At 46.3% G+C, this 72,089-nt stretch overlaps 1 protein-coding gene across 2 annotated transcripts; it reads left to right on the forward strand.

Moving 5' to 3' along the window:
• Positions 1-49,658: 49,658 nt before the first annotated feature.
• Positions 49,659-58,864, forward strand: LOC138246341 (ferritin light chain, oocyte isoform-like). 2 transcript variants are annotated; one of them, XM_069200853.1, is made up of 4 exons: positions 49,659-49,899; positions 53,949-54,095; positions 58,189-58,314; positions 58,582-58,864. In XM_069200853.1, the coding sequence occupies exons 1-4, from the start codon at positions 49,798-49,800 to the stop codon at positions 58,738-58,740; spliced, it is 534 nt and encodes a 177-aa protein (XP_069056954.1). In that variant the 5' UTR covers positions 49,659-49,797; the 3' UTR covers positions 58,741-58,864. The 2 variants fall into 2 exon arrangements, with proteins under 2 accessions (XP_069056954.1, XP_069056955.1); XM_069200854.1 differs by lacking the exon at positions 49,659-49,899 and adding an exon at positions 49,914-50,003.
• Positions 58,865-72,089: the final 13,225 nt, after the last annotated feature.

Below are 72,089 nucleotides of genomic sequence, written 5' to 3' on the forward strand. Positions count from 1 at the left end.
AAAAATACTTTTGGGGTGCAGTAGACGGGGCCTTAGGCCCCCGGCACCCTGGGATTTGCATTTCCTAAACTGCAAATTCCTAACTGGAATTCTCAATTTGGGAAATGCAAAAACATTTGCAACAGGCCCATAGATGCGAATGGGGTCGGATTCTCTATTTGCGATTCGGTAATAGCATTTGCGAATGTTAAGAAATCGCTATTACCGAATCGCAAAATTCATACATACCATTTTGCACTCCTTAAATAGCGATTTCTTAAAATTCACTATTTAAGAAATGCAATTTGTTTTTTTTGATACATCTGGCCCTATGTCTCCATACACGTACTTGCTTTTAATAATACAACTTTATTTTAGTTTATTATTTTCCATATACATGTATACATTTTTATGGATATTCAGGGAAACCGTCCCTTAAAAATACACTCTTTAAAAAGTCAACTGCTTTTTTGGAAGACAGATCTGCTAAAAATCAAACTTCTGGCTACTTCATATAGCAGTCTATTAAAGAAAAAGTGTACCACAGATGTAGTAGTAAAAAAGTAAATGGTCCAACCATATCAATTCCACTCTTGTTCCATGGGCGATCAGGATATTCTAGCGGATTTAAAGGAGGAGAATGGACCTTCAAACTTTTCTCTGAGCTCTTACAGATAACACAACCATTTACCACTTCATCTATTTCGCTTTCCATTGACAGTCACCAGAAATTCATCCTTACTCTCATTTCGGTCATAGTTGACCCTAAATGCCCCTCATGGCCCATAAGAATCAAGTCTTTTCTGATAGTAGTAGAGGGGACTAACCTGTCACCTCTTAAAATCACACCATCTTCAATCGATATTACAGCTGAAATCTTGACAAAAGGCTGGATACTACTCTTCACTTTGGGCCACACATCCACAATGTATTTTTTAGCCTGGGCTAGAATAGCATCTCCTTCACTTGCTCCTCTCCATTTCTCTTCATATCAAGCACAAACCTTTGGTCCATAAACCACTGCAATAAAGAAGATCTCCATGTTCTCTTCTTCCTGACATGTTTCTATCTCCTTCAAAGGACACCTGGAAAGAAAACCTGCAGTGACATTCCGTTCACAAGGTATGTGTTTGACACCAAAAGTGTATTGCAACAATTTGGTTGTCAATCTTGCAATACATGGGGTAGAATTCTTAACATTCTTTTTGTTGAGGATATACAGTAGAGGTTTGTGATCAGTTTGAAGTGTAAAGTTTTTCCCCCACACATATGGCTTGAATTTTTCAAAGCCCAAAAACATGCCAACAACGTTTTTTCTATCACTGATTAATGTAATTCTGAATCCCTCAAAACTCTGGATGCAAAAGAAATGATGATCTCTTCCTCAGGTTTTTGAGTAACTTCTGCACCGATCCCATAATTGCTGGCATCAACTGGTATTTCAGGTTTCAAGTGCTGTAGAATTAGTCATTTCACTTTTCACATATTCAAATGTGGCTTGATAACTTGAATCCCAAAAAAAGGAAACCATGTTTTTAACATATTTGACAGAACTTTCATTTTTGTGGCATACTCAGGGATAAACATAGCATAAGATTTACATAGCCCAATGAATGAACGTAGCTCATCTTTGTTCTTTAGTACCGGGTAATTCACCACAGCTTGAACTAACCCTGGTTTCAGACGTATGCCACCCCTTGATATAACATTACCCAAAAAATTAACTGGATTTCTTCCAAAATGCACATTTTTGTTTTTTTACAACAACGCCCTTTTCAGAAAAATAGCATTATGCTGCTCCAGAGTCTCAGCATACACTGATACATCATCTTCGTATACCACCACAGATTGGAATGTCACCAAGAAGATGAAATATAATTCTCTGGAAGACTGACGCAACTGACACAAGCCCGAAGGGCATGAGACAATACTGAAAGGTGCCTATATGGGAGTTAAAGGCAGTGAAATGTCTGCATGAGCCTTCTAATTATAGTTGATGATAAGCAGCTGCTAAGTATATCTTAGAAAACCACTCAGCACCTCCTAGTCATCCTAACAGCTCATTGATTTTTGGCAGGGGATGTGAATGAACCCAGATCTCTCAGTTTAAACTGTGCAAATCCACACAAACTCTCATTTCGCCATTCTGTTAGTGTGCTACCACTAAGAGAGACAACCACTGGGAGGACTCAAATGGTTCCATTACTCCTTTCTCTTGCACACGCATCAGTTCTTTCTCTAAATTGTTTCTCAAACTGTATGGAACATTTCAGAGCTTATGCTTTACAGGAAGGGCTCCATGCTTAACCTTTATCTTATGTTTGAAGCCTGACATCTTCCCTAAGGCATCAATGAGCACACTTTAGAAATTCTAATGACAAGGTGTCAAGGACAGATTGTTTTTTAACAACCATGACCTGCTTTTTTGCACCTGGTCTAAGCAACATGCCAAAAAATCCTTGGAGAAACCACCCGAGAGTGTTTAGGCCTTGTTTTGCAATACACATTTTTCACTGGATTCTACGTCCTCTGAACTCAAGGATGTCTTCCATGTACCCTTCTAAGAATATTCTCCTGCCATCATATGAAACTGGCGATCTGTCTGGAGGAAAATGTTTCCTGTTGCCCCATCTTAAGGGTGAAGCCTGCGAGTGCATGCGCTTGAGCATGCGTCTCGCTTGCGAGACACTGTTGTGTACAGTAAAGGGCTTTGAACCTGCCTGCCACTCACCATTTGATGGCTTGCATGACACTCTTCTTTACAGTCTCGTAATTCATCAAAGCAGGCCTGGCATAATTTCCATTCCTCTCTGTGGAGCAGGGACAAAGCACTGATTGAGTCAACGTATTCAGTGCCCGTCCGCTGCTCCTGATGTGATTGAAGTACTTTTTGTTCTTTTTAACTTCTAGTGCCTTGCAACCAGAAGGCATGTGACTAGAAAAAACGTGCCCAGAAGGACAAACACAATTGCAAAGTTTTTTTTTTTTATAGCTAACTTTCTTTTATTTTCACAAGTCGTCTCTTAACACTTTCCCCTCATGTTTTCTTTTGTTTTTTCTCATGGGTGCTCTTCTCAAAAGATGACGATTATCTTGTTTGAAATATTGCAAAGTGACATTGTTTCTTTATTATGTGTAATTTCTGAAATGATGCTTCAACACATAATCGTGCACACCAATCCACCCCACTCCACTCAATCCACCCCACTCTACCCCAGCCCAATCTATGTATCTCTACTCCAATCCAATCCACGCCACTTCCTCAATCCATTCCAACCCCCTCCACCCTATGCCACCCCACTCCACTCCACTCTACAACACACTCTGCCAGTGAACCACTGAACTCTACTTCCCTCTACTCAACTCTACGACACTCTACTCCTCCTACTCCAGTCTACGACATTCCAACAAATCCACTCTATGACATGCCACTCCCTCACTCCACTCTGACACTCCACTGCACTAACTTTTAGCCATGCTGAATAGCAGCCACACCGGTGTACAACATGGCAAAGTGCATTGCAAAAACCAATAGCTCTTATGTAGGCAAGACCTATTGGCTTTGCCAATGCTTGTTAATTAAAGAGATCCCACATAATCATATTGATCCTTGCACCCAATAATAAATGGGGTGTTTTTTCACCCAACCCAATGTCCACATATGGGTCAACACATTCTAAGGGCTTCCCTTTGACCACATCATCTCAAACTACCAAAACCATGTCCTCAAAATCCTAGATCAAGTGTTCTAAAGATGGCTTTTGATTTTTTTCTACACAAGCTACTCTGGGAGGTTGATGACAACTTATCTGGCATACCTTCGCAAAATGGCCTGCCTTAGAAAGGTAAATTGCTACATCTAAAACAAATATTCTGTAACTTAAAGAACCCTCTGTCATCGGTTCTATTTCCTTTCTTGCTAGCACCAGTCACACTAACAACTCCTATTATTATCTTTTGTCCTTGAGTATCATTCAACTCCTTCAAGGAAGCCTGAGAGAGCTCTATGCTCTTCGTAACCTTAATGACGTCTTCCAAGGAAGGATTAGCCATTGTCAGAAGTTTCTGTTAGATGTGCCTATCAAGACAATGGCCAACTGATCTCTAATCAACTGGTCATTAAAGTTTTCAAATTGACATTGTGAACTAAGTCTACGTAATTCATTCACATAGGTATCCACATTTGTGCTTTGTAACTGTGTTCTCACAACAAAATTGTGATGCAAGACCACCAAACTGGGAAGGACATCAAATCTATGTTTCAGTGTTTTAGCAATCTCTTGATGTCCATCCAACTGTTCTGCTTCTAAACCTTCGTAATTTGGCAAATGTCTGTAGTTTTCCCCCCTCACCCTTCAAAACCTAGGGAATGTAGCAATGCAAATATCTTTCTTTCTGGATGAAAGCGAGAAGCACCAGTAGCTCCAAAGTACATTTCAAAAGTGTCAAACCACTGCTTTCATTGGGTCGGTGGTGAACCAGGATTTTCAAGAATAGGTGATGGTGGATTAACTGATTACATGATGAGACTCAAAGCAACCACTCCATTGAGGAACCAAAATATAAGAAACTCACCATAAAATGTCCAGATTGGATGTTTATGGCTCACAGTAGATAAGGTGTGCCCATCACTGCAAGCACTGATAACTGGAAGATAATATTGTGCTTGACTAAAAATAAAAATGTCTTGTGAGAGAGTGTGCCTGTCACTTCAAGCACAAACAAACATGAAGACTTTATAAGGAGGTGTGACCGTCTCTCCAGGCCAAACCAGTGGAGACTGTGAATGATACAGGTTTTATATTGCTTAAGTAGAGATTTCCCAGTCTCTTACAATGGCCACCAACATACATTGATTCCACTTTTTATTGAAGATAGGGCTTGTTTCTGCACCATGAAACCATACTTTACATGTGGTGGGACTTGTGCTGCAGATGAAATCCAAATGTAGAAAATGGCTGATCACCACACCCTTGTGGATCTTGAGGGACAGATTGGCTCAGGGGGTGGGCCACCCACTTCAACATGGCCTCCAAAACACAATGACTCGAGGGAGCGCAGCCATCAGACAATCAACACCCCCGCCACCATGCTGCCTTTGCTTGGCTTCTCTGGCAAATGCTGCAATGGAGGCATGACAACCAAAGTGAAAAACACCCCCCTTTGGTCATGAACATAATCAGAGGGACTTGAAGATACTGTGTGACAGGGCACCCTTGTAGACCCACTCATGACCCCTCAGTAGATGTGGCATTCAGCTCAAACCAAGGCGGTGCGCGCGGAGGACATGCACAGTGAATTGAGCCTAATCAAGGAGGAGACCAACTCCGACACAACTCGGAACAATGTGGGTCCGGGAGGCGGTGGCTGCTTCTCTTCCTCGTCGCCAATCTATGTCGTGCCTAATAAAACATCCCGCACTGAAAATTATGCTATAAAGGCTACAGCCACTGCCAGACAGGAGCTCCTTTACTGTGAGATGCCATCCTGCCCAACTGCCCTTCTGTGTCACCTCATCATGGATACAAAACTCAGATCCACAAACATTCTACCAATACAGAACATAATAAATTAAAATAAGTAACCAGTGGTTCCCAGAAGACAATGTCTCCTCCTCAGACACTGCCTGCAGCCTTGCTGGCTTGCAATTCACCACAGGAGTACACTTCTAAAGTCCCCCAGGACCTCAGGGGAAGCACTTAGAGAACCCTAGAGTGTCTGGCAGAGGCCAACAACAGAATCCAGTCGAGGTCTAGTTGGCATTGGTATGCTGGGTAGATCCAGCAAAAAATCCCTTGCAACTTGTTGTCTCCCTGTAGCAACCTAGGAGATCAGCCAACTGACCCTTTGAGTCCACACCTTTATCCTGTGTACAAGAGGAAGCAGGTCCAGTCTTTCAGGGCTCCGCTCGGACCTTTTCAGACCTTTTTTCTACAAAACGTCTTCAAAGTCCAAAGGTAAGCACCAAACAGGCTCAATCCACTTCTTATATACTACTAGCGCACCTTTGCAGTCAGCCATATTTTTCAACTTTGACCAGGTTTCACGCAACTAGATGTCCACACTTGGTGCTTTGATCTTTTAGGTGCTGGATTTTACCGTAAAATGTAAAAATTCATAACTTTGGTTCTACTGATATCTGTTGTTTTGGTGTCAAATAATTTATTACAATTCACTCTATTTTTCTACATCGGTTTGGGATTTTTGTTATGTTGTGTTTTCACTTTATTACTGTTTGTGTGCTGCATAAATACTTTACACATTGCCTCTCAGTTAAGCTTGGCTGCTTTTGTGCCAAGCCCCCAGAGAGATAAACACAGGTTCATTTAGTGACTTTTATGGCCACCCTGACAGGGATTGAGGCTGTTGATTGAGCAGGGTTAACGCTCCACTAAACCAACAACTCAAATTCTCTCATTCCTCTTATATTTGTGTACCTTTCTTTATTCTTTTGTGTATTCTTCCAATTCTTTATTGATATTGTCTGAACTGTTGTCTCATTCAGATGTTTGTATTTTCTTCAATAAGTGCTCCTTAATTTGTGCTATTTGTTCTTCAAGTTCATTGATAACTCTAACCAATTCCACCATAAGCAATATTAAATCCAGAGAACACTTGTTCACAATGGCATACCAGCGTTCTATGTGCGTCTTGTTTTTCTTACATAATGTTGGTTTCAGTGGTATTCTTAATCCCCTAGGTATGCATTTGTTACAATGGTATTCTATCAGTGTCACTGCATTCAATCTTTGGTTAATTTCTTGTTTCAGTACATTATTTGTTTTAAATTATTGGCAGTGTTGCCTGTAGACTTTAATTGGAATTAACATTTTTTATCAATGCATACATTTATTTTCCACTTTCGAATGCTGTCGCTAATTTATCGTTATTGCCAAATTTCAGGGCACTCGGTTGCAAACATGATGGAGTACCCCGTGTGCCAAACTGATGGTGTGCCCATTTCATTTTGAGATGGGTGGACCGCCATCTTTCTGTTTACAGACCCCAAATTGGCTCCATCGATGGAAAGCTACCTCTGATGGGCCGACGGAGTAAAGGCAGGTGGAGTAAAGCCACCACACCGCTCACATTATTTAGAGTGGACAGTCTGATTTTTTTTTTTTTCTAACTGTCATAGTCAGGAAAAACCTGGTGGGGAGGAACAACCTCTCATTGTGTGGGGCAAATAGTTTTTGTTTTTCAAAAGCAAACTCACACTTTTGGAGTTTGTTTTAGAAAAACAAAAAGTCTCAAAAGATTGATGAATGGGCGTCAAAGCAGACAGCAGTTGTTCACCAACCATGTTGTACTTTGAAGGGAACCTCTGTGATGGCAGTTCGGTTTCTTTCAATGTACAAAGGTGGCCACTGGGCTGGTGTTCATCTATAAGTAGGATGGACTACTGCCCATAAGGGTGGCGGGTCCCAGAGGTTCCCAGGTATGTTTTGTTTACAAGAAAGATACTGGTGGAATCAAGGACTGTGTGCAACAGACACTTTGAGGACACTACATAACATCAAAGAAATACTCCTACCTCTCATCAACAGCATAAACATCGATTTGAATAAATTAAAACAAGAAAAATTAGTCAACATACTTTTTTTGGAAAGGCCTCAAATTTCCAAAGATTTTTTTATAGGGTTGCTCATGCATCAACCAGTTTCACTTCAGAATACCATGTGTGTATTCTCCCATGGCTGTTGATATTCGGAATTTTTCAGAAGTTGTTTCCAAAACTAATTTTTTTAAGGGAAGGATGTTTTCTTATATGTTCGGGTGTGCTAAAGGTGACGACAAACAGGTTATTTACAGATTAGCTGCCTCCTGTCAGCTGTAAATACCACCCCTACTTTATGCTGCTGTTGTCAGATATTCAAGCCTGTGCAACCCTACACAAAATGTGATTAATATTTGAGTGGTTAACTTCCTACCTCAAGGAATAACCACAGCCCTTTTCATGCTGAACCTTTGAAGTCACTAAATTTATTTGCATTCAACCCCCTGGTACCTAGCTAAGGCACAGAGCAAACAGGCTTTGCTTCAGTGAATGTGTAAAGTATTTATGTAGTACCATAGAAATTTCGGGCTGGAGGAGGGGGTTACTCTGTCACAAACATGACAGATATCCCGTCCGCCGTATTACAATCCCATTATGGCCTATGGATATCGTAATATCCGTCACATTTGTGACAGAGCCTTCCCTTCGCCAGGATCTAAATCAGGCCCAACGTCAAAATGCAAAACAATAAAAATATCAAATAAAAAAACTGACAAACAGAGTAAACTTTAATAAACAAAATGACACCAACCTGACAAAAATCCAATAAGGGGAACTGGAGATATTGGTTTTTAAAGTTTAAAGTAGATCTGGTGCAAAAACCTGTAAAGTGACAATGGCAGTCTATGATCGCAGTAGACCGGGACCTAAGCACAATTTGATTCTTTCCCGCAATGGAGCGCAGGTCGGATACACTATTCAGGTTCGTCCTGGTCAAAGAAGTTACCTTCTGACTGAGGGCCTGATTTAGAGTTTGGCGGACAGGTTGCTAGTCACAAACGTGATGGATATCCCATCAGCCATATTACAAGTGTATTAACTCTAATGGCACTTGAAATACAGCGGATGGGATATTTGGCACGTTGCTGATGGAGTAGTTCTTCTGCTGAACTCAAAATCAGGCCCTTGTTTTTTTAAGTCCCAATCCACCACAGGAGTACAAGTTTACCGTCCCCGAAGACCTGAAGACAGGCACTTAGAGAGTTACAAGATGTCAGGCAGAGGCCTAAAGCAGGATCCAGTCCAGGTTTAGTTGCCAATGATACGCTGAGAACATCCAGGAAAAAACTCTTGCAGCTTGTTGTCACCCTGTTGTCACATAGGAGGTCAGCCAACTGGCCCATGAAGTCCACATCCTGTGAACAAAGGAAAGCAGATCTAGTCTGTCAGAGCTCCTCTCAGGTCACAGACAGAAGATCCAGTCCGCTTCTGATTTTCCAAAGGTCCAGAAAGTGTTCTGAAGTCAGTTGTTGGAGGTGTCACATTTATGCCTCCCTGAGTTAGTGGGTGGGAGCAACTCCAGGGCCCTCCCTAACCAATAGGGTAAAAAGTTCCCGGACCAGCTCTACCCACTTTTCCAGGTCCTGTTTGCTTTACTGCTCAAAGGCCTCAAATGCTGTGTGTGAGGGCATTTTCAAGATGGCGAAATTCTTCAGCCCCACTAAACTTGGGCTCTGTGGGCTGGGGGTGTGAGAGGGGAGTGTACTATGGTCCTCCCACATCTAACACTAAAATCTAGTTTGAGGAAGGGCTCTCTTGATAACACAATTAGTGGAAGTGGGAGCCTTAGCTAGTTATCCTAAATAAGTATTGTTCTCCCTTCAGGACATAGTGTGGCGCTAAAACTGTGGTCTCTTCCGTCCATCCAGAGGCCCCACTTACTTCGTCAAGAGGCTCATTGTTGGAAAATGGGTTATTGGTAAGGGCAGGTAGGTACCTACACTTAGCAACAAGCCACCAACCTCCACTAAGGTCCAGTTAGGTCTCAGTAAATTAACCCCAGCTCAACCCTTGGTAGCTTGGCAACGAGCGTCAAGGCTTAACTTAGGAGACAGAGTGTAAAGCATTCAAATATCACAAAACAGTAATTAAATAAAACACAGGAAACAGTTTAAAAATCCAAAACCAATTTATAAAAATAGATTATATTTTTATCTTTAAAATGACACCAAAACGAATAAAATCAGATAAGGGGAACCAGAGTTATGAATTTTTAAAGAATTATTATTTTTTTGGCGCCTAGAAACAAAAAGCGCCAATCGGGTCATCTGGTTGCACCTCGACCGGGGCAAAGTCAAAGTTTCAGGCCGACTGCGATGGAGCCCTGCTCGGCTATAGGCCGCGGGAGGCCTCGGTTAAAATGTTACCTTCACACTTAGGAGGTCATTCTGACCCTGGCGGCCGGTGGCCGCCAGGGCCACCGACCACGGGAGCACCGCCAACAGGCTGGCGGTGCTCCAACGAGCATTCTGACCGCGGCGGTTCAGCCGCGGTCAGAAGCGGAAAGTCAGCGGTCTCCCGCTGACTTTCCGCTGCTCGTTTGAATCCTCCATAGCTGCGGAGCGCGCTCCGCAGCCATGAGGATTCTGACCCCCCCTACCGCCATCCTGTTCATGGCGGGAAAGCCGCCATGAACAGGATGGCGGTAGGGGGGGGTCGCGGGGCCCCTGGGGGCCCCTGCCGTGCCCATGCCAATGGCATGGGCACGGCAGGGGCCCCCGTAAGAGGGCCCCGCAAAGTATTTCAGTGTCTGCCTTGCAGACACTGAAATACGCGACGGGTGCCACTGCACCTGTCGCACCTTCCCACTCCGCCGGCTCGATTACGAGCCGGCATCCTCGTGGGAAGGGAGTTTTTCCCTGGGCTGGCGGGCGGTCTTTTGGAGACCGCCCGCCAGCCCAGGGAAAAACTCATAATACCCTCCGCGGTCTTCTGACCGCGGAGCGGTATAATGGGGGCGGAATTCTGGCGGGCGGCCTCTGCCGCCCGCCAGAATCAGAATCACCCCCTTAGTCTTTTTTTCGAAGATTTTCTTCAGCGGGACGAACCTGCCAGTCCAATCCGACCTCCTGGAGCCCTTCTCCGGATACGCGATGCTGGAATCCTCGGTGGAGATTTTTACCTTCGGACTTAGTCATTTTTTCGAGGTGAAAATCCTTCGACCGGGGTAAACCTGGATCCTGATCCGACGTCCATAGAGCCCTTCTCGGATACGATGGCTGGGAGGTCCCGGTCAACTTTTTACCTTCGGACTTAGTCTCTTTTTCGGAGATTTTTCTTTACCGGGACGAACCAGCAAATCAGGCCGGGTCGCGGTTGAGGCAAGCCGGCTAGAGTTGCCGCGGCGGGTCGGTCCCTCTATGAGCTTTTTTACAAAAATTCTCCAAACTTCTCCAAACTTCTGGGGCTTCTCCCAGATGTCCTTTTAAGGTTCTTTTTGGGTCCACAGCTCACCCCAAGGGTCCAGAAGTTCTGAGATGGTCCTTAGGGGGTGCGGACTACAATTCCAAGAATGCACCTTGCGCAAACTCCTTTTTGGACACTGGGCAGTGGTCAGCTGGTTGCTTTCTTCAGGAGTTGGTGCAGGGGACTCTGGATAGCAATTTTTCACCTGTAGCAAACAGGGAGTCCCTCCTTGAACCAGTTGAAGCCAGGCAAAGTCCTTCTGGTGGTGAAGCCCAAGTGTGCAGCTGGTGCAGTCCTTCTGAGTGCAGGTTCCAGGTGCAGGCCAGGGGTCCAGCAGGGCAGTCCTTCTTCTCCTTTGGTTCTTCCTTGTTGGAATCTGATGGGGATCTGAGGTGTGGGTACAGGTCTGCCAGTTTTATCCTTGCTCCTGGGTGAAAAGCAGGGGGGTCCTGGTTCTCCAATCAGGTGCAGGGTCCTTCCCCCTGTGATGACCACTTCCTGGGAAGTGTGGCAAAAATCAATCCCAGGAGGCAACATTCTCTAAAAATCCATCATGGCTGAATCTGATTTTTGGAGGTTACATCTGGCTGAGCCCACCCACTGGTGTGGCTAAAAATCATAAACACACCCCTTTCCTGCCCTCTCCTAATCTAATCAAGGGGGCACCTAGTTGTCTGGGGTTGCAGGATGTGGGGGTGTTGCTGGTTGCTCCAAATGTCCTTCTCTGCCTTTGAAGACCAGTTTGGCAGCCCTCCCCCTTCCTGCCTCACCATCTGCTGAGGGGAGATTCCCTCCCACAGGCACATTCCTTTGTGTGAAGCCAGGCCACTTCGCACCTCATCAAGGCAGCTTGGCCAAGCTACTAGAGCTGGCCAATCAGAGCACAGCAGCAAAAACAATGCAGGGCTGAAATGGGCAACTTTTCAGGTAAAGTTTAAAACTCTTTACCTGAACAAGTTATCTTAAATCCCACAACTGGAAGTTGTGGGATTTATTACAACAATTAATTTGATACCAAATTCTTGGTATGTATCATTTAAGGAGACTTAAAATATTAAAATAAAGTCTCCCCATTCTAGCCTATGAAGGCCATTTACTACAATGAGGGAAAAACGAATTTGGCTGTTTTTACCTCACCAGGGCTTATAAAACAATTTTTATAAGGTCCCTGCTTATAGTTACATGGCACCCAGCCCTATGGGCACATAGGGCACACCTTAGGGGTGACGTATATGTAAAAATAAGGTAGTTTAAGACTTTGGAACTACTTTTCATTCCAAAGTCGAATGTGCATATAACTTTAATTTAAAAGCAGCCACCAAGGCAGGCCTGCCTTTAAAATGACACTGGGCACCTCAGCAGTGCACCTATGGGTGCACTACCTATGCTGTGGTCCCTAAACCTACATGCCCTACCATATACTAGGGACTTATAGGTAGGTTAACTTAGCCAATTATAATTAGCCTAATTTGCATATCCATTTTACCCAGAGCACAGGCCCTAGGAATGGTTAGCAGTACCCAGGGCACCATCAGAGTCAGGAAAACAGCAGCATAAAGTGGAAAATGGGGGCAAAAAGTTAGAGGGCCTCTGCAATCAGCCCTGTTTTCTCACACAAGCCCCCCCCCCAGCCCACACGCCCAGGAGACTCAGCCCAACCCTGGGAGAGTCTTCCTGGCTTGTTAGGCGAGGAAGACAGTGAAGAAAACTGGCTGTCCCTTTGCAGGGCCTACTCTGCCTTACATCCTCCTGTCATGGTCACTCCCTCTGGGTAGTGAAGCCATCCCAACAGTGAAAGGACCCATCTCAAACTGAAACTTCCCTCTAGGGGGGTCTTCCTCCTCTCTCTCTGCCAACTTGGATAGTGAGGTGCCCAACTCCCCTACTCCTAACTTTGCTAGGGCAACACCTAGCTTACCCAAAGAGGTCACCCAACAATTGAGCAACCCCACCATGACCAACAGGGTCAGGGGGCCTACTTTGCTATTGGCTCTGGGGTCTGCCTCCCAGGCCAGGTACAGTGCTGCCAGGAAGGCTAGCACCCAGCAGAAGCTACTGACAGCTGTCAGTACCCAGAACCACACCCTAAGCTCTCCACTGACAGGTGGCTGAGCTGCTTTAGGGGCAACTGTGGGGTCCTGGCACCTCCCTTGCTGTCTAGAGTGGGGGGCTACCACCTCATGTGGCAGACACCCTCCTTCCACTCTGACTTCTGTCCGTGCAGGGGCAACACCCTGCATCTGGACAGCTGCCTGACTACTCAGGACCTCCTTGGGGTCAGGTGAGGCCTCACCAGTGCCAATTCTGGGCTCCCCCCCTACTGGGGCAGAAGGCCTTTGGCTCCCTGGAACTCTCTTTAAGATTGGCCTACCCTTCCTTTTCTTCTTTCCTTTTCTTGGGGACCCCTGTCTCCTAACTGTAGGGACTGACTCCCCAGGACTTTGGGTTGGGGGGGCGCCCTGGGCGACCGCCCCATCTGGGACCAGACTCACCTCTGGGAGGTCATTGCCCAGGATACAATCTAGGGGGAGGTCAGCAATGACTACCACCCTAAACCAGTCAAGGATACCCTCCCTCTCTAGGGGCACTATGGCTACAGGTTTGGAGGTGACCTCCCCTGTGGCTATCCTGACTTTCCTTGTCTCTCCTGGGACATACATGTCTGGGGTCACTAACCGGTCACTCACTAAAGTGTGACTGGCACAGGTGTCTCTCAGGCCAGTGGTAGGGATCCCATTCACCTGAATGGGGTGGAAGTGCCTACTCCCACCCTCAGGGATCACCAGCTTACCATCTGGTCCTGTCTCCCAGCTCAATGCTAGGAGGACTTCATCATCTGAGGAGTCCTCCTCCATGGCTACACTGGACAGCCCAGTGCTAACCACCTTCTTTGGACAGGCTGCATCTCCTCTGAAGTGACCTGTCTGCTGACAGTCAAAGCAAGCCCTACTGTCCAAGAGCTTTTTTAACCCTGGGTCTCCCTGTCTCTGCTTGTCAGAGTGGGAGTGGGATTTACTCTCCTCCTTCTTAGGGTTCTGGGGTACAGAGGGAGTCTCTGTGGTGGGCTTACCACCTCCCTCCTTAGGTTTTTGGGGACCTGACCCCCCCCTTCTTGGAGTCTCCCCCCTGGGACTTGACAACCACCCTGGTTCTCAACCACTCATCAGCTGCCTCCCCTAGCTCTCTAGGGTTGGCAAGCTTAGAGTCCACTAGATGCTGGCGTAACCTTTCTTGGGTACAATTGGTCAAGATGTGCTCTCTCATGATCAGATTGTATAACCCCTCATAAGTATTTACTTTGTTACCAATAATCCAGCCCTCTAGTGCCTTAAGTGAGGTGTCTACAAAGTCAACCCAAGACTGGGTACTGACCTTCTAGGTGTTCCTGAACTTCATTCTATACTGCTCTGGGGTCAGACCAAACTTCTTGGTTAAGCAACTCTTCATACTAGGGTACGTATCTGCCTCTTCCCCCCTTAAGGTCAGAAGCCTATCCCTCTCTGAGTTGGGGACCAACTCCCATAAAAGAGAACCCCAGTATTGAGGCCTAACCCTTCCCATTTGGAGTGCCCTCTCAAAGGCCTCCAACCACTTGTCTATATCATCCCCCTCTACATAAGCAGGAACCACCCCCTTGGGTAATCTGGGGCAAAACCCCCCACCCAGGGACACCTCAACTTCTCTGTCGCTGCCACCATCTCTTTTCTCTCTCTTTGCCCACTTTTTCTTTTCTAGGGCCAGCTTCTCTGCCTCCGAAGCTATGAATGCTAGCTGGGCCTCCAGCTCTCTTTCTCTGAGGGACAGGTTCTCTCCTCCTGAAGGGACCCCCTTCCCCCAACTAGTTTTGGGACTGCTGTATGTAATGAGGACCGGTCTTCCTCATCCTCACTTAGGCTCAGATGCCCTCCCTCCCCTGAGTGGTGAGAGCTAGCATCCTCCCCTACTTCTCCCTCCTCTGGAGCTTCCTCTGGGTCTACCTCTTGGGCCTCAGCCCATGCTGTCAGGGATTTGATGAGGACATGCTTCCTGAGGTCAGTGGTTGCATGCAACCCTCTTTCAGTACACAACCCCCTAAGCTGGACTACTGTCAGTGTGGGTAGGGTAGCCAGATCAAGCTCCATGCTTCCCTAGTTTTGTGTCAACAAAAACTTTTTTGCAAAAATTGGAAACAAGAATTTAGAAAAATCACAAAAATTCAATAATTGAAATTAATCCAAATTAAAAATTAAAAACAATTTTTGCACTAGGACAATTCAAAGGATTTTTAATTTGTTTTACTTAAAACTGTAACGTGATACTGAACACAAGTACAGGATCCCACCACTGCTCACCAAAAATTTTGGAAAATGGGTTATTGGTAAGGGCAGGTAGGTACCTACACTTAGCAACAAGCCACCAACCTCCACTAAGGTCCAGTTAGGTCTCAGTAAATTAACCCCAGCTCAACCCTTGGTAGCTTGGCAACGAGCGTCAAGGCTTAACTTAGGAGACAGAGTGTAAAGCATTCAAATATCACAAAACAGTAATTAAATAAAACACAGGAAACAGTTTAAAAATCCAAAACCAATTTATAAAAATAGATTATATTTTTATCTTTAAAATGACACCAAAACGAATAAAATCAGATAAGGGGAACCGGAGATATGAATTTTTAAAGAATTATTATTTTTTTAGCGCCTAGAAACAAAAAGCACCAATCGGGTCATCTGGTTGCACCACGACCGGGGCAAAGTCAAAGTTTCAGGCCGACCGCGATGGAGCCCTGCTCGGCTACAGGCCGCGGGAGGCCTTGGTTAAAATGTTACCTTCACACTTACGGGGTTATTCTAACTTTGGAGGAGGTGTTAATCCGTCCCAAAAGTGACGGAAAAGTGACGGATTTACCACCAGCCGTATTACGACTCCATTATATCCTATGGAACTCGTAATACGGCTGGTGGTATATCCGACACTTTACCGTCACTTTTGGGACGGATTAACACTCCTCCAAAGTTAGAATAACCCCCTTAGTCTTTTTTTCGAAGATTTTCTTCAGCGGGACGAACCTGCCAGTCCAATCCGACCTCCTGGAGCCCTTCTCCGGATACGCGATGCTGGAATCCTCGGTGGAGATTTTTACCTTCGGACTTAGTCGTTTTTTCGAGGTGAAAATCCTTCGACCGGGGTAAACCTGGATCCTGATCCGACGTCCATGGAGCCATACTCGGATACGATGGCTGGGAGGTCCCGGTCAACTTTTTACCTTCGGACTTAGGCCCTCATTCTGATTCTGGAGGGCGGCGGAGGCCGCCCGCCAGAATTCAGCCCTCCATAATACCGCTCCGCGGTCAAAAGACCGCGGAGGGTATTATGAGTTTTTCCCTGGGCTGGCGGGCGGTCTCCAAAAGACCGCCCGCCAGCCCAGGGAGAAACTCCCTTCCCACAAGGATGCCGGCTCGTAATCGAGCCGGCGGAGTGGGAAGGTGCGACGGGTGCTACTGCACCCGTCGCGTATTTCACTGTCTGCTATGCAGACAGTGAAATACTAGCGGGGCCCTCTTACGGGGGCCCCTGCAGTGCCCATGCCATTGGCATGGGCACTGCAGGGGCCCCCAGGGGCCCCACGACAATCCTTACCGCCATCCTGTTCCTGGCAGGCGAGCTGCCAGGAACAGGATGGCGGGAAGGATTGTCAGAATCCCCTCAGCGGCGCAGCGAGCTGCGCCGCCTTGGAGGATTCTTAGGGGCAGTGGAAAACCGTCGGGAGACCGCCGGTTTTCCCTTTCTGACCGCGGCCAAAGCGCCGCGGTCAGAATGCCCAAGGGAGCACCGCCGGCCTGTCGGCGGTGCTCCCGCCCCCGTTGGCCCTGGCGGTTCTCTACCGCCAGGGTCATAATGAGGCCCTTAGTCTCTTTTTCGGAGATTTTTCTTTACCGGGACGAACCAGCAAATCAGGCCTGGTCGCGGTTGAGGCAAGCCAGCTAGAGTTGCCTCGGCGGGTCGGTCCCTCTATGGAGCTTTTTTACAAAAATTCTCCAAACTTCTCCAAACTTCTGGGGCTTCTCCCAGATGTCCTTTTAAGGTTCTTTTGGGGTCCACAGCTCACCCAAAGGGTCTAGAAGTTCTGAGATGGTCCTTAGGGGGTGCGGATTACAACTCCCAGAATGCACCTGGCGCAAACTCCTTTTTGGCCACTGGGCAGTGGTCAGCTGGTCGCTTTCTTCAGGAGTTGGTGCAGGGGACTCTGGATAGCAATTTTTCACCTGTAGCAAACAGGGAGTCCCTCCTTGAACCAGTTGAAGCCAGGCAAAGTCCTTCTGGTGGTGAAGCCCAAGTGTGCAGCTGGTGCAGTCCTTCTGAGTGCAGGTTCCAGGTGCAGGCCAGGGGTCCAGCAGGACAGTCCTTCTTCTCCTTTGGTTCTTCCTTGTTGGAATCTGATGGGGATCTGAGGTGTGGGTGCAGGTCTGCCAGTTTTATCCTTGCTCCTGGGTGAAAAGCAGGGGGGTCCTGGTTCTCCAATCAGGTGCAGGGTCCTTCCCCCTGTGATGACCACTTCCTGGGAAGTGTGGCAAAAATCAACCCCAGGAGGCAACATTCTCGAAAAATCCATCATGGCTGAATCTGATTTTTGGAGGTTACATCTGGCTGAGCCCACCCACTGGTGTGGCTAAAAATCATAAACACACCCCTCTCCTGCCCTCTCCTAATCTAATCAAGGGGGCACCTAGTTGTCTGGGGTTGCAGGATGTGGGGGTGTTGCTGGTTGCTCCAAATGTCCTTCTCTGCCTTTGAAGACCAGTTTGGCAGCCCTCCCCCTTCCTGCCTCACCATCTGCTGAGGGGAGATTCCCTACCACAGGCACATTCCTTTGTGTGAAGCCAGGCCACTTCACACCTCATCAAGGCAGCTTGGCCAAGCTACTAGAGCTGGCCAATCAGAGCACAGCAGCAAAAACAATGCAGGGCTGAAACGGGCAACTTTTCAGGTAAAGTTTAAAACTCTTTACCTGAACAAGTTATATTAAATCCAACAACTGGAAGTTGTGGGATTTATTACAACAATTAATTTGATACCAAATTCTTGGTATGTATCATTTAAGGAGACTTTAAAAATTAAAATAAAGTCTCCCCATTCTAGCCTATGAAGGCCATTTACTACAATGAGGGATAAACGAATTTGGCTGTTTTTACCTCACCAGGGCTTATAAAACAATTTTTATAAGGTCCCTGCTTATAGTTACATGGCACCCAGCCCTATGGGCACATAGGGCACACCTTAGGGGTGACTTATATGTAAAAATAAGGTAGTTTAAGACTTTGGAACTACTTTTAATTCCAAAGTCGAATGTGCATATAAATTTAATTTAAAAGCAGCCAGCAAGGCAGGCCTGCCTTTAAAATGACACTGGGCACCTCAGCAGTGCACCTATGGGTGCACTACCTATGCTGTGGTCCCTACACCTACATGCCCTACCATATACTAGGGACTTATAGGTAGGTTAACTTAGCCAATTATAATTAGCCTAATTTGCATATCCATTTTACCCAGAGCACAGGCCCTGGGACTGGTTAGCAGTACCCAGGGCACCATCAGAGTCAGGAAAACAGCAGCATAAAGTGGAAAATGGGGGCAAAAAGTTAGAGGGCCTCTGCAATCAGCCCTGTTTTCTCACACTCATCATGCAAGAAACCTGCCCATACTTCTAACCCTGAACAAGGGCAGAAAATGTTGGCGTAATATGCATGGATCAGTCCATTCAGGCTACATTCCATCCCATTATTGGTTTTCTTTGTACCAGAGGCTTCAATAACAAAGGTGATAGCCTGGGCTACCTCTAGTTATTTGCTGTCTGGATCCCTCACTGTCCAATAGAACTGTAACTAAGAACACCCCTCCCTTTTTCCGAGGTTGAGTCCGTCTGGTGGTATCATCCAACCAGGGTGGGGAGAGGTTGCCTTGATGAAGAATGCCACAAAAAACATTGAAGCCATCCCTATAAGGAGCATTCTTTTTTCTGACTCTGATGTGCTTCTGTAGATTGGCAATATGAAGTGTGGTGCTTTAGTTAGTCTTAGACCTACACATTGGACTTTACTTACAAAAATTGAAAAAGACTGATTAAAAACACCTGTATTCTGGAAACACTGGCAGACATGCTGGCCAAACAGTACCCATATGGTCTTCTCATTTACTACGGGTATTGCACAGGCTTCTAATTATTTCCTCTCCTTTTATAAGGCTGAGTTACCACCATTAGTTGATGCCGTGTTGCCATTGGCCTTTCTGTGGTACACAGATATGTTCACTATTTTTCCGCTTTTAAAATCTACCTGGAGTCTGAAAAATATTTCCTTCTGGTTGTCTACAATACTCAATTGATCAGCACAAGATGGACCTTCCCAACAAGTCTCAGGGAAGTTGAATTGCTTTTCTAACTGAACAGCAACAGCTGCATTGTTTGTGCCACTCATAACTTGCACCACCCAGAAGTCTCTCATCGTCCTGCCTGGATGTGCATTCTCACATGGTATATACCATCATAAGGTTAGTAATGCAAAAAACAAAAGGGCTATGCCCTATTGCTTTATCTCCTTCTACCGAGGACCGGCCATGGGTAAGGGCTGCACATGCTTCTCTTTACAGAATTTTGCCTCTCTTCCTCCTCCTTCCTTTCAACCTCTAGTCTCTTTTTAGGTCGACCCTGCCAAAAAGCACAAGCTATCTGGTTGCAAAAGACATATAGTGGGCTTACCAAGAACATACAGGGTCTTGGAGCCCGCCCATTGCCAACCACTGGTAGGCTTTCCTGTCATTATCTATTGGTTGCTTGTTATTGAATGGCTTTTTTGTCAATATTGTGTTTGCCCCTTCCATAGATCAGACCCCTTTTACCGTATCTTTGATAGGCTGACTTCTGTGCTTCCCCTGCTCACTTTTAGGGAACTACATTTTTTTGTTTGTTTAAACACTCTATGAGAGTGCATGTGAATCCAGCAACCTCAGGCATATGTATTCATCCCCCTTGCACTCTCTGCCCATGTGCTTCTCTCCCCCACCTGCACTCGTGTTGCCCTCTCTCGCTAATATGCATAATTGGCTGATGTTATGTCAACATTGTTTATAGTGAGTTGCCACCACAAATTTTTGATTCTTTGTTCTTATATTACTTTTATGCTTGCTTACACTGATTTTGATGTTACATTCTGTTTTCCCCACATAAAGTGGTCCATGCAGACATTTAAATGAATATATGTAAGTTTTAGTTTCACATGTAGCTCTATACTTTCTTTCCCACTATGCAGGTGAATAACCTGGTTTGTTCTGATTATGTTGTGGCAATCTACACAGTTATAGCAAGGATACGTGCCAATCTAATTTTTTCTCATGTGTTTTGCCAAATTATTAACTTTATTTTGTCTTTACCTGCAGTTGCAGCAAAAACAGATCTTTAAAATTCCTTGATCTTTGGCATAAAAGGTGGTTGCATTTTATATAAGCCCTTAAAATCAGGTTGGGATTGTAGCAAATTCCAATTCTTAAGTATGATTTTCTTAGTTGCTCTCTGTTGGTATATGGATTTTAAAGTATTGTGTTCACTTTCGTTCTTGATCTGTTTCCAGTATCTTCTCTCGTTTTGTTGATATTGGAGTTACTGGTTGCTTCATTAACAACCTTCCAAGGATGCCCTCTCATTGTAGGAATTTTCCTCTTCTCTATGTTTCCACTGTCTGGGGTAATCCTCTTAATGAGAAGCAGTTGTGAGTAACCTATATGTTTTTTACTGATTCAGGGTGAAAGCCCAGACGTCAATTCACCGATATGCCAAGGGTAGCAGGAGTGACAACACATGCCCATTCACCTCCACTTTCACACACACACACACACACATACTTGTACATCCACACAAATTCATACCTACATACACTTTCTCTCAGATAAACACACTCACCCGCAAGCACACACAACATACATTTAAAAGCATTTTTTACTTACCTCGGCTGCCATGGAAGGGCAAATTCCAGCTAACTGTACTCAATTTTTACTACACTAATAGTGATTAATATAATATTATTCACTACTAGTTTAACCCCTTCGCTGCCAGGCCTTTTCCCCCTGAGGTAGCAAGCCTTTTTTCGGCTATTTGGGGCAGTTTGCACTTAGGCCCTCATAACTTTTTGTCCACAGAAGCTACCCACGCCAAATTTGTGTCCTTTTTTTTCCAACATCCTAGGGATTCTAGAGGTATGCACAGTTTGTGGGATCCCCTGGAGGAGACCAACAAATTAGACAAAATATAGCTAATATTTCATTTTTTAAAACAAAATGGGAACAAAAGGCTGCAGAAGAAAGCTTGTGTTTTTTCCCCTGAAAATGGCGTCAACAAAGGGTTTGCGGTGCTAAAACCACCATTGTCCCAGCTTTCAGGAACAGGTAGACGTGAATCAGAAAAAATATTTCAACACAGTTTTGGCATTTTACTGGGACATACCCCATTTTTACTATTTTTTTTTGCTTTCGACCTCCTTCCAGTTAGTGACAGAAATGGGTGTTAAACCAATGCTGGATCCCAGACAGCTAACATTTCTGAAAAGTAGACAAAGTCCTGCAAGGGGTCATTTGTGTAGATCCTTCAAAGTTTTCCTACTAAAAGTAACAGCTAAAATAAAAAATATTGAAATTGAGGTGAAAAAAGAGCCATTTCTGTCCACGTTTTCTTCTATAACTTTTTTCCAACTATGGCAGATTTTTAAAGCAATATATCGTTACATCTGCTTGACTGTTCTGGTTGCAGGGATATACAGGGCTTGTAGGTTCATCAAGAACCCTAGGTACCCAGAGCCAATAAAGGAGCTGCACCTTGCAATGGGTTTTCATTGTACACCGGGTATACAGCAATTCATTTGGTGAAATATAGAGTGAAAGAAAGGTATCAAGGAAACCTTTGTATTTCCAAAATGGGCACAAGATAAGGTGTGGTTATTTGCACATCTCTGAATTCCGGGGTCCCCATACTAGCATGTGAAATACACAGCATTTCTCAAATAGATGTCTTTTTTACACACTGTCTTACGTTTGGAAGGAAAAAATGTAGAGAAAGACAAGGGGCAGTAACACTTGTTCTACTATTCTGTGTTCCCCTAAGTCTCCCAATAAAAATGGTACCTCACTTGTGTGGGTAGGCCTAGCGCCCACAGCAGGAAATGTCCCAAAACACAACATGAACACATCACATTTTCCCAAAGAAAACGGACCTGTTTTTTGCAAAGTGTCTAGCTGTGGATTTTGGCGCTAGCTCATCCGGGACCTAGGAAAACCTAGCAAACCTGGACATTTGTTAAACCTAGATACCTAAGGGAACCCAGGATGGGGTAACTTGTGACACTCTCACCAGGTTCTGTTACCCAGAATCCTTTGCAACCCTCAAAATTTGGCAAAAAAAACACGTTTTCCTCACACTTCGGTGATGGAAAGTTCTGGAATCTGAGAGGAGCCACAAGTTTCCTTCTGCCCAGCATTCCCCCAAGTGTCCCAATAAAAATCGTACCTTACTTCTGTGGGTAGGCCTATTGCCCGCAGCAGCTAATGCCCCTAAACACAACATGGACACATCACATTTTCCCAAAGAAAACTGGCCTGTTTTTTGCAAAGTGCCTAGCTGTGAATTTTGGCCTCTAGCTCATCCGGCACCTAGGAAAACCTAGTAAACCTGGACATTTCTGAAAACTAGACACCTAGGGAAACCAGGATGGGGTAACTTGTGACACTCTCACCAGGTTCTGTTAACCACAATCCTTAGCAAACCTCAAAATGTGCCAAAAGAACCCCAACTTTTTCCTCAGAATTTCACTGCTGCAATTTTCTGGAATCTGAGGGGAGCCACAAACTTCCTTCTACCCAGCATTCCCCTACATCTGCCGATAAAAATGGTACCTCACTAGTGTGGGTAAGCCAAGTGCCCGCTGCAGGAAATGCCCCTAAACACTACGTGGACATGTCAAAATTATCAAATACAAAACTACCTGTTTTTGCGGAGGCACCTACGTTTTTGGTCCTGGGATCAGAAGCCACCTGGAAAAACCTACCAAAACCAGACATTTGTGAAAACTAGACACCCGAGGGAGTCCAGGGAGGTATGACTTGCATGGATTCCCCAGTGTTTCCGTTTTCTTACCCAGAATACTCAGCAAACCTCAAATTCAGCTAAAAAAATCACATTTCCCCACATTTCTGTGTGGGATCACCGCACCGGCATACATTTCCTACCACCCAACGTTCCACTTAGTCTCCCGATAAAAATGATACCTCACTTGTGTAGGTGGGCCAAGTTCCTGTGACAGGAAAGAGCCAAAACATGTCGCAATTTAGGGGGAACCAAAGCGGGTCCAAAAGGGCAGTTTGAAAAAAAACGTTTTTAGACTGACAAGTGGGGCAGAATTTTTATTGGTATAGATGCAACTATGCTGGGTGGTAGGAATTTTGTGGATTCCTGCAGATTCCGGAAGGTTCCATCACAAAAATGTGGGAAAAATGTGTGATTTCAAGCAAAGTTGGAGGTTTGCAGGGCATTGTGGGTAAGAAAATGGTGTGGGGTATGTGTGAAGCACACCACCCTGGACTCACCCAGATGTTTAGTTTTCAGATGTGTCTAGGTCTCATAGATTTTTCTACATGGCGGCATCCCAAAGTCCAAAAACTGCAGCCCTCACAATTCCAAGTGGGACCATTTTGAGAGTTAGACAACCTCTCATGGCCCAAATGTAAAGCCAAAACCCAAAATAATCAAATGTCCTCTTGCTTGCCGTTGGAATAAGATCCTTTAGTGTGTGGGGGGAGAGCTGAAAGACTGACACCCCCTTCAGTTGGGGTAGGGGCATAACCATGCACATACTGGTTGATAGACACCACCCCTCTATTTTTTTTTTAATTCCCTGGCACCCAGTAGGCTTTCAACCCCCCTGGGAGTGGATCGGGGGTAATTGCCCCATCAGCCCACCGGTGGGAGGAACAACTTTGTCCCTATTTATTTGGAATGGGGGTATGGCAATACCTCCACCCTCATTTTTTGAAAATAATTCTTCCTTGGTGTCTGGTGGGCTTAGATGGGCCTTATAAAAATAGGGCGATCTGCCCTCAAGGGGGGCAGAAATGGCCAACAGTAACGTGCCCCTATGGTGAGCGACCCTTGCCCAAGGGGCTGCCCCCCAAACAAAACATACACACACACCAATCCCTGGTGCCTAAGTGGTTTCTGCCCCCCTGGGGGCAGATCGGCCTAATAGAAATAGGCCGGTCTGCCCTGAGGGGGCCAGAAATGCCCTAAAATAAATTTGCCCCCCAGGAGAGCGACCCTTGCCTAAGGGGTCGCTCCCAATTAGTAAAAAACAAATCCCTGGTGCCTAGTGGTTTCTGCCACCCTAGGTGGCAGATTGGCCTAATTAAAAAAGGCTGATCTAACCTGAAGGGGTGCAAAAATGGCCTGAAATAAATTTGCCCCCAGGGGAGCGACCCATGCTTATCAGACGTCGTTGGGGGGGAGCAGAAGGGGGGTGGAAGAGGAAGGAGAAGCATTCCCCTTCCATCCCTGCCCTGGGGAGGAAGGTGGAATGGCCCTTGGGGGGAGTGCTAGCGCTTCCCAACGAGGGCCTGGTGCAGGACGTAACGGTTACGTCTTCGGCATCCGGTTACGTCTTCGACATCCGAGCGGTGTTGCCGAGGATGTAACCGTTACATCCATGGCACCCAAGGGGTTCATAAACTAACAGAGAGGAAAGCCCCAACTGACGTCCATAAGGATGCTCTGCTCCTGTATTCCTGGCACTGAATTTGCCACCTCTGAGGCCGGGGGTTGCAAAGGCAGTGCCAGGGGTAGCAAAGCGCAGGCCAGGGGTCGCAGCTGGAGCTGGACGTTATTTAGTGGTCACCAGGGGTCGCAGCTGCGATCCCTGGAGACCACTAAATAACGTCCATGGGTGAAAGCTCTTATTGTGTAACATATTATTCTTACCTGTCAGTTTCCTATATACCCTTGTTTTTACTGCTTTGTTTTTAATCCGTGTCACAGTACCCAGGTCTGCTGTTTCTTCTTTGTATCTCTTGTGGCTCAAAGGATTCTTGTTGTTCAGCTTGGGATTTCTTTTTCAATGAGAGCGTTTTCTATCAGTCTCAGTTGTATGCTTTTCTCCTCCCTTTCAGTGTCTGAACGTCTGCTTCTCTCCCTCATCCTGCACACTATGTTGCACCCTTTCACCCATGTTCTCTCGTTCTTGCCCACCATGCTACTGTACCCTCTGCCTTCTCCCCAAGGTCCGTAACCCACCTGTATATTATTTTTTTAGGTCAAGCATGCAAGCGCTTTGACCGGTTGTAAGTCTTGTGGGCTTTTAACCATGCCCACCTCACGCCCATCACTTTAATTTGTTCGTGGGCTTGCCTTTCAAAAACTCCTTTGTAATCATTGTAATCATGCACGACCATGCATGGTGAAGAGATGCACGTGCCTAAAAAATTACGCATCAACCGTGTTATTGCATCTTTTTTTTTGCCTTCGACAATGCTTGTTTCACCTTGGCACCTCTCAATAATGGATTGAATGGGCAGCAAGCTCAAGGTTAGGGGGTCATTAAGCAGTCCGCCTTCTTGCTCTCCCCTGCCCCCACTTGATGAGTACTAATCCTCTGTGGTGGGGATCCTATTATGATCCTACTGTGACAAAGCCAATGTAAACCAAGGTGCAATTGTTTTTCAAAATTCTAAAATAACAGGAGCGCACACATTCAACATCCATTACCAAATGTTCACTTTCAATCTGACTTTTCATCATCTCATTTCATGTTCTCATTCTCATTCTGCACCACCGACATCATTCTACGTTACAATCGTCCGATTCTTATTACACACCCCAATCAATACTCACCACACCTCTCTATAACTACACAATAAGGTCATAAACCAAATAAATTTGTTTCCCAAAGCAAAATCCCCCAAAATACAAAAAAGACAACATTTGCCAGGTAGGCACCATTCACTTGTTGAGCGCCCCAATGATCCTAACATTCCACATAGTTCAGGCAACACCACTCATTTCCCACAGCATCTTGACTCATGCCCACATCCAGGAATTAACTGACATCTTATTTCACCACAACATTACTGGTCCACCCTCCACTCACCAGTGGAACTGATCAATACATCAAACCCTTCATCACCAAACCAAATTTTTTAATACTCACCATCTGACCCACGCCTGTTGTACAAAGAATTCTTCATTTGTTGGCTTCTCTCTCATTTTAACATCCCTTCCCATGTTCCTTTTAGTCTCCTGTCTCCAAATCAACCACCAAGACACTAAACCAACTGACATCTAGACTAGAGATAAAGGCCCGATCCCAAGTCCTGCCTCCTCCACTTGCAGGGTCTACTGGAGCTGCAACACCAAGAGAACAGGCAAGCAAACACCCAGGGACCACTCCAGTAAATCACAATTAAATCAGTGTCACTCACCTACTACTGATTACTGCCCCTCAGTTAACCTTAACAATAACCCTACTTAGGTCCTGCCTATGACTCAGACGGAGCAGAGTTAACCTGATGGAACTCCTTCCTCTCTTATTCTCAGTGGACTGGTAATCCCGCCCCCAGTTTTTCAGGCGGTGAAACATCAGACTCAAACCATGTGATCATTCATCCAGGAAAACTCACATTCTAGTGGGGTATTGCCTATACAGTATTTTAGTATTTGTGCTACTATAATAAAGTACCTTTAGTGGTATTGGATAAGCTTTGCACGTCTCCTAGATACGTCTTGACTGCTCATCCACAGCTACGTCTAGGGAGCCCTGGCTTCCTGTACACTGTCTGCACCTCACTAATAGGGGATACATGGGCCTGGTATAAGGTGATAACACCATAGGTGCTCACCACACACAGGGCCAGCTTCCTACACAGCTTTAGCAGACTTTCTCAAGGTTTTGTTCATGTGCCTCCCCTTCAAAAATACCAGCCATGTTGATACTATTTTAGCTGTCAAGTACTCTAGGAGAAGGGTGAATCATGGAGAGCAAAAGTAGATGCATGTGAAACAGAACAGTGAGAAAAGTTAAGAGGCTGAGGGAGAGATAAGAGGTGAGTAGATCAGAGAGGGGAGAAGTGGAAGTAAAATTGCAGAACCAGCAGGAGAAGTAATAAGTCTGAGGGGAGGGATGGCAAGAGGAAGGAGAGAGGTGGGGCTAAGAGGGCCAGAACCAATGAATGAATGTAAGAGGACTGTGAAGGAGTTGAGAGGTGAAGAGTAGAGTAGGGAGAGGAGCGGTGGATATAAGGGGGAAGAACAATTTAGAGAAGGAAAGAGGCTGTGTGAGAGATGAGAAGTGGATTGTAGAGTAGAAAGGTGAGTGTAGATATAAGAGGGGCAGAACTAGCAAATTAATTGTGACAGAAAGAAAAGTAAATTGTGTATTAATTCAGAAAATATATGGAATTACTATGTATTTTTTCTTTGTTGTGCGAATACATTCAACACGTGCAGCTCTATTTAAAAGCAACCCGAACAATAGAACTATTGAATCTGGCATCAGGTTAAATAAATAAATAATGGTTTATCAATCAATCTTCTTGTTATGAAGAACCGACGTCCTCACACCTTTTTAAAGGCAAGTACGTGTTTATTTTCTTGTGGGAAAAGGCTCAGCCGCTCCCCTCGCTGGCTCAGCGTAACTGCCAACCTCCGGAGGAACTCTATGGCAACAGAACATAGGAGCCGTCGAGAGCTTGAGCTCGGCGTGTGAGCGAGCTCGAGTCCACAATATCATAACATATCTTCCTTTTTTCATTACTCAAAAGAACATACATCACTAACATATTAAGCATTACTATTTGAACAGGATAACAGAAAGAATGCCAAAAGGAAAGTGAAAAGAACATAAAACATTAATCAAATGACACAAAGTGTGTATCAAATAATATGTCAACAAGTCAATGTGAGAAAGTAATTCCACCAACTTTTCTATCTTACATAATCATCCAAATATGCTGGTACTCTCTTAATTCTTCATGGTCTTTCCCCCACCATTTCCTCCCTAGATTCATTCATCTCACCATGCCCTTCTCTACTCGCTACATCTCCATGATCACTTCCACACTGGTCAGAAAAGGCAGGCACAGAATCTGATAGTCCAGAGTTTTGTGCAGCCTCTGGACATATGGACTTCCTCCTTCCCATCACATTAAACATGTATCCACTGCATTCATCACAACTCATATCTCTTGCAATGTTCTGTTTCTCTGTCATATACTTAGTTGCTCTCCTTAAATGCCATATTTCACCATTATTCAAGATTACATAACAAGGATACATTTCCTTGACCTGAAATGGCCCTTTGAATTTATTCACTCCTCCCTCAATTCTCCCAGACTTTATTTTCACCAAATCACCAGGCCAAATTTTGTTCTTACTCATATCACCATTCACAGGACTTCCACACCTATTCTCTCTTCTTGATTCTACCACATCAACATTGACTAATTCTCTCAACCAAAACGTAATCAATTTAGAATTTGGCCTTCTACCCCTCATCATGAAAAAAGGTGAAGATCCTGTTGCACCATTGACAGTGGTGCGATAAGCCCACACAACATCCGCAACCATACTTTCCACATGCATACCACTAGCCAATGCTTGTTGTATGGCACCCTTAACCATCCTGTTAGTTCTTTCCACCATTCCATTCGCCTGTGGATTATAAAGTACTGTCCTTGAATGCTTAATTTCACACAACAAAGGAAACTCTCTCATTTCATAAGAAGTAAGTTGAGTACCATAATCTGTCACCAGACACACTGGAAATCCTTCTTCGTTAAATACCTCCGACAAAACCTTCACTGTAGTTGAGGTGGTTATTTCTGACATAAACTTCACTATCAACCATTTTGAATAGACATCCAACAAAACAAACGCAAACCTTCACATGTGTTTAACCCCACGCAACAGACCAATGAAATCTCTGTACACAGTATGCCACACTTGTCCTGGATCTTCTATATGACCTATAAGAGATTGCTTACCTACTCTCAGTCTCTTTTCACTACGTATGCACACACCACATCTCCGCACCCAGTGTACAACATCATCATCCATACCTGGCCACCAGAGATCGTCTCTGAGTCTCCTCTTCGTTAATGTTTGTCCTAAATGACCCTCATGAGCGATATTGAAAATTTTCTTTCTCACCCCTAATGGAGGAACACATTTTTCACCACATACAACCACATTATCACACACACATGAAAGTTCATCCATCACCTTACAATACATCCACAAGTTTTTTGGCAAAGTGCTCTCCCTTCACCTGACACTCACTATCATCTTAATTACTTCCCTCATTTCATCGTCACATAGCATGGCTTGACACTATTCTTCTTTACTCAAAGCCCCTGAAGACCATTGCACTACATCATCAACACTCGCGACTACATCCTCACAGTCTTTAACACTATCAAGCCCCCCCATCCAGCAATTCCCCATCTTGTGACAGCCGTGAGAGACAGTCAGCTTGTACATTTCTCTATCCAGGTATATACTCCACAGTATAGTTATACTCCTAGGACCTCGCTGCAAGTCTAATCAATCTGGAAGAACCTCTCTCAGCTCCACCTGGAGTTAACACCTTTACTAGAGGCTTGTGATCAGTACGCAACTTGAATTGTTTTCCCCATAAGTACATCCTGAAATGTTTCATACCCCATGTCGCCGCCAAAGCCTCCTTCTCTATTACAGAGTAGTTACGTTACGTTGGCGTCAAAGAACAAGAAGCAAAAGCGATTGTCTTTCCCTTTGATCCATGCATTTGTGATAAAATAGCACCTATGCCTGTGGCGCTAGCGTCTACTGTAACAATTGATTCCTTTCTTCCAAAGGGTTCCAGGATGTCAGCTTTGCAAATTTCTCTCTTAATGTACTCAAAACACTGTTTCTGTGCTGCACCCCACTCAAAGATCACTCCTTTCCTCAATAATACTTTAAGCACTTCTGTTTTTGATGTGAAATTTTCCACGAATTTGGAGTAATATTCCATTAAGCCTAAGAACGACTTCAACTGGTCCTTATTTAAAGAATCTGGTGCCAATCTGATAGCTCTCAATAGGTTCCTCTTTGGCTTCACACCATCCTGTGGCAACGTGTGCCCTAGATATTCCACTTCCTTGGTCAAAAATATGCACTTCTCTTTCTTCAGGGTCAAACCTGATTGTAAAATCTTATCTAGAACTAGCTTCAGTGTCAAATTGTGGCTCTCAACCGTGTCTCCAAAAATTAATATATCATCCTGAAAATATATAACATTCGGAATTCCTTTAAGTACGTCAAGTGTTACTATTTGAAAGACAGTGGCAGCTGAACGCAAACCAAAAGGCATCCTAGTAAATTGAAATGTGCCTTCCATAGTAATGAACGTAGTTAAAGCCTTCGACTCAGGATGTAATTTTACTTGGTGGTACGCATGCTTTAAATCAAGTTTTGAAAAAAACTTCCCTCCTTTTCGCATCAGAACCAGCTCATTGATATTTGGTAAAGGAAAATTGTCCATTACAACATTCTGATTCAAGCTTCTCAAATCAACACAGAATCGGAGTTTTCCATCAGCCTTCTTAGTGATCCAGACTGGTGATACCCAATTTGACGCTTCCACCAGTTCAATGACACCACAATCTAGAATTTCATCAATTAACTCTTTAACCTGCCCTCTAGCCATAATTGGCACCCTCCTGACCTTATGCCGTACTGGAATCGCTCTATCCTTGAGTTTAATCTTGTGACAGTAACCTTTCAATTGACCTACTTCCTCTCGAAAGACATCTTTTGCATCTCTAACAATGTCTTGCAAGGTTACTTCTTCCACGACTAATATTTGTGCTTTAGCTCGAGGATTCATGATGATATGTTGATCATACTGATGAATCCATCCTAGGATTGGTGGACCTGATTCAGCAACATACACCTTCCCTTTGATACTCCTTCCACCAAATTGAATGTCAGCCATCATATATCCAATGAGGTCTATTTTCTCACCTTGATATCCACCAGGACTTATGTCTTTTGGTAGCAACCGTACTTGAGGCCATTCAGAAGTGAACAACTTTCTTGGTATTATGGTATATAAAGATCCAGAGTCCACCATCAATTCAACAGATTTCCCTTGAATAACAAATTGCTCCTTGGGTTTTTGTTCCTTTGGTCTACGTATCCCTCCATCTTCTATGACCAATATTCTGTCTGTGCTCAAATTTGTCTCGCACAAGTTGTCATCTCCTTCCTCTTACAAGAGTGTTGCCACACTCCTTTTGCTTAAACCACAGCACATTCGAGCAAAATGTCCTTTCAGGCCACACTTCCTACACTCCTTTCCTATAACAAAACAACATCTTGCGTCTGACGTGTGATTGAGACTTCCACATTTGTTACATCTCCTATTTTCCATTTCCTTTACTGATTTATAGGTACAGTTCTTAACTTTGGTAGGAAAAGTGTCTCGCCTTTTTCCTATGGCCGCTACTTCATCTTTAGTTTCCTTCTTTTCTATTGCCTTCATGCAATACTCAGATTCTTCCACAACTTCAGCTATTTCGATGGCATCTTTCAACGTGGGATTCTTTGCTGCCCACAACCTCTCTTGCATTTTCCTGCTTTTACATTGGACAATCAACTGATCCCGAATCATTTCATCTTCCATCTGTCCAAAGTGACACTTGACTGCCAGTTCTCTTAACCTTGAGACAAAATCATCGATAGATTCACCATCTCTTTGAGGTTGGGTATAGAATTTGTGTCGTCTCATCACAACATTTTGAGTTCTTGCGAATCTTAGATCAAATTTTTTCCTTGCGTCTGTATATGCGTCTGTATCCACTTCATCACCCTGAACTGGCAAGTCTGGAACATACTTATATATATGTTGACCCTCTTTGCCTAATACATTTAATAAATGTTTTTTTTCCTGCTGGGATGAAACCTTTGACCATCCAATGCCACTAAATAATTATCAAAAATATCTAGCCACTCCTCCCATTCTATTGTTGGCTGACCAGGCAATGACAAAAAAGGAGGAGGAGGTGCAATTGTTGGCATATCCGTCCCAAAACTTAGCTCACGGTAAGATTAGGATAAATCAAAACTGTAGGTACTTGCAATGTAATATAATAAAGGCATCTTCACTTGAAAAGTACTTGCAATCCAAAATAATAACAGTATCTTCACTTGAAAAGCACAGGAAGGTACCTCACTAGGGCCTTTCCTGTAATACTCCCAATCCAGTTAGTCCTTCCTTTATTTGTCAAGAGCAGTACTTCACCAGGGCCATTCCGCTAATTCTAGTCTTCTTCCACCGAGGAAATAACCAGGCTTCTCTCACATGTATAGTTAGCAGCGCGCTAACTAAGAGGCCAGTACAGCCCTTTCATATGGCGTTACCTTCAGCAAAGTACCACCATACACGCTATCCGATTGTGCCGAATCTTGCCCCACTATTGCCATAGCCGGCAAGTCGTCGCCAAAATTGTTAAGAATAACCAACGTCCTCACACCGTTTTAAAGGAAAGTACGTGTTTATTTTCTTGTGGGAAAAGGCTCAGCCGCTCCTCTCGGCGGCTACGCATAACTGCCAACCTCCAGAGGAACTCCGTGGCAACAGAACGTAGGAGCCATCGAGAGCTCGACCTTAGCGTGTGAGCGAACTGAAGTCCCCGACATCATAAGACTTCTTCATGCACATGGAAAGTGTATAATGGTGTGTACCAAATTGAAAATCAAGGTTGTTTCATTATTTAATTATTGCAGCATAGCATATGAGACAACTTCTCACGCACCCAGTGCACATAGGCCCCATTTCTGACTGGGCCTGTAAATTTCTGTCCCTGAGCAAATACTTGTTTGTTCAGGGCTCATGATTATTAGTTGCACAATTATTGCTACAGCCTTAACAGAATTCAGCTGGTAAATCAGCCAAAATATATCAGAGTGAAAAAGGCCCTCAGACAATATAAAGCCTGCATAATTTGGTGAGTTAAATACCAATTTTGCAAGTTATGTATTATTTGTAGTGGAAAACATGAAAGATCAGTTATTTATCACACTTACCTTACCACCTGCTGTAGTTTTTTGTTCAAACTTAAAGAACTTGTGAAAGCCACTCTTAAAACCTTTCTTCGCATTCTGCACACTTATAACTATTTTTGGACGCCACACCTTCAATTATCTTCTTATTTAAAAAAGCATTTACATGATGAGGGGCTCATTTTGAAGGTTTCTCTCTCTCCTTTCTGGCTGAGTTCCTGTGTGTGACTCCAATGCTTTGTTCTTTTATTTAAAAAAAACGAAAGCAATTCAAACTTCAGCAAATGAGTTGTGTTCAGCTGTGGCCTGTAACCTTTGTGCATAAATATTTGAAAATAAGAGGTATGGAGGTTTCTGCCCCACTTATCTAGCTATTTCTTTTCACTGTATATAATGTTCTTTCAGCTGCCATGCTGTTCTTAATCATGGACTGGCCACTTTGATGTCCCCTATATACTCACAGTCTGTAGTCAGCAGAAGCAGGGTATCACTCAGCCAAGGTCTGTCTACTTCTAAACCTGAACTAAAGTTATTTTTGTATTCTGTAGTGCTCTCAGCACATCCCAGGTCCAAGCTCTTTTTATTAGGTCGAGCATAGAGGCACGAAAGCACTACTTTTTTGACATGGTGGTATGTATTGGGCTTTTAACCACGCCCACTGCACACCCATCACTATCACTCGTTCATGTGCTAGCCCTTCAAATATCCTTTGTTTTTGTTGGTAACTGCTTTACGTTTGTCCCTCCATCGGACGGTTTTGTTACCACATTGGCCATCGACCCTGTTGCATGGATAATTGCACTTTTGCCAATAACTTTGACTGTAAGCAAACTTCTTTTACTTTTTGTCTCTCTCCTTCCCACTCACAGCGGTGCTTTGAATCGGCTCCCTTATGTCAACTGTTTTACTTTTTATTTTCTGTTTGTGTGACGAGAAAAGTCCAGTTAGGAATTTACAACGCTAATAGCTCTAACTCGAGCAAACGCAAGACCCATTGCATTGCAAATGCTTGTTAGCAATTATAGGAAACCTGCTTTTCTACATCACCCATAATTTTTTGTCTCTTACTGGATCCTATATTTTACTGGCTTTAGAACTCTGTGCACTTTACCCCTGCTAACCAGTGGTAAAGTGTCTGTGTTCTCTCTTTGAATGTGGTTGAATTCGCATTTCCTAATTGGCATATTATCTTGCCTATAAGTCCTTAGTATATGGTACAAAGAGTACCCAGGCCCAGTGGGCTGTAGAACATATTATGCTATGCACTGCAATTGCAACAGGCCGACCCTATGAAGCTTCCCTGTAACAGTGTAAAATCTGCAATTCAACCTGTCAAATCAAATGTACTTGACGGGTTAAAACCTCCCTTTTAAATATTAATAAGTCACCCCCGTGTTGGCCATGTAGCCCAGATGGTAGGGTGCACGGTATTTAAAATTGAGACATGTAGAAATTAATTGTTACTATGCCCTTACATTGACTAGAACCCAAAAAATATTTTCACTGTGGCAGGCCTAGCTGTCCAATGTAGAAAACCAGAGTACAGGTTAAAATCGTATTACTGACTCTCAGGAATCAGACTAGCAAGAAAAATAATTAAATAGCTAGTTTAACAGTTATTAAAGTCCAATTCAATGGTCAAGTAAGATTTTAATACATATTAAGGAACTGTAACTTTTAGGTTACCTTTGGTCTGCTTGAAGCTCCTGGAGACTGGTTTGCAGTTTGCTGTCCAACTGCTCCCAGATAGTGATTAGCATGTGAATATGTATGAAGTCTGAAATGAGTTCCAGGAGCAGACAATAGGCTGGCCTGAATGGGCAATACTGACTGCTCTGAACCTCACAGATTGTACAGGGAAGGGTTGTTGCCATCCTTTTTGACACTACAGTGTCAAATACTGTAAGGAGTGTCATATCCTGCTTGACAGGCCTGCTGGGTTTACAAATAACACTTGGGGTGTTCTTGAAAAGTAGAGAACAGGATGCCAAAACAATTCTTGTATATCCGTTGTCAAGAGGGTGAAGAGCCCCACATTTGTCCTGTCACACTTCTGTCTCTGAGTTTATTGTGGGTACACTGGCTGCTTCAAAATATATTTTAGTGTTAGATGTGGGAAAACATTAAGATAACCATAGTGCACTCCCCCTCCTCTCCTGCCCCCACACACACACAGCCCTTAGTGCCCATATTTAGAAGGGCAAAGACTTTCATCATCATTAAAAAAAATGCCCAAAGTGGGTAGGGTTGGCCACAGGAACATTTATCCCATTAGTTAGGGCAGACATAAATGTGACATCCCCAGACCACCACTTCAGAACACTTCTAGACCTGAGGAAGAACAGAATAGGATTAAACTTGCTGTCTGTGACTTGAGAAGAGTCTGAAGGAGTGGATCTGTTCCATCTTGTATACAGGACAAAGAAGTGGACTCTAGGGGTCATAAAGATAACCTACTGTTCAAGATACAGAGATACAACAAGCCACAAGACGCCTTTCCTACAACTGACCAGTGGCAATAAGGACTGGACTGGGCCATGCTGCTCTGTATGGGAGGTTGAGGATGAGTCTGTACACGAGGGATTTGAGCAGGGAGAAGTTGGATGTGATGTATATCTTGAATGTGAGGTATTCCATGTAGTGGATGGGGTGTGCGTTTAGGTGGTTTAGCTGATGTCATCTTTGAATATGATGGTGACTCCAACTCCTGGCCTATGCTGGAGAGTTGTAGTCGGTAAGGATGCCTGTAGCAAAATCCGGTGCTGAGGTTGGGTGTAGTCATGTTCTCGTGAGAAAGAGCAGGTCGGAACATAGTCATGCAGTAGGTCCCATATCTCTGTGGCATATGTGATGAGTGAGCGGGTGTTGAGGACCATGCATGTGTGTGTGGCTATATGTTTGGGTGGTATTTGGTCTGTGTGAGTGAGTCGCTGGTTTGTGCGAGTGTGAGCAAGTGAGATGCTAGGCGCTGTTGGTGCAGGAGTGGTAGCTGTAGGGCAGGAAGAGTGCATGAGAATGTGGTGCAGTGTGGCAGCAGTATGGCTAGAGGCACCTATGGTTAAGAGTTGAAGAGAGCTGCAGGGTAGCAGTGGGCCAGGGGAGAACCAAGGTTCCTGGCACTGGGTACGGATCAGTAGCGAATGGATCTAGACTAGCTTGATTTTGGTGCACTGGGGGCACATTTGTGCTGCAGCCAGCATTAAAGAGGTCCTGAGAGGAGGGAGGAGTGCAGGGTATCGTAAGCAAGAAACCAATGATGTCACTTATTGAGCAGATGGGAAATCCAGTGATGTCACTTCCTGTGTGTAGGAAAGTGCCCTTTTTTTGGTATGGTTACTTCCCGCCCCACACTTATTGCCTGATATTGATGCTGACTTTACTGAGAGTGTGCTGGGATCCTGCTAACCAGGCTCCAGCACCAGCACCAGTGTTCTTTCCATAAATATTTACCATTGCTTCTACAATTGGCACACCCCTGGCACACAGTTAAGTCCCTTGTAAAAGGTACCCATGGTACCAAGGGCCCTGTTGCCAGGGAAGGTCTCCAAAGGCTGCAGCGTGTATTATGCCACCCTGGGGGACCCCTCACGAAGGACATACACACTACCATTACAGCTTGTGTGTGCTGTTGGGAAGAAAAAGACAAAGTCAACATGGCACCCCTCTCAGGGTGCCATGCCCACAAACCACTGCCTGTGGCATAGATAGATCACCCCTCTAGCAGGCCTTACAGCCCTAAGGCAGGGTGCACTATACCATAGGTGAGGGCATAGTTGCATGTGCAATATGCCCCTCCAGTGTCTAAGTCCATTCCTAGACATTGTAAGTGCAATGTGGCCATACTGAGTATATGGGTGGGAGTTTGTCATTACGAACTCCACAGGTCCATAATGGCTTCACTGAAGTCTGGGAAGTTTGGTATCAAACTTCTCAGCACAATAAACCCTCATTGATGCCAGTGTTGGATTTATTGAAAAATGCACCCAGAGGGCATCTTAGAGATGTATTTTAGCCAACCTTCTAGTGCAGGACTGACCGGTCTATGCCAGCCTGCCACTTCCAGACACGTTTATGACCACATGGGGTGAGAGCCTTTGTGCTCTCTGTGGCCAGAAACAAAGCCTGCACTGGGTGGAGGTGCTTCACACCTCCCCCATGCTGGAACTGTAACACCTGGTGGTGAGCCTTAAAGGCTCAGGCCTCTTGTTACAGTGCCCCAGGGCACTCCAGCTAGTGGAGATGCCCGCTACCCTGGACAAAGCCTCACTTTTGGCAGCAAATCCAGCAGGAAAGTTAGGAAAAACAAGGAGTGACCACATCAGCTAGGACCACCCCTAAGGTGTCCAGAGCTGAGGTGATCCACTCCTTGCAAATCCTCTATCTTGGTTTAGAGGACAGGGACCAATAGGGTTAGGTCTGTGTACCCACCTCCCCAAAGGGAGTGGACACTGGAAAGGGTGTAGTCACCCTCAGGGACAGTAGCCTTTGGCTACTGCCCCCTGACCCTGTAACGCCCCTAAATGCAGGATTTAAGGGCTACCCTGAACCTAGCTCGTTAGATTCCTGGTGACCTCAAGAAGTAGACAAGAAGAAAGAAGAAGGACTGCTAAGCTGACCCCCAGCAGAGAAGACTGAAGACACCAAGGGGGTCATTACAACATTGGCGGTAAAAGGTGCTTATCGCCGTGCAGAAAACCGCCAATACACCGCCGTGGCGGCGGTAGTCCGCCACAGTTATTATGACACACATCTCGGAATCCGTCGAAATTCAGACACCCACACAACTCCGCCACACCAAAGGTCAGTGTTAAAGTGACGAAAACAAAACCTCCACCTCCACGCCAACAGAAACACGCTCATGCTGTTACGTCCCACGAATCCACGCGGTGGTCTTTCACCGCCGCGCTCAAAATACACACACATCTCCAAAACACCGCCACATTGGACAATTCAAAATACACACACCTGATACACATACAAACACCACTACCACACACCCAACACAATATAAAACACCCACCCACATCACCCACAAACCCCTACGACCACAATTCACGACGAAGGCCAGAGAGACAGCACAGCCAAGACAACACCACCATACAGAGGCACACAACACCATCACCCACACAACATCCACACACAAAACACCACACACCACTACACATCACCACACACATCAACACTCACACCGCCCCACACATCACACACACCACCCCATATCACGCCAAAGACAACCCCGCTTCTCCGAGGAGGAGCTCAGGGTCATGGTGGAGGAAATCCTACGGGTAGAGCCACAGCTATTTGGCTCACAGGTACAGCACACATCCATAGCCAGGAAGATGGAGCTATGACGCAGAATCGTGGACAGGGTCAACGTTGTGGGACAGCACCCAAGAAATAGGGAGGACATCAGGAAGAGGTGGAACGACCTACGGGGGAAGGTGCGTTCAACGGTCTCCAGGCACAACATCGCGGTTCAGCGGACTGGCGGCGGACCCCCACCTTCTCCCCCACAACTAACAACATGGGAGGAGCAAGTCTTGACCATCATGCATCCAGAGGGCCTCGGAGGAGTCGGTGGAGGATGGGACACTGGTAAGTCAAATCTTAACTATCATATCCCCCACCCTACCTGCATGCTATCACACACCCCCACCCTCACACCCTCCCCTATCACCCCAAATACTCACTAATGTACTAATAACACAAACCACCCATCCCAACACCAAGCCCTGCATGACACAACTAACCATGGACACCCCTCACTAAAGCATGCCCACTGCACATACCCAGAACAACCCCATAACCATCATCACACAAGCCCCCACACAGGAATGCCTGCACTGGGGTACACAGACACCCACCCATTGCACACCATCAGACACACAAATGCATTAATCATGCTCTTATGCCCCTGCAGGAACACGAAGGACCGTCACCACACCAGAGGGTCCAGACAACACCACTCCACCCCCAGAAGAGGCCCACAGTGACGATAGCAGCTCTGCCCTACTGGATCCTGATGACCAGCCCGGACCATCGTGGGCCTCGGGACAGTCGGTTCCCCTTGCACAGGCACAGCCCAACACTGACCTTCCACCCTCTGGTAACACCAGCACAGCACCCACCCAGCGGGCCCAAACCTCCGTACCAAGGACAGGTCAATCAGCGGTGTGTCCACCACTACAGGGAACCCAGGGTAACCCACCACGCCAACAACAACAGGGACCTGTGGGCAGTGGTAGTGGGCACACGGTCCAGGGGACGGAGGCACAGGAACACAGGGGAACTGGGAGGGCTGCTGTGCGACAGGGGGTGGACAGGCCAAGGGAACCCACTCTCCACGAGGCCCTCACCTCCATCATGGGAGCATACCACCACTCCCAGGAGACGATGGTGACGGTCCTGGTCAAGTTTCAGGAGACCCAGCGCCTGCAGGAGGACCAGTATTTGGGGTTCAGGGAGGAGCTCAGGACCATCAGCTCCACCCTGGGCACCATCGTAGGGGTGCTGAAGGACATACAGCAGACCCTGAGGGACACCATGGCACTCCAAGGGGCCCCTGACACTAGCCAGGACGATGAACTGCCCACCACCTCCGCCGGCGCTAGTGGACAGGACGCCCTGCCACAGGACCACCACACCAGCCCACCCCCAGCAGACGGACAACCACCACACAAGTGGTCCCTGAGAGCCAGGAACAGGACAGAGCAAGATGGCAAGACCCCCGCCAGGAAATTAGACCACCCTGATTGTCCCCCCACTGACCCACTTTGTTAGCCTGTCCATACTTGAACTGCCCCAGCTCCACTTCCTATGACCATATGGGCATTGCACCTGTGAGACTAATAGACTGGACTCTGCCATGGACATTCCTCCGCCATCAACCATCCTCATTTTACAACCCCCTCCCATTTCTGAGCACTTCAATAAACACCCTTGAAACACAAGACAATCTGGAGTCACTCTATGAATTGTTAAAATGTAATATCTATGACAATGTCAAAATGCGTTGTGAGATGTAAAGGCAACATACCAATGTCACACATCAAAAGTCCTTGAAGGATGCAAGTAGATGGCACACGTTGGTAACCACACCTGTGAAACCGCAATGGAAAGAAACAACTCAATTACCAAATAATCCCTATAATTTACACACAGGATAGAGGAAGACGTGTAACAGTGAATGTAATGTTCAAACAGAAAATGTTCTCACCTGTGTGTCACTGGAAATATTGCTGTATGACTGACTCCCTGTTGTCGTTGTCTTCTTCCTCAGCTTCCTCCTCATCACTGTCCATAGGCTCCACAGGCTCCACAGCTGCCACAACACCATCATCTGGACCATCCTCCTGCAGAAAAGGCACCTGGCGTCGCAAAGCCAAATTATGAAGCATCGAGCAGGCGATGATGACCTCGCACACCTTCTTCGGTGAGTAGAATAGGGAACCACCTGTCATATGGAGGCACCTGAACCTGGCCTTAAGGAGGCCGAAGGTGCTTTCGATCACCCTCCTAGTCCGCCCATGGGCCTCATTGTACCGTTCCTCTGCCCTGGTCCTGGGATTCCTCACTGGGGTCATTAGCCAGGAAAGGTTGGGGTTACCAGAGTCCCCCAATAGCCATACACGGTGCCTCTGGAGTTGACCCATCATATCAGGGATGCTGCTATTCCGCAGGATGTAGGCGTCATGCACTGAGCCAGGGAACATAGCATTAACCTGGGAGATGTACTGGTCTGCCAAACAGACCATCTGTATATTCATGGAATGATAACTCTTCCTGTTTCTGTACACCGGTTCACTCCTGTGGGGGGGACCAGAGCTACATGGGTGCCATCAATGGCACCTATGACGTTGGGGATATGTCCAAGGGCATAGAAGTCACCTTTAACTGTGGGCAAATCTTCCACTGCAGGGAAAATGATGTATCTCCTTACGTGTTTCAGCAGGGCAGACAACACTCTGGACAAGACGTTGGAAAACATAGGCTGGGACATCCCTGATGCCATGGCCACTGTTGTCTGAAATGTCCCACTTGCAAGGAAATGGAGCACTGACAGCACCTGCACGTCGGGGGGGATTCCAGTGGGATGGCGGATTGGTGACATCAGGTCTGGCTCCAACTGGGTACATAGTTCCTGGATTGTGGCACGGTCAAACCTGTAGGTGACGATTACATGTCGCTCTTCCATTGTCAACAGGTCCACCAGCGGTCGGTACACCGGAGGATTCCGCCATCTTCTCACATGTCCCAGCTGACGGCGCCTACGAAGGACAACAGCGACGATAAAATAAATTTTCCTCCAGGTATGTACCTACAGTTACACAGAAGACTACACCAAACACAAAACCCTTCCTGTATGTGTGTTGAGTGTAGGCCTAGCTATGTGTGACGCAGAGGTAAATGAAGCCATGTGGGCCCCTGAAATGGCGGCTGCCTGACCTCTAAACTGGGACAATGGGATTGTGGGGTAACAGCGCTGGCGTTGTACACCGTCGCGGTAGACCGCGGCGCAATGCTGCATTGGTTAACATTGGACCCTATGGGTCCCAAGAGCCAATGAACAGGTGCGCCGGCGGTGATGATACGCACCGCCGCAGACGTCACCACTGCGGACGTCACCGCCATTTTCTATCTGTTCAATCACTAGATACCTGACCTTCGTCAGGAGAGGACCTACACTGCAAGTGCTGCTGTGACCTCGGTCTGGAAGCGACGATGGCTGCTGCGTCTGGGGAAAGGGCCCCTGCCTTCACTGCTCAGGAGTTGGAGAAACTGGTAGAAGGGGTCCTCCCCCAGTATACGCTACTCTACGTTCCTCCAGACCAACAGGTTAGTACACAAGGAGCACGTTGTATGGGCTAGGCCTGGGTGGAGAGGGCTGGTTGTAAGAGAGAAGGGTGCAGAGTTCATGGAACATTAATGCATGTGAACGAATGGGCCACATGGCTAAAGTAGGTAGGGGGCCACTCACATCGACGGTGCAGTTGGTAATGACTGTTCCTCTTCCCTTGTGCATGTCATGTAGGTCAGCGCCCACCAGAAGAGGGACATTTGGCGTGCCATCGCCAAGGAGGTCCGACCCTGGGGGCCCACCAGAGACGGGACACCCACTGCCAAAAAAGATGGGAGGACATTTGCCGCTGCAGTAAGAAGACGGCGGAGGCTCAGCTGGGGATGGCCTCCCAACGTGGGAGGGGTGCCCCTCGCACCATGACCCCCCTGATGTTCCGGATCCTGGCAGTGGCCTACCCGGAGTTGGATGGGCGCTTGAGGGCATCACAGCAGACACAAGGGGGTGAGTACAACCTCATTCTGCGGACTTTGCGCGCAGTGGAGGGGTCTGGGTGGGGGAGGAGGCCTGTGGGTGTACCTAGGCCAGCCAGAAACACGAAGACTAGGCCCCTCTGTAATGCAGCCCATGTGGCACTCTACCCCACCTCAGTAGAGTGCCAAGTACAGGTATAGTTGCCCCTGTGGCATCCATGTGTGCAGATGTCCACCATAGCCATGTAGGCCATATCCCAGGAATTGCATATGCAGAGGCCAGGAGCACGGCGTAATGCAGGGGGCTGCTGTGTCTGTCTTGTCCGCCAACGGTAGCGGTATGCCATGCACTCAACCTGTTCTTCTTCTGTCTTCCCTCCCCCTGTTTTTTGCTCTCCCTGTTTTTTTGTACATCAGCATCATCAGGCGGAGGTACAGTGGCACCGGAGCACGAGGGAGCTGCATCCCACATGGCCATGGAGGGCCACACCACGGACTCTGAATTCACCAGTGGGACGGAGGGCGAGGGGAGCTTCACGTCAGCCACCGGATCACCAACCAGCGACACGGACTCGTCCGCCGATGGGGGCTCCCTTGTGGTGGCGGCACCATCTGTGCGCCCCACTTCTACAGGTACAGCCGCCACCTCCCCTACCAGCACCACCCTCCCAGCAGCCCCTCAGCGTTCGCCCCGTGCCCGCTCACCCTGGAGGGTGGGCATCACCTTCGCCCCAGGCACCTCAGGCCCTGCCCCAGTCACCCCTGCTGCCCTCAGTGAGGAGGCCATTGATCTCCTCAGGTCACTCACTGTTGGGCAGTCTACCATTGTGAATGCCATCCAGGGTGTAGAACGAGAGTTGCAACACGGTAATGCATTCCTGGAGGGCATTCATTCTGGTCAGGCTGTCCTTCAGCGAACCCTGCAATCTCTGGCCTCAGCACTGATGGCAGCCATTGTCCCTGTGTCTAGCCTCCCCCATCCAACCTCCTCCACCCAGACCCAATCCCCAATCCCCTGTACCCCAGCCCATCCCAAGCACACCTACAGACAAGCATGCACACAAGTCAGCACACACAAGTAGCTCAAGCAAACATAGGCACCACACAACCCACAGGCACTCACGCAAGCCTCACCCACATACAGACACAGCAACATCCACTGCCTCCACTGTGTCCCCCTCCTCCTCTTCTCCCTCCTCCCTCCCAGTCTTGTCTACACACACACCTGCATGCACCACATCTACAGGCACCAGGAATCGCACCAGGACACCCAGCACCACAAGCTGCTCACCTGCACTCACCACCTCCACTCCCATTTACACGTCCCCTGTGTCCTCTCCCAGTTTGTCTGTGACGCCCCCTCCCAAAGTACACAAACGCCGGCAACCACACACCCCACATCCATCCACCTCACGAAGGCCTCCAGTACCTGCACCCAAATCACCTAAAGTGACACCTCCTACAACCACCTCCTCTTCCTCCACTCCCAGACCCCCTCCAACTACCCATCCCAGTGTTCATCAGAAACTGTCCCTCTGTAAAGTTGACCTTTTTGCCCCCACCACCCCCCTCCAATTCATCAGTCCCATCGTAGCGCCTCAGCCAAAAAGCCTCCAATACCAGTGGTGCCTGTTCAAGATATGTGGAGTGCACCGGCCACCAGGGCAGGCAGTATGACCCGGAGCCAAGGCACTGGCAGCCCACCCTATGTAAAGGCTCTGAAATTGGAGAGTGGACGACAGGACCGTGTGAAGACTCCTGGTGGGAAAACAACTCACAGGGTTTCCAAGGGGATTGGAGAGTCAGCTGTGACTTCACCAAAGGTGGGGAAGGGCCAGAGGAAGTCTGCCCAGCCTGTTGTGAGTATCACGGTGGAGAAGGATGGCATCATTCTGGCGATCGAGACGCCACCGCTAGCACCGTCGTCACTGGTCCGGAGACCACCGCCGTAGTCAGTGCCCAGGAGGGCCCAAGTATCGTCACTGGTCAGGAGACCACCGCTGGAGTCAGTGCCCAGGAGGGCCCAAGTATCGTCACTGGTCAGGAGACCACCGGCACCACCGGAGTCGTAGCCCAGGAGGGCCCAAGTATTGTCACTGGTCAGGAGGCCACCGCCGGAGTCATAGCCCAGGAGGGCCCAAATATTGTCACTGGTCAGGAGACCACCGCCGGAGTCATAGCCATGGAGGGCCCAAGTATCGTCACTGGTCAGGAGACCACCGCCACCGCCGGAGTCATAGCCCAGGAGGGCCCAAGTATCGTCACTGGTCAGGAGACCACCGCCACCGCCGGAGTCATAGCCCCGGAGGGCCCAAGTATCGTCACTGGTCAGGAGACCACCGCCGGAGTCATAGCCCAGGAGGGCCCAAGTATCGTCACTGGTCAGGAGACCACCGCCGGAGTCAGTGCCCAGGAGGGCCCCGGCTGCCACAGCCCAGGTGGGCTATGAGGGAACGTCATGCCACACACCAATGCCCAGTCTAGGGAACGTCATGCCACACACCAATGTCCATTCCAGAACCGCCATGGCAAAGCACCGCTGAACAGTCCAGAGACCGGCATGGCAAAGCACCGCTGAACAGTCCAGAACCGCCATGGCAAAGCACCGCTGAACAGTCCAGAGACTGGCATGGCAAAGCACCGCTGAACAGTCCAGAACCGCCATGGCAAAGCACCGCTGAACAGTCCAGAGACCGCCATGGCAAAGCACCGCTGAACAGGGCATGCACCGGGTAAGAATGAAAGGACCGCCACATCAAGCATCCTTATCCCATGTGCAGCTGGGACAGTGATGGGACAGTAATTTTCACGGGGAGACTAATCCAGTCTGGGCACTAGTCCCCCTCCTGAGCCACTGGCAGATGTTATCTACTTGCGAAATTGTGGCTTTGCACTCCCCAGGATGGCACAGTGGGCAACCCACCCACTGTAGAGACTTGAGAGACTGTGGCTTTGCACTCCCCAGGATGGCACAGTGGGCAACCCACCCACTGTAGAGACTTGAGAGACTGTGGCTTTGCACTCCCCAGGATATGGCAGTGGGCAAGCCACCCACTGTAGAGACTTGAGAGACTGTGGCTTTGCACTCCCCAGGATGGCACAGTGGGCAACCCACCCACTGTAGAGACTTGAGAGACTGTGGCTTTGCACTCCCCAGGATGGCACAGTGGGCAACCCACCCATTGTAGAGACTTGAGAGACTGTGGCTTTGCACTCCCCAGGATGTAACAGTGGGCAAGCCACCCACTGTAGAGACTTGAGAGACTGTGGCTTTGCACTCCCCAGGATGGCACAGTGGGTAACCCACCCACTGTAGAGACTTGAGAGACTGTGGCTTTGCACTCCCCAGGATGGCACAGTGGGCAACCCACCCACTGTAGAGACTTGAGAGACTGTGGCTTTGCACTCCCCAGGATGGCACAGTGGGGATGGAGCCCCGTCGTGGATCTGGCTTTGCAGTCATCCGGCTGACGTGCCCCCCCTTCCCTTCCCCCTGAGGTGCCTGTAGTATTTCTATCTGATGCCCCGGCAATGTTCTCTCCGATTGTGGTCAGGTATCTTTTGTGGGCCTCGCCCATGCATTTTTGGACTAGTGGTGCACGGACATTGATATGTGCATATCTGCACTACTTCTCGTAATGTATATATTTCTGCCTGATTTTTGTATATATCTGTATATTTTTGACAGACATGTATATTGCTACATTTCAATGTTTGAACTGATTTCGCTTTGTCTTTGTATTCTTCCGGGGGGGTTGTGGGTTGTTACTGTGATTTTTGCAGATACATTGGTGTGTATGTTGTAATATGCAAGGGTGGGGTGGGGGTGGGGGTGGGGGTGTTTCGTGGGTGTCCCCCTAACTTTTGCCTCCCCCATGTCGTAGGTGCAGTACTCTCCGTTGTCTTCGGCCGCGCCGCTGTTGGTCTTCGTAGATGAGTAGGAATACAAGGGCCGGTAAAATGTGTCATTCGGGCTCCATGGAGTCCTCGTTCCTCGTGGGATGTGTTCAGGTGAGCGTTTTCCCATTGCAGATACTGTTTCCGCTGTGTTTTTATCCACGGTGAATCCGCCCCGGAAAAGGTGGCGGATTGGCGGGTTGTGATACTGTGGGCGGTACATTGTCTTCCGCCTGTCTGTTGGCGGTGACTGCCGCGCTGCTTGTCTGTACCGCTGTGGCGGGCGGTGTGTTAAAGTGGCTGTCTTTGTTGGCGGTTTCCGCCAGGGTCATAATTCCCTTTTTTTGTCCGCCGGGCTGTTTGCGGTATTGCCACACCTTTAACACCATCAGCCAGGGTTGTAATGACCACCCAACTGATTTGGCCCCAGCCCTACAGGCCTGCCTCCAGCTTCTAAAGCCCTTCTGCAAAAAGGCGACGCATTCTGCAGGACCAGTGACCTCTTAAAAGCCTCAAGAGGACTGTCTGCACCCCAGAGGACCAAGATCTCCCGTCGACCGCGGCCCTGTCAAGAAAGAAACTCCAGCAAAGGACTCCAGAACACCCCCGGATCCGCGAGTCCTGCCCACTCTGCACCTGACACCCACGGCCCGTGTTCAGGTGGCCCGACCGACTGGAGCTGTTCCCCAGGTGATTCTGACCTAGTGTCCACCCTGGGTTGACACCTCCTGTCCAACACGCTGAGGTGGTGTGTTTGGTGCTGACCTGTGCCCTCTTCCCCCCTGGTGCTCACTTAAACCCCCAGGTCTGCCTTCTGAAGACATGGGTACTTAACTGCAAGCAGGCCTGATTCCGAATGCCCCCACTGTCCATAGGAGCCCATTTTAAAATCTACATCAACTTTGACCTCTGCACCCGGCTGACCCCATGTTGCTGGTGGTGGGTGTTCGGGGTAAACTTGAACCCCAACCTGTGGACATCCTAAACTCAGAGACTGGAATTGTAAGTCTTGTACTTACCTCAAAATAGTACTAACTTTTCTTCTCCCCAGAACTGTTTCTGAAAATTGCAGTGTCAATTTTTCAAACAGATATTTGCTATTTTCCTGAAAACCGTTTAACTTGCCAAATTGAAACAAAGTGGTATTGATACATATGTTGGATACTTAGTTGCAAATGTACTTACTTGCAACTTGAATCTTGTGGTTCTAGAATGTATTTACCTGCAACTTGAATCTTATGGTTCTAGAAATAAAGTAACAAAAATACATTTTTGCTATATAAATCCTTTGGCCTGGAGTTAGTCATTGAGTGTGTGCTTCATGTATTGCCTGTGTGTGTACAACAAATGCTTTGCACTACCCTCTGATAAGCCTAACTGCTCAACTACACTACTACAAAAGAGAGCATTAGTGTTATCTACTTTAGCCTCTGTTAAGCCTCTGGGGAACCCCTGGAGTCTGTGCACACTGTATCTCCTTTTTATATAGTATATACAGAGCCAGCTGCCTACACTGTGCAAGTGGATAAGGGGAAATCCAGTGATGTCACTTCCTGTGCAGATAGGCAGTGGGAAATGAAATCCCCTCTTGCTTGGCTTCTTCTTTGAAAGATGGTTTTGGTGGGAAACAGGTGATGTCACTTACAATGCAGATGGATGATGGGAACGCCAGGGATGTCACTTCCTGTTCAAATGGGCATTGGGAAATGAAGTCCTCTTGCTTGGTTTCTCTTTTAAAGATGGTTTTGGTGAGAATCCAGTGATGCCACTTCCTGTGCAAATGGATGGTGAGAAATCCAGTGGGTCACTTCTTATGTAGCTGGATGATGGGAAATCCAGTGAAATCACTCCCTTTGCAGATAGGCACTGGCTCCCAATATACAAACGCTCTCAATTCGAACTCCTTACACAAACATTGAAGGCATCACACAACTAAGGCCCCACCTACCTAAAAATTGCTTCTCCTTCCATCAACATGCCCTCCACTAAGCGATCTCCCCTCTGCAGGACTCCTACTCGCACACATCCCACACATCTACATAACCAGATCAGGAGTACCAGGAGTAAGAGTGTTCTCTTATATTGCTCTTAAAGCGTGGAATGGTTTTCCACTCCACATCAGAGCCTCCTCTATTTTTGAATTCTGCAAAAAGCTGAAGACCTGGCTTTTCAATTAACCAAAGTACCATAGGAAGTTCTAGGCACATACACCTGCTCAGCACCAGGCAGTCGCGGCTCACTGACCTCTAAAGGGGTGGGGCGGGTGCAGTGCCTGGGGGGGGACATTTATTAATTTTAAAAAAGAAACGTACCTCCTCCGTTGCCGCCACTCCACTCCTCTGTCCCTCGTCGCTCCAGGCATAGTCTCCCAGCCTGCCCTGCGGCCAATCCTGACGCTGCTCAAAGAAGCATTAGGATTGGCTCTCCCAGGCAGACTGGGAGCCTGTGCAGGCTCTCTCCAGCCCGGCAACACAGCTTCAGGCTGGAGAGAGTCTACTGCACATGTGTGTTTGGCTGCCCTGAAACAGCCGGCCAAACACACTTGCACTCTGAGGGGAGTGCTCTGTGCACTCTCCTCAAGTGCTCGTCACCCCCAATGGCCCTCCCCTTTTTGAAGAAAACGATAATAAACAAAGTTTATTATCGTTTTCTTGAAAAGGTTTTGCAGCTGCTTCTGCTGGCGGGGCAACGCACCTCCGTCCTAATGGAGGAGCCGCCGCTGGTATCAGAATACCCTTGTGAGTGACAGTGCGCTTTACAAGTACACATAACATAACTCCAACACTCACCTCATTTTCAAAAAACACCTTAGGGAAGGAGACTAGGGGAGGGAGTCCACATATTTTGCGAAAGAATTTTGAATGCACATGGCTCAATGTGTTTTACAGTGCAGAGTAGTGCAAGAAACTAGAATTAGAAACAGAAATACCACGTCCTAAAAGATAAGTGTATGCCACATTTCTGTTCTGCTAAAATTCCTGGAACTCAAAACCTACTGTAAAGATTGTTACAGCTGTTATGCTGAAACCAGTGTTACTGCCCAGGGCACTTTAAAATTTACTATTTGCAATATAATCGCCCAAGAACGACTCCTCATATTACCCACTGTACCTCAAGAATGAAACCCCCACATACACCCGAACGTGGCCCCTCCTCCAGGGCTTGCAGTGTTAGCACATTGCCCCCAAACAAGACCCTAACAGACTGAAGGTGTCGCAGTTTATGACACTTGCCAGTTTGCTGACTTGGCAGCAACGGGATGGGCCATGGCTCCTTATCAAATTCTCTGTTTACTATTCCGTTAAAATGCACCCTCACACCTACCCATTAAAGGACCATTCCCCTTTGCTCAGCAAATTGTGTGTTGTTTTGCTGAGCTTTAGAGATGATGCCGCCAACATGCTGGCCCATCCCATTGGCTGCAGGTGCTGGGCGTGGCCACCGACACACCAGTATAAAATGGCCCCAAGCGCGTCGGCTAGCTTCAGACATCAAAGCCAGCGCACAGTGTTGAGTTACCTGTTCCTGCTTCAACAGTGTTTGAACGGAACCAGGTGCTTTACCGGACCCTGTGCCGCCGACCGAGCCCGCCCGCGCCGAGGTCACCATGAGCTCCCAGATTCGACACAACTATCACCAGGCGAGCGAGGCCGGCGTCAACCGCATCGTCAACCTGCAGCTGCAGGCCTCCTACGCCTACCTGTCCCTGGTAGGTCCGGGGCCGTGCCGTTGCGTCACATGGTCGTCCTGCTAATCCGCAGCTCGACATCCTGTACCGCCTGGCCCGTAACGAAGCTGAGTGTTGCCGAGAGGGTTAGTCCTCGCGCATGGGTTAGTTAGGCTGGGGTAGGTTCAGTCACATCCGTATTCAACTTTGTCCCAGGTCTGCCATCTTATCTATGGCAGAACTGTTTCGTCATTTTACTCGTCGTTTAGACTATCTGCACAGCCTCTGTGTTCTGGGCATTACATGCAAAATATTATGTTCGGTAACACTCGCCTTCCAGAAGTCGGTGCCTTTCAGACTTGTAGTATTAAGTACGTTTTTTTCCCTAAGCTCTGTATAGCGGAGGGGATTACCCCAAAGCATCCACGACACTTTAATTATATATTGTTTTTTTTCTTCTGAGGGCTTTTGGGTGCTTCTAATGTTTGCCTAATAAGACTGTGGTTCCCTGTCAGGTGGCGAGCCTTTGTACAGGATTGGGCAGGAAAACGGGGATTAAATCTTCTGGGAGCAGTTACCTGCTCGAAACAAATCTTTATCCATCTACCTTTCCAATTCAATGCACTGGGTCGAATGGCTTTCTAAGCCTAGTTTGGCTGCAGTAGGTCGTGTTATATTGTACATGAGTTGAGCAGTGTTTGGGTGTATGTTTAAGAGTAAATAAACTTTCTTCACTTTGAGTAGGGGTGGGTGCAGCTCATGGAGTTCTGCTGTGTGGAACTCTGCTGTGCTATGGGGAGTTTGGGTCAGTCATGCTGACTGTCAGTGGCAGGAGATTACCCTGTGCTGTAAAATCAGCACAAACAGCATCATGCTGAGTGCCGGAGGGTGCTTACTACTTTCTGTTTAAGTGGATTTTCTAATCGAGTGGCAGCTTCCTTGATGTGAGCAGCAGCTTTCTCAACATGGGTGGTTGTGACAAGTTGCGACCATCTGTGTTCAGAAATCTTGCTCTCAATTAACGTTGGTGAGCCATGCATGAGAATATTCTGCTCTGGTTTACTTCATGGAATTGTTTGGAGCTCCAGGTAGAGTGCAGAGTGGGCAACACTCTAACTATGTGGGTGGAGCAGCATTTTTCAACCACCCCAACTGTCTTAAAAGACTAACTACCATCAAATGAAATCGAATTCTGTATTTAAAAATCTAGAATGCAAATAGGATTAAAAGTGCCATAATGGTGAATGCCTTTCAAATAATCCTATATCCTGTGTTTTGTTTTTTTTTTAAACCCACTTAATACATACTGAGGTCTTACACCATTGACCTTCCTTCACTCTGGCCTCAGTTGCTGAATGACTCCTTGCTGTTGCTACGCTTAGTTTGTGCTTCTCTGGGGGTCGTCTATGGTGCATAATTTGTTACTTCCTGGGTCTGTTAAGAGAACGAATTTCACCCTCATCTGCACTAAAAATTGGTATGAATGCTGGTGGGTGAGGGTCTTTCAGATGAACCCTGGACGCACACTTGAGGGGGCTTGTTGCTTGGCTTTTTTTATGTTGTACATTCTGGTCTTGTATAAGATTGTCTATCCTTTTGGTGGGTTTGAGAAGCTTATTCATGTTTTCATGGGGCACCTTAGAAGCTTGTCGGTTTTTTATTCGTCGTGCTTACCTTGATGCTTCAGGGACTGGGAGTACAGGTCCCGTTTAGTCCTGGGTGAAGTTTTAATTACAATTGTGAGTGTAAATTCACATTACTCTTGACATGAAATTACTGTTACTTCGGTTCATGTCATGAATAACTTGATAAAACAAATTCCTCCGCGGAACTTAGGGAGGGGCTGTTCATGTGCCGTCGCATTTAGTTCTAATTCCGACGGTCAGGATATATCCTCGGGTCCGAAATGGCGCTAAAAGATTGGTTACTCGCCTGATTAAATCTGCATAATGTATTTGCGCAGCTGCATATTATGTGAGTTAAGCCCCCCCACTGTTTGTCACTGGGGCATATCCAGATGGGGCCAGAGTTATGGCTGGTGCATGAGGCTGAAGGAAGTAGGGTGCTGCGGCTCTTCTGTGACACTCCATACTTCCATGCTCGGAAGTTTGGGGGGGGGGGGGGGGGGACCTCTGGGTAGGCCCATCCTCGGTGTATTGCCTGCCTGACATGGCAAATCCAGATTTTACAAAAACGCTAAGGTTGCAACAGTACTGCGTAGTGTAATGGGCTGATGCTTCTCCAGCACCTTCAATTCTCTGGCTTTGGTCTTTTAGCTGCCATTTTAGCCCCTCTGGCCAGTGCCTAATGTGTACATAAAAATGTGCCGGAGCCCAAAGCTCTCCTCCGAAACTCGCAGCTACATTTGCGCGAACGGAATACTGAGGCAGCGTCATCCTAAAGCCACCTCGGGCCTCCTTAATCCATGTACAGCCACCCCCTCCTGCTCGCTCTGGCAGATTTTTGCTTGCTCCCTCTGGGACGCTTTTTCGTTTTTCTTCCACCGTCTTTCCCCTTTCTCTTGCTCGCAGTAAATGATTGAGACAAAAAAATAAGTGCAGGTGCGCCGCACCGGCTCAAATTAAGCATTGCTTCTAGCTCCTAATTGGTACTCCGTTACCCCCCTCCCCCCGCAGTTGCGAGTCTTGCTACTCGCTCTCCGATCTAGGTCGTTGCCTTCATCTCCTGGCCGCTGATTCCAACGGCGGGGTGTTTTTTTTTCTTTCCCACCCTCCTTATCTGTCCGACCAGGCTGGTGTTTGTGCAGCAGAGAGCACGTTTTAACTCGGTGCGGTCTAGCCCTTCGGCCTTCCACTGCACGGAGTGAAGGGCTCGGTATCTGCCTCTGGTCAAGGTGTTGGGGAGATCTACACGGACAGCAGCGAGATCTGGGTTGAGTTGCTGAAGTTGATGCCTGTGTGAGAGCAGACTGGTGATGGTGGGGGTGTTCGAGGGGAACAGAGCTGGAGAAACTTGTAGCTTCTGTGACATATTGAATAGAACAATGCTGTATAACTTTGTATACGTCCCACATGGAGGTGTTCGTTGAATAAAGCGGATTTCCCATGATTCCAGAGAATCTATGGATGGGTGCAGGCAAAACAATTTCAGTGTTTGAAATTAACCTGACACTGCAGGCCTTTGCACTATCGTCCACGCAGTGCTGAATGCCCAGCCCCCTCTGTAGAAGGGAGTGTAGTCCCAGTACTACACACAGCTTATTGGCAACTCCTGCAGACTTTTCACACACTGCCACCCCTTTGACCTTGTAATACCTGTAAACGGGCTGATGCTGCCCCTTAAACACGGCTGTCTACCATGGTCTAGGACAACTGTCCGCCACCACAGCAAGAACATTTGTTAAAGCCACTCAATTCAACTTCCTAAATCACGGTCCAAAAACCCACCTGTGTAGAAAATAAATCATGGTGCGCCTAATGTTGAGCACGGAGCCATCTGGCAATACTGCGATTTGTGCTGATAAAACCCTCTGCCCTGCCTGGTTCCCTATGGATCACTGGCCCAATCGGGGCACTCAAACCACACGGTCGTCCAAGATATTGGAGCAGGAACCCTTGTGGAGGCACCACCTGGCAGGTATCTCCCTCCTAGCATCGAACCCCAAATTGGAGATACTGCTTGGACTGCGGAGTAACTCCATCTAGAACTGGGGGTCCTTAAGCCCTCTCTCTGGGTGAGATCACTGCTTGGCTTCATCTCCACTATAATCAAGGGCCTCTGTTAAGCCCTGACTTCACCAGGTGGCATGACCTGCGATTTTGTTTTTCAGCCTGGAGATGAGGTCACTCACCTCAGTCTTCACCCCCTGTTTACTTCATGTTCTGCCTGGCTCGGATCTGGCCAGAACATGTTGAATATTAACTACACCATGATGCCAGTCTTTCATATGATATCATTAACTTTCCCTTCCTCGCATGATACTGTTACATCAAACTTGTAGATGTGCTGCCCTTTAAATTGCTTCGATTGTGAGCTCACTACACATCTTACGCTGTGCATTGTTGATGTATATCCTGCACCACTGTTGAAATGCCAATAAATATAAAGCAGAAATCTCTTCCTTCCCTCAGGGATTCTACTTCGACCGTGATGATGTGGCTTTGGCCAGGTTCTCCAAGTTCTTTCGGAAACAGTCTGAGAAGAAGCGGGAGCACTCTGAGAAGTTCTTGAAGTTCCAAAACAAGCGAGGTGGGCGCGTGGTGCTGCAGGAAGTAAAGGTGGGTATTGGTTCCCCAGATGCCACTTTGGTAAGGGCTTTTTGAGCACCTGGTCATGCCCATGTCCCGTCAATGCGGCAGTTCAGAGATGGAATTCCTAATCCCAAATTCTGTGCCGATTGCATATATTCACCTTAAAGTATCTTTATTTACGTTTTTTTAAATTTGTATTGGCATTTATGGTATAACTAACAAGCAAACCCTTGCCCATATTGCAATCATTGATACAGGAGTGTTTACATTTATCATTGTATAATAGTAACACGCCTGGTAGGCCACAGAATTGCAACATCTGATTTGCGTGTGACCTAGTATACAATGCTTCCTCTCTATCCCTCTTTAGGGACCGACCTTAAATGTTATCATCGGTGCCCAGTAGTCTTTCGGGTGGGATGCCCAGAGCTCTTCTGCATACCCCTCCAATTGGTCTTGACAGTACACAATGTCTCGATGCCACTGTCGGGTATGCCCCTCCTCAATAGGTGGCCACTGCTGTCAGTTTGTGGTTAGCCTGTTGCAAAGATTTAACATATCCCAAAAGAGACGATTAAGGGTCACATGGTATGGGTTCATCAATGAAGTTGAGTATCTGCATAACAGAGGTCATGTATCCTATACATTTTAGGACAGCCCACAGGATATAGGAAGCCTGCCCCAGTGCACCACATCGATAACAGCCACCCTCCTCCCTGAGCCCACACCTAGCCAGGTGTGTAGTGCATCTGCTGCAAAAACTTGAAATGAATAATGCGCAAATTCCCATTGGCTATAAGACTACCTGTCAAGCGCAGCAGGAAGACCACTCCAATAGTCCTTGTGGGTCAAGCATGGCATTCCACTTGTCTAAGAGGGTATTGTATTGATGGAACAGCATGTCTGTCTGGACCATACTATATAAACTCTTGATACCTGATCAAGAAGTGCTGGTAAGAACTACTTTCCTAATAGAGGTAGGAGGAACATGGGGGCGTGTCATAATACTCCAAGCAGCCTGCGACAGTAAATATGTTAAGTGCAAGGGAGTCAACTGTTGCTGGGAATTTCCTCAATGTTCAGTCCTGCATCTCTGAGTCCAGGCCTTTGGTTACTGCGTGTGAGTGCAGAATGTGTAGTTCATAAATCCCAATTATGATGCCCCATAACCGAACACAGGTACTAATTTTCAAGTAGCCCAAAGCTGAATTGTAGCTGGGTGTTCTGATAGTGACTCTATACTACTCAACTTCTCACCGGTTTGTGCTGGAGTGAAGGTGCCCAGCATTGGCACTTATTACTGGACCAGGACGCACATATGCATTTTGCTGCTAGCAACTAGTTCATCCTGAAATAAAGCAGACCCCTGCTCTCTAGGCCCTCCCAGACACATTTGCCACTCGAAAAAATAATTGCAGTGACCAGACCATCCAACGTCCTTACCACACATTACCTCCCCAAGACAGGGTCTGCCTTCATCAGCTGCGTTGACCAGTGATGTGCAGCCATCTTGTTAGAGCTGGGTTCATTTGGCGAGCACCCCTTGTGCCACACAAGGAAAGAGCACAGTCCATATATTTTGGCATTCACATTCGAGCCATCTACTACGTCCATAATCCTGTCCTTCAGAGACTGAGGGGCCAGTGGCAGAAACGTATGGGATGTCTACCTGCCTATGCTATTGCGGCCTGCTACAGCAAGCATTTCCTTTGGCTGCTACTAGAAGTCTTTCAATTTAATGCTGCAGCCTCGTATAGTTGTTGCAGCTTGTTTTACGAAGCTTGTAACACAACACATTTCCTATAGTGTGCAGTAATTTGAGAATTGTACATGTTCAAGGGTATATTAATTGCTCTTTTAAAAAGCAAAGAATTGGCAAAGCCAATAGTTGAGTTTCTGGACAGTGTACTGGATCCATCCGTTTGCTGCCCATGGAAACGGAGGTATCCTCAGCCTGTTTGCTGCAGTACAAGGGCACAGACAGTAGGGTCCCCGTGTCTCATATCAGATGAGTGGTCTCAGAAGACTAGGCCCACCTCTCCATTCTGTTGACCTGTGTACCCACAGGGATGGAAACATCTGAAATCTAACATGGTTTGTGTGTGATTGGGGAAGCGGTGGCAGATAAGTGTGGGTAGAAGTAATGGGCAGAGCAGCACTCTTCTAAGACTTTTGGGCATTGACCCAGTTTACAGTCTTTTTTAAAAAAAAATTTAAAGCACTTTCTGACACTTTTCTCTAGGATGGCACCCTAGTGCTGACACCATGGGAGAACACCCCACCTTTTCAGATGTCAAGTTCTGTGGTGAATCCACAGCGTCATCCATTGTGCTATAACCTATGTTGTGGGTTGCAGTTCCCCCAAGACCTGTGTAATTCAATGGCACAAAGATGGTCATTGACCAGTAATAGTTGCCAACCCACTCTAATGCTAAGTATCTCTAGGCTTTTACCTTCAGGGGTAGCAAAGTTGAACAGTCTTCACTTGGAAAGTGACATGGAACATCTGTTCAGGAGGACATCTGCAAATATGCAGTCTGAGCGGTCTTCCGAGAACACTTCTTCTTTTAAAGACCCACTCTGTAACCTGGTGACCATTTATGGCTAATAGTGTTAACAAGTATTAACTTGGGAAATCTAATTTATATTCTCTGCATGAGATCAAACACTTAACAAGGAAGAGATTCGACGAACCTGGATCTATATAGAGAAAAGCGGTGTCCTTTTTTCAGTCTTTTGTAGTTCTGGTTCTGTGCATACACTGATCAGTCCTGCAGATAGTGCTGCTTGCATCTGGCAGGAGTCTCTCTGAAATATGGCATGGAAGGGTGGGGGAGAATGGCAGTACAATGTCTTGCAGTTGCAGTAAGTGGCATTTGCGATGGGAAGTGCTTGTAGGTCTTTCCCGTAAGCTTAAACATGTGAAACTGACAATGTGCTTGGAAAAATGTGACCTTACAAATGCAGGTGTTTGGTCACGTTAGCTTCATTGCCGTAGACTAGTTTACAGGTCTGCAGGTGTAGCGGCATATGAACCTCAGACTGCATGGATCTGCAAACATGGCCTACTTATTAATATATGAAGTACAAGCGCTTGATCACACTTTGCAGGTTGTCTTTCATAGTGGATGCCTTTGCAGGTGTACAGGGGAGCAGTCTCAGATGTGCATCTGTCCAAGCTACCACTGGCCATTGAAGTGGTGTTATATCTCTGCAGCATGACAGGCTCTAAGGGATGGGCAGTCGACCCATTTGTGTAAGATGTTCAGTTTTGAGCATTACCTCTTCCACATTCAGTTTTTGCTCCCCACAAACTAACTGATTGCTCGAGTGAGCACACATTCTTCATCCTAAATACCTGGATGTGAATTCCAAGTTAGTTGCACTTGGAACAAAGAACTCTGCAGATGGATTATTGGTATAGCAGTGGGGGGGTGCCGTGTGAGCTGAGGTGAGCCAGCGGGATGGACCACACTAAACCCCATGCAGTAACTCTCAAACGGGCCTGTCTCATAGAACCAGATGAGGGCCCCTGTCCCAAGCACCCCTACCTTATCCATTACACTACAAAGTGGGGGCACAGTCATGACTTGTAAATCCATGTTACAAGGGAGAGTAAGGAGTTGTCTTTGGGGTGGAGGAAGCCTGCATCTCATTCTGTGACTGGCTGTCGCAAACTTATGTATCTTCAACTGTAGTCACACTTGTTGAAAGGAGTAACATTATCTGTGACTGTCTCCTGACAGCCTTGCATTCATGTGCAGCATGTGAACGTGTGCATGATTACCATGTCGGGTCTGCCAAATGATAACAATGAGGCAGAATGTCACATGGCAGCTGCACCTGGGACTTCTACACTAGAACTCGGACAGTCAGTTGCTGCTCCCAAATATGCTGCCTCGGGCCTTGCATGAATCCATTCCTAGAATTCAGTCTAATTTGGTTTTGTTGCCTTTTCAGGAGCTACTAAATGTCAGGTCCGCTCTGCCCAGATGAAGTTTTCCAGTTGTTGGTTCTGACACATCCTATGACCCACAGCAGCTGGATAGTGACTGATGTAAAGCTTGACAGGGTTGTATCTGGGCACTGAGATGACTTGACCTATTTCTCTTGTGTGCAGAAACCAGAAGCAGACGAGTGGGGCAACGGCACCCAAGCCATGGAATACGCACTGACGCTAGAAAAGACAGTCAACCAGGCCCTGTTGGATCTGCACAAGGTCTCCACTGATCATACAGACCCCCATGTAAGTAAAATTTCCAGGCAAGGGGTGGTCACTGGAATTTAGACTGGATCGAAGGGTGTGCAAAGGAGTGATTGTTTTAGTAGGTTAACTTGTTGTGAACGGGAGCCGGCATCACTGGGATTGTAGATTTTGATCAATGGCAGGCTTGCTAGACATTGAAGTTCTTGGTTAATTGATTGCTTTGAGAACTAGATATTGCATGAACTAGCCTTTTGATGGGTGTTTGGCCTGGAAGCACTATGCCTCTCACCATTCTTTCTCTTGCAGATGTGTGATTTTCTGGAGAGCCACTACCTAGATGATGAGGTGAAGCTCATCAAGAAGCTGGGTCACCACCTGACCAACCTAAAGCGTGTCAAGGCTGCAGAGGTGGGCATGGGAGAGTACCTCTTTGACAAGCTGACCCTAGATGAGGACAGTGACTAGGTCCTGTCACAGTGGCTGTTTTCCTCTGGGGTTGCAATGCCTTGTTACCAGCAGCTCAAGGTGGTACTTGTTGGTGAAGACCTTGGGACTAATCTAACTAAATAAAGATTTCAATTTCGCATTACTCGTGTGCTTCCTTCTGACCTTCTTGGGCAAGACATGTGGCTCTGGTCTATTCAGGGCTTAAAATCAGTACGAGTTCCTTATTAGGTGTCAGCAAGTCAATCTTCCTGTGGAGTTTGCCAACAGGATGGGGCTTGACATGGATGTGGGAATGTGCCACTGAGCTCCTTAGTTTCGCCAAGTATTGAAGGGGAGAATGCTCAGTCCTAGTGGACTGACTCTTATTACAGGTATGTGTGGGAGTTCTGGAAATTCCTAGCTCCCCTACCCATTAGTCACTCCTTCCCAGTACCGGAGATCTTGGGGTGCCTAAGGGGTTAAGGAATGCTGAAGGTGTTGCGTTCATGGTCAGTCCATTTCAACTCTTGGCATGCAGGGCATTGTTGGACGAATGTAGCAATGGTAGTTTGTATGTCTCACCTACTGGAAGTTATCAGTGCCTTTGTTCTCACCCCGATGTTCGCTGTCTCAACCGGCCCAAGCAGTAGCATGGAGACTGTGGGATATTGGGAAGAATTAAAAGCTCTGCCAGAGGGGGAGATGGCTTCAAACCGGCAAAATCTCTCTGGTGTTTGGGATCTGTATGCTCAAACTAGCACATCCGCAGACTGGCATCTATGCCACGCTTACTGGCCCTTCATTTGAAGTACCAGAGATGCACAACAGTAACACATCCTACTCGTGGCACATTAACAAGTCTCCCGTGACTCAGGCTCCTCTTCAGTCTGTCGCAGGACTCTGCTAGGCAAACTGTACTTTGTACCAGAGCCTCCATTACTCCGGCCTGCTAGGGTTTTACGTGGCAATGCTGATGTGCTCCCTTTACTGCAATCCTTCTGCTTGCCCCTTCCTGCCACGAAACACTTCAGGTGTTCATTTATCCCTGGCAAACTAAAACTTGCTAAACTCATTTTCATGCATTCAAGGAAGCCTTACGATCAGTCTTCACAGCAAATAAGTGAATTCATCTATCATCCCTCAAAGTAGAAGTTAAACCAGTTGTTGCATTAGACAAGGGGTGACTAGTCACTCCAGTCAATGTCTAACTGTGGGTGAACATTCATTTCAGCTTGCACGTCGCATCTAGATGTGCCTTCTCCAGCTTGGAATGGTTCACTAACCCCCCCCGCACTGCTGGGAGGGCAACTTGATGGACAAGCCCACCTTCTGGTATAGCAAACACAATTTGAGGCATTTCACCTCTGAACCGATCAAAAACCTAGATCAGGACAAGGCACCAACTTCGGAAGTTTATGCCTGGGGTCAACAGTGGTGGCGCACTAGCATGTTAGTTTAAAACAAGCATTGGCAAGGTCAACTGGTAATGCTCCCTATATTTGAGGGGCTCTTGGACAGCTTAATCTGTCAGACTTTAAACTGGTCGACTTCCAGGTGTCCATGATTCACGTGGATTGGTGATCACAAGATGTGCAGCCCATTGCTTGAAACAGGCCAGGCTAACAGGCGCAGTATCCGTGTGCTGTGCGGAGAAGTAAATAAGCTTTTGAGCAGCTGTCGGGGCTGGTGAAAGTATTCTTGGTGTGCGAAGCAAAATATTTGCTGTCTTAACCAGCAGGGGATCGTTTGAAGTTTTTTTTTTTTTTGGGGGGGGGGGGGGGCTTGTACTATCTCTGCATGTGGCATTGCCTTTATTCTGCCTTGCGCCGGAATCAACATTGCAATAATTTTTGGATTCTAGAGTCTTGCAGTGTCACGTGCTGTGCCGAGGAATTCCGAGCCGCACGTCTCTGCAGTGCCTGTTTAATCAGCCCATATAAATCGGTTACCACACTAGCTGAGATACCAGTTCATCTCCTCGGATGTTTAATTTGAGAACTGGTCCTGCCATTTAAGTGTGGTGTAGAACTGGAAGGTGATTTGGAGGCAGAAGACACAATCCCGAGTAATTAGCTTACAAATTAAGTATGTCTAACGCCAGTAAGACATTTTAGTGGCAAAATCACCATAGAAATGTGTGTAACCTGGACGTTACTGTTTCAAATACCGGATGCATTTGATATTTCCGAGGATAATACATTGAGTAACATTGATTTTGGTTGTTGACCTGTGGGTGCAGATCTTACATAATCTGCATTGCGGCAGCATATCTGTTTCTGCAGTGGGTTTGGGATGTGTACCTCGAGGTATGATGTAATGTGTCCCTAGAGACCAGATTCAAACTTATTGATTCTTCAATAAGAAGTGGCTGACTCAGTTGGCGATTAGGAATTTAGGAAGCACCACTTTCTTTAGGAATTTAAAGGGCAATATAGAAAATGGAAAAAAATGACCATCCGATCTGCCAAATGCATGGGGGTCACTTGCCATGAAAGCCCTTAATTATGAAATTGACATGCATAAGCAACAAAAAAAAATCAGGTATATTGACTGTTCCCAAATGTGCTGCAAATCAAACGGTATTTCTAGAGGCTCAGTCATGGCTCACCACCCACATTCAAGGTTTTTTTTAACTACTTTAAGCATAAATGATGGATGCTACAAAGTCATCATGGTGTGACCATTATTACAGCCAATCATATTTTTAATGGCAGTCTCGATGAGTGGTAGCAGGGCAGAAAAAGGTGAGATTTGTACCCCTTCCCAGTTAGTTAACATTTATAAAGGACAACCTAGTTCTAGCACAATAGTAACAAATCGGAGCCATTGAATCCAAATAACATATTGAATATCTCCCCTCGCAAGACCAGAATATTAAACCTGAACCAATGTTTCAAAGTAAATGAGTTGGCAAACCAGTCACTTGACCAGTCCTACACACTCCACCCCTGGATAATTTGGTCAACATATGGTGAATGACTTATGATGATTCATTCAATCACACATATATGTAAATGCACACTAAACATATCTCCAGGACAGATTTTCTTCTAGGAGCCGATGGTCCACTCAGCTGAACGCGGTGCTGCTCAATAAAGACACCATAGTCTTGGTTTCTCCTCATTCTTCTTCCTTCAGCCACTCAACACACTCATCCTTCTCATGCAGGCCATTCCCACCGCTTCCTCCCTTTCACTTGCCCATCTATCATTGTCCTTTCCTCCTGTTCACCATTCTGCCTCACACAAAGGGCGCGTGACACTGGTTTGTCTGAACTATTAAACTGCATGTCTTAGTCTGACACCCTTTCTCATTTTGTAAGAAAGGAATTTGTCTTCCTTTCTTGGCTTTTTGTCAATGGTGGTCAACATTGGCATTTACTATTTTCCCCAGTGTTGAACAGCGTTCGCAAAGCCAATAAATCTGCATTGGCGAAGAAAAACGAACAAAAAAATTAACGCTATAGGCTTTGTCACTTTCAGTTTTAAAGACTGCTGCAATATCTATATTCCAAATGACTTCTCGACTACAAGCAAAGAGGACTAGATACCTGGAAAACAATTAGCAAAGCGAATAGGTTCACTTTAATGTAACGACAAATGTAAACGGGCATTCACAAATGCTTTCTACATGTATTGTATGCATACATGTTCTACATTTAATCTTTCCCTACTGGCTGTGCAGTACTGGGAAAACCTGCAAAGAATGTCGCTTTCTGTGTAGAATGTATAGAGGAGAAAAAACAGAATGTGACCAACTGCATAGCTGTTTATTTTTCCTATGTACAGAAGTCCCTCATGCATTTTAATGGAAGCACTCCTGAAAGGTGGACTGATGCATTGCCAGCTGAAAGCATGAGATGAGAAGTAGACTTCTGGGAGGAGCTATGCCAAAGCCCACTTTCTGTATTTTTGTTAAAAAATAAACTGTTGGACAGCTGCACTATCAAGCCGTACCTAAAGAGGGTATTTCTATTAGAGGTAATTATTAAAATTCTAGAATAGCCATGGACTAATACTTTAGGACATATATTACGATTCATTTAGACTATGCAGAAAGCGGTTAAAACATTTTTTTAAAAAAATCTGGTGCAATGGATGAAGGTGTGTGTTTTTTTTTTTTTTTTTGGTGCACTTAATGTTTTTTTGCATAGAGAAGTACTGCTTTCTGTTAACAAATCTGATCTGTAAATAACTCCATTAGTGCTGGTCTTGATTCTCCCAAATTGGGATGCAGCACAGGTCCAGTGTACATAAACATTAGAATGGTTTCCATTAGAGTCCTGAAAGCGCTTCCACAGTTGCCTTCTTCTTGCGGTAGCAAATGACATAACTGGGTCAGAAGTGGGATCCTCGGAGTCCCCTTAGAAGTAAGGAATTACCGAGGCCATACAAATTTGGTTCCCAAGTTTTCCCAGTATTTCTTGGTTTAGGCTACTAGGCCATCACCTGCCTTCAGCAGACATTCCCCGAGAGTGTTAAGGGATAGTAGGGATCAGAGAGTGTAGAAATATGATATAAGAGTTTTTCGGGATCAAAGGATAGCTTTAAAGGTTTGTAAGGAGTTTGGGGATTAGGGTAGTGAGGGGGTTTTAAAGAGTCAGGGAAGAGGAGCATTTAGTGTCTTTATGGAAAACCTAGGTTTCAGGGAAGAGGAGCGTCAAGGGGTACTAACAGATTTTTAGGATTCGGGAAGGGGTAATTTAAAATTCCAACCTATTAAATATATTTAATAAATGCAAAGTACATTAAATATAGTTAATTTAAAAAAAATAATTGTAAATTCAAGTTTTGAGATTGAAGTATACATTTAGAAATACTTTCAAACTTACCTGAGATGTGAAGGCACCTCAGAGGAATAAGCAAAATGGGAGCCGATGAGCTTACATTTTCTACATGCGGGTTTCTAAGGCTCTTAAATCTTCTAACTAGGAATTAAAAAGAAGAAACCCCATTCTTCGGAGTGCCATTTAAAGGTATGTCTGAAATTGATGGAAAGGGGCTGACTGCAGTGCCTCAACCGATTGCTCCTCTCTACCCTCCTACTTGTATTTCTTTTGGACAAGACTAATACTGTAATTATGTGGGAGCAATCTCACATCCATGTGAGCGAGACCTTAAGTGTTGTAACAGAATCTTGAATTTATTAATACGTCTGCCTCGCACATCTTAAAGTGCCCCAAGCAGCTTGATTATTTATCTGGAAGCACACAGCTTTGGACAAATCAAAAGCTGTGCTTGGGTGAACCAACATCTGAGTGGAGCTTACACTCCCTCTCTGTAGCACAACTGAATCTTTTTATCACATTAGGCGTGGCAACAGTTGTGCTATCCAGACAGGCCAAGGTCATTGCACGAGGAATTATTTTGCCTGTCTGATTCGAATGGTCCTCTATTGGACAGGCTAGCCCTTTATTTTTTAACCTTGTGCTTGAAGTTAGTGAGGACATGAGAGGTTGGCTATAGAAAGTACAAACACCTGGGACGTCACTAAGGGTGTAAGATCCATGTTGGAGTTCCTTCAGTAGAGCCACACACTGAGCAAACATTGAGTAAAAATGTAAAATTGAAGGTGTTAATATAAACTGCAGCAAGGAAATGGTACTATTAAAAACTAAGGGCCTGATTCATATCTTTGCAGAGAAGGAACTCTGTTGCGATGGATTTCCTTCACTGCCAAGACTATAGTCTATCCACCTGGTTTAAATTCAGGCAGACCATAGTTTGAGGATGATAATCTATCTCGATGGTCAAGCTCTTTCAATGGTCCGATGGAGTAAGGCAGTCTGAGGTTGAGCTATATACAGGGCCACCTGAAATATGAGATTGTGTTGCTGCTGCGATTTTCGTGTAATTATAGATTTGCCATATAATCCATCATATGTATATTCTGCATATTTTAACAAACTATTTTAGCTCAAACAGCTCAAAAGTTACTGTAAATACAGTGAGGTGTTGACGTGCTGTGAAAGGCCCTTTACAAAGCTGGACTTGTCACCTTTTTAGGGTCGAGCGTGCAAGCGCTCTGTCCTCTGCTGTAATCTCTGTGGGCTTTGAACCATGCCCGTGTCAAGCCCATCAGTTTCATTGGTTAGTGGGCTTTCCTTTTTAAAATTTGATTGATTTCATTTGTGAAAGCCACGCAAACGTCATGCCTTTTCCAGTGTTTAGCCCTCCTCAACAGCACCAGTAAACTACTGAAAACATACAAGGCTCCATGTTTTCCACATGGCTTCTGGACTACTTTTTTCTTCATTTCCTACGCAGCACGATCTTGCTGGGCAGCAGTCAAGCGCTACGCATGACATTGACCCGGTTACATAGATTATTGCATAACTGTCAATACGTTTGACTGCAAGCCCACTTGTTTCTTTGTGTGCTCTTTCAAGATTATGCTCATGGCGTGGCGCTTTAAATCAGATTTTGTAAAACTGTATTACTTTTCATTTTGTGGCAAGAAAAGTCCAGTTACAAAGCTAATAGCTCTAAGTCAAACAAATGTGAGACCCATTGCATTGCAAATGCATGTTGTTTATTGCTATATTTGGGTAATAAAATGGTACTAATGGGGTGAAGCAAATGCCCAGAGTGCTACAAAGTTTAATAATGATGAAATAATTAATATATTTTTACAAATGTACTCAAACCTGCAGCATAATTTGGCCCTCTTCCGCATAATTCCAGTGGCACTTGCTATCGGTTTGGATAATTTATATGGGGGACATACCTGTTTTTCAAGCTTGTCACGACCAGTAAAAACCTGAAAGTAAAGGGGCACTTAAGTGCTCAAGCCCTCTGTGCCATGCGAGGAAACTCCCATGGTGAGTGGTGCATTTTTTTTCTCTCAAAAGAAAACCCCACTTTGGGTTTTTCTTTTTGAAAATTATTAAATGCAAATTTGACATACGGCAAAGTTACAATGCTTTGGCAGGAACTCCTGTGACAGTGTTTCCTGTCCATGCTTGAAATTTCTGCTTGGCCAGTCAACAGGATTTGGCAGGCGGCACCTCTTTCAGTGTGATGTAATAACTTACTCCATCGCCCAGGCAGGCGGATAGGCTATCCTATTAAATAGAGCCCTAGAGGTTTTACAGTAAAAAAAAAAAAAAAAAAAAACAATACAAAAGCTAAATAGTAAAGGGCTACTTTATTCTATAGCCAGGTCCTGCCACAATTTTCTGAAGGGTGTGATGATTAACTACATATTTATAAGTTGCTCTGGGCTATGTTCTAAAAATGACTCTATTAAGCCAGTGTCTGAAGGGGCTTGTCCAAACAAGCCAATAGCTTTATGAGGGGGTGACCAAAAGCCCTTATGTCATCTTGCGTACAGCAGTGACGATAATCTTGTCGAACAATGATAGCTGTTTGAATAAACGGTAACCAAGTGGTCTACAAAAAGGAAATATAGCAGCACCGCCATTTGGCTCCATCTAGTGGCATTAGTCGTGTTAGCTGCCTTATTAACCAGCATTGGCAGAGCCAGAAGGTCTGGCTTCAATATGCCAACAAATGTAAACAGTTATTCACAAATGTTCTTTTAAATACATTGCAAGTACATATGTTCATTATCACTTTAAAGCCTGCTGTCTTGGCTTTGCCAATACTGGGGAAAAAATAGCAAAAAGGATGCTTTATGTATAAAATGCACGTGTGAGATAAAAAACGGAGGGCCTCATTTACGAGGCCCTAGTGGTACATTGCGCCCCTGGAGCATATTTTTTTACACTCTGGTTGGGCAGTGTACAAGCCCATATTTACAAGATGACGCAGTTACCTTGCGTGGCTTTTTATGGCCTTATAAATATGCACCCCTTTCACGCATATAACACTGCATGAAAGGGTTGTGCCAAGGGTGGTGATATGGGTGTTACTATGCAACACCCATGGAACCAGGAGGAATCTGACTCATTCCCAGATTTACAAGTCTGGGAACGATCGATTCCTATGCTACTTCAATGGAGGCGATAAAATGGGGCAACTGAGAGAAATAACATTTTCCTTCCTGTTTTTAGGTCAATCGTGCAAGCGCTCTGACGTGTTGTAATAGATCTGTGGGCTTTTAACCATGCCCACTGCACACTATCACTTGTTTATGGGCTTGCCTTTCAAAAATCCTTTATCACTGGTAAATGCTTTACATTTCTCTCTCACTGGGGCAGTTTTGTTAACGCCTTGGCCATCGACCCTGTTACATGAATAATTGCATGTTTGCCAATACATTTGAAAGCGAGCAAACATTTTCCTTGTCTCTCCTTCATGCTCATGGCAGCCGTGGCACTTTAACTGGCTTGCTTATATCAACTATTTTACTTTTCATTTTCAATTTGTGGCAAGAAAAGCCCAGTTAGGATTTTACAATGCTAATAGCTCTAACTCGAACAAACACGAGACCCATTGCATTGCAAATGCTTGTTTCCTGTGTGCTGCATTCTGCAGCATATATAGAAAGAGGAAAATGTCATTAATAACTGTTTATGTGCACGAAGGGACACCTTCCTGCACAATCATCCCTGCAATGCAGGCATCATGGTGCCTGTGTTGGTGCTTTGCTGCCAATTGTGCGACGGCGCTCTGGAAAGTACAGAGATGGATCGTATTGTAAATACGACGCATCCCTGCACTTAATGGCATGCTGCAAGCTGGCTTGCAGCGCCACACTGTTTTGTTGTAAATGACGCCCTCAATGTGATAATCAGAGTGGTGATGGAGGGTACATTTCAAATGGAAAACAATTTGTTGTTCATACCAATTGAATCCTTCTCTGGAAGGAGGCATGATGCACCAAACTGCCAAAAGCATGAGGTAAGAGTAATACATTTTAGAATGTAACAGCGATGGCGTTTTACTGAAATACTGTTACCAGTTTTTATTGACGAATAACAGATTATTCAATAAGCTCCTTTTGGAGTGCATACATTTACATTTTTTAACAATTGTGTTTATGCAAATCTAACACAGGGCATCCACTGTATTTATATATATATATAATAGCCACTAAAGTTGCTCGCATATTTAATTGAAACCTTGTAAAGCATAATTTGGATTCTTTCCCACTGTTACTCGAGGTGCATGGGATGTTAAAGGCTTTAATGAGTGTTCTGAAGGAAGCTAGTGCAGCACTCAGAGGAATTCTTTGTTTATCAGAGGATGTTTGTTTGTGCATCATGTTTGTAGGCATTTTGCCTGCTGAGGGGTAAACGGCTGACATCCGAAGATTACAACAGCAGAAATCTCCCATCTCTGGCACCTTGAGAAATGCCATCATATGCCACATGAAAAATCTTTGAAGATTACTGGGCAGGCAGAATGCATGGGCCACAGTTCAGCCTCCTTGGCCGCGGATGAGGCAGACCTGCCAACTTGTAAATACATTTAGTGATGTGAGGGGTGGAGGAACCTCGTGCCGAGACCTACCTAAGAGGCACTCTGCCCTCCATTAAGTCCACAGCCTTCCCTCATCTGGGTGCGTGGTTGTGCCCAGCAGTGCAGAGTAGCAACTTGCCGCTCAGGGACTGTGGAATATGAACATCTGCACGTGGCCCTCACCTGTGGCTAGAGCTGCCACTTATACTAAGTAACCATCTCATGGCTTCACTTCGCCAGGTTTTCTTTAACGTACACCAGTGCCTCAGCTGCTTTGCTTACTGGTCTGTCCCTCCCTCTAAATCGCTTATCTCATGGCACACGAGAGCACAAAGCTGCAGATAGAGAAAGCAGACCACCCTTGTGTCCAGCATGTGGGCTGCTAGCAGGCCTTAACTGACCTTAAGACAGTCTCTCTCCTCCCCCAACCTTTATCATGAGTAATGAAAGTTCTCGCACTTCCACCGTATCTCCACTTCAAAGCGCCCTGCTGGCCTCTTCCCGCCTACTCGCCAAATCCATGCCTAATTTGTGTGCCAAAAAAGTGCCAAGGAGGCTGCAGCGGCTTACACCACCCATTTCACCTGTCATTTGTAGTACAAACGCAAATAGTCTTCACACTTAGAAGTGTGATAATTTAGACTATTCCAGGATGCTAAAACCTGCAAGAATAGCGGGGAAGCAAGTATTCATGGTTAACTTATATTGAAATATTAAACGCCACGGGCCATGTTTATGGTCCAGTGCAGTAAGTCACCAGGGACAGACAGGAATGCACCATGTTTATCCCAATACGGTGCATTCTTGTCTTCCCCTAGTGCTGGCACACAATGGGCTGCCTAGCCCTGACACAGGCACCCTTGCACCATGGTACAAGGGTACCTTCTCGTGTAGGATTGTTTTTGTGCAGGTAGAGAGCACCTTCATGAACAGTCCCCTGAGGCCTTTTCCTCTTTCTGTGTGCTGCAGCACACAGAGGAAAAACAAGGATAAATAGATTTCTCCTCGTTACCTCACCTGGGGAGGTGTAGGTTTTTGGTGCATTCCCAGGCCTACCATTTCTGGTAAATCTGGGAATGCATCAAATTCCATGGATGTTGCATGTGAACACCAATGCAACACTCCTGGAAAGGCTCCCTGGGGCAGAGTAAGGCAACGGTGATTAGCGTCACTTTACTTGAGATTTATGAAGCCACTCATGGCCACACAAAGTGGCCTTACGTGGCTTCATATGTCTCATTTTGGGCTTGCATTGTTCTTGCACCAAGTTGCGTGGACAATGGGGATTGTAAATATTCCCCCATGTTGTACTCCTCTCATAATTGGACAAACGGCACCAGCATGTTGTGGACTCCCATAGGTGCTGCTGTTGAGAATTAAGTACCGGGTCGAGCACTGGAAACCACCTGCTCAATTTAAGCACTGCCCTAATTCGTCTTTTTAAAGGTTATTGATGTCACAATAAATATGAGAACAGAAGAGCAGACATCAAACAAAGAACCATTCTGGAATGCTGATTGTTAGAGTCCCAAGAATGGGTAAAGAAAATGTTTTTATTTTTTCTACACTGGATGGCACTTTAAGGAACGCTCACTCCTTTCTCTGACTTTAAATCTGCCACCCGCACCTGACATTTTGTCAACCAATAAGTACCTAGTGCCATGGAGTCCTGTCTCCACATCCAGCCTCCTCTTTTGTCTGATACTTACCTTGGGTGCAAATGACTGCAGGCCCACTACATGGTGGATGGAGCCTGACAACATTTGCCAGTTTACCTACACTTGCCCATTTTAACTGAGGTGACCACCTTCACCATGTTCAGGTGTGGGCTTTTGTTGCTGCTATACACACTGTATACAGGTGTATGTATGTGCAGAGCTGCAATCCTACTGCCACACACAGGGACAGATTTATCCAGGGATTATGTTGCCCTTGTATCATGCCGTGTGCACTAAGGGCAATGCAATCCACTAGTCAGATATACCAAGCAATGCAAGGCCACCTTGTGTGGCCCTGTGTTACTTTAGTAAATCTGGAGTAACGCAAGGCAGTGCAATACGCTGCCTTGTGTTACTCCGCCCTAGGGAGGCATTCATGTGTGGAGAGGTGGTAAACCTGGAAATGCCTAAAAAACCTATGCTTCCCCAGAGGAGGCGGAATGAGGAGAAATGTTTTTCTCCTCATCTTTTCTTTTTGTGTGCGCTGCATTCTGGATTGTTTTTATGCCGGAAGGTGTCGCTTCCTGCACAAAGACAATACTGCCTACAACACAGGCTACAACACTATGGTGAAAGAGTGCTTGTGTTGGCTCTAAGCAGCAGTTTGTACGCCAGCACAGGCAGAAAACAGGAATGCGCTGTATGTTAAATATGGTGAATTTCTACCTTCTCCCTTTCGCAATGAGTGGTCTTGCTGTGTTGTGTGAATATTTGATAAATCTGGCCTGCAGTATGCGTGTTAGTGGGAACCATGAGTTTACCAGTATACACAGGGCTTCCCCACAGCTCTGCTTCCTCTTTGTTGGTTGAACATCCATATCTAGAGTGGAGGTAGGGATCTACAAGCAAAGGCAGAAATGAGCCCTGCCCATCTCTACCTTGATCAGCAGCCCTCTTGCCTCTAATGTCCCCTGTGCATGGGGTCTTGTTCTGGGCACGCCGGAAGGCAGGCTGTAGTGCCAGGTCCCCTTTACCGGGTCCACCAGCTGGCACCTATGCTGCAGCAGGGCCACTAAAGTAATTCAGTGTAAAATAGCACAGACTAGCATACTGGTTTATCGGCAGGAGATAAGAGGATATCTGATGGATGGAGTATATTGTGGCTATGACTGATCTATAAAGTACACAATGGGACTGATGAGGTGACTGCCCTATGGGGATGCTGTTGGAAAAGAGGATTTGCAGAGAGGGAGAGCTTGAGTACAACTTGGTATTGACTGGCAGATACTGGTATGCTTTGAGCAATTAATGCCACTGATTAACCTACGGAATAGGATGCCTTGGCCACTCATTGATTGGCAAATGGGGGGGGGGGGGGGGGGGTTTGTAAGACAGGTCAGTCACTCCCTACTGACTAATGTATGGCAATGCCTGGGCAAAGAAAGACAAGGAGTTGCCTTGGAAGCATCAAAGCAAACGTATTCAATGTAATGCAGACTAGGAAAATGCAGATAAACTACTCACTAGAGGGTATCTATCCCCAACATGACTCCATGCGATGCTTGGGAGCTTGGACACCTGCTGGAAAACCCTTCGTGGGTGCAGCACTTTCCTCCACATGGGTGCACTTGCCCCAAAGTCCAGCTGTCCTTGTCTAGCTGGATATTGTGACTCAAATCAGAGTAATGTTGGGAGTATCTCTCCCGCTCCAACCATTCCTCCCCCCCGGTGACAGTGTATACTCTGACCGCTCCAAGAGGCTAGCTCATTACCCACCTCCCAGTGGCGGCTAGGCTGGCACTGGCACAATTCTGGAAGCAATCTATCACCCTCTCCATGACTCCTTGGGAAATGTGGAACATTTATGCGTTAAAGAAAATGGCGGCAATAGTACTCCGCTGAGTGGACAAATTTGAGCGGATCTGACTATTCTTCCAGACATTTATGAAACAAGACCAGCGGATGGACTCCGACCTGGTGGGAAGGAGAGGGGGGGGGGGGGGGGGGGGGGAGGTACCAGAACTGGTGCGAAAAGCTGGATTATGAGTGATGAACACGTACTCGCAGGACAAAAGGTCTAGAAACTTCAAACGATAAGTGCATGTTATGTTTCTTATGCTACTGTATGCATGATGCACAAGTTCAGTGCATAATTGTGGATAACTTAACACAGTTGGACGTTTGTTCTAAAATGAAGAGTTAAGTGGTTAAAAATGTAATGGATACTCCACACTGTCCACTGTTGTTTCATTGCCAAACATCCCTACCCGATCACCACTAGGAAGATTATGATTGCGCTGAAAATCATGACATATTGGAGAACTTTATGTTTATAGACTTCAGAACTGCCTGTAACTCCTGTGTA

Source organism: Pleurodeles waltl, chromosome 7 (genome assembly GCF_031143425.1).
Source record: "Pleurodeles waltl isolate 20211129_DDA chromosome 7, aPleWal1.hap1.20221129, whole genome shotgun sequence".
NCBI lineage: Eukaryota > Metazoa > Chordata > Amphibia > Caudata > Salamandridae > Pleurodeles > Pleurodeles waltl.

Coding starts and splice junctions, on each gene's coding strand:
- LOC138246341 (XM_069200853.1), top strand. CDS start 49,798: ATGAGCTCCCAGATTCGACACAACTATCACCAGGCGAGCGAGGCCGGC. Junction 49,900..53,948: donor CCTACGCCTACCTGTCCCTG/GTAGGTCCGGGG, acceptor TCCTTCCCTCAG/GGATTCTACTTCGACCGTGA. Junction 54,096..58,188: donor TGGTGCTGCAGGAAGTAAAG/GTGGGTATTGGT, acceptor TCTTGTGTGCAG/AAACCAGAAGCAGACGAGTG.